Raw genomic sequence first — 72,089 nt, forward strand, 5'->3', positions numbered from 1 at the left:
GACTGATATGGCAGATTTTGCATCACCCCCGGACTATTACGGCAAACTTAGCAGCACCCCTGGACTGAGCCGAGACACTTAGCATCACCTCTGGACTTTATCGGCACACTTTGCATCACCCCTGGACTAATATGGCACATTAATGTTTCATTGTAAGCTGATCACTGCAGCCAATCACCAGGCCCCGGTACCCATAAGGGAAGCTAGCAGACCACTCCCAAATCCCGAGCTGCAAGCGGTGTTTGAAGCTCCTATGGACATTTTCTATACAGAGACTGTGGTGCAATTATTCATCTAACATAGTAACATAGTAATTCAGGCTGAAAGAAGACGTTAGTCCATCGAGTTCAACCTATCTAACGTGTAACTACTGACTTGATTAAGTCATATCTATAGGATTCCCTTAGTGGCCAGGAATGCATCCAGTTATGATTTAAATGGGGGGGGGGGGGGGGGGAGACACGGACGCACACCAGCTAACTCCCGCCTACGGTCTAAGTCAGACGCTCCACGTCCCGGTCGCAGCTAGCTGACTAAGAAGGTAGACGGCCCACAGCTGAACACCTGACTAGTCAAGCCGGTCCGAGAAGGGGACACACAGAGTGCCCAGATCGAGGCGATCACCCCGACCCCAGCCAGCCCCTGACTCACTGCGCCTTCCTCACTTAAAACACCCAGAGGGCTGCCAGCCGGGACCCGCAACCCACCATTCAGCTCCTGCAAGCCACGGACCCGGACCTCGCATAACATCAGAGGGCACTTCTTCATAAACAGGCAAGCGGGATGCTGCACCTGTACAAACCGAGGATCAAATTAGACCACCAACCCTTTCTCCAATCCCGGTACCGCCACCCAGCCCCACCGTGCGGGAACCCCATTCCAGGGACACCCAACCCGACCCCCCACGCAGGTTACCTGTCCTGTTATATAGAGCACAGGTCTCATTGTGTTTTTTGTCAATTTATGTTATGTATATGTATCTGCATCAGTTGATTGTACCGATGCACGCATGTTTAAATGTTTAGTTTTTTCTGTACATCATTGAGTTTTGAAGTAAAGCTTTTTTACAATAACACCTGCCCATTCATTCGTCCATTTACCAACCGCGCCAACAAAGATAAAAAGGGGTAGAGCGCTGCACTTGACCCAATACATATTTGTTCAACCCCAAACCGGACCAGTCACCCGGTTAGTGAAGCAGCTAACCCCGACCAACGGGGATCAGTGTGCAGGGACCACAGAAAACTGATAATAATAAAGGTTTGCATTGCCTCCTAAAAAATGTTAACAATTGGACAGTCCCATAGACAATGAACTATGGGCCTTATTCTAGTTCACTCTTTCTGACAAAATCCTTCTTAGATGGACAAAACCATGTGCACTGCAGGGGGGCAGATGCAACTTGTGCAGAGAGAGTTACATTTGGGTGGGGGTTTTACTTCAAAGTGAGATCTATATTGCAGTGTAAAAATAAAGCAGCCAGTATTTACCCTGCACAGAAACAAAATAACTCACTCAAATCGAATTCTCTCTGCACATTTTACATCTGCCCCCTGCAGTGCACATGGTTTTGTCCATCTAAGAAGGAATTTGTCAGAAAGAGTGAACGAGAATAACCCCCTATGTCCGCATTTAGAGCCTGACATTTAAAGCAATTAGACGTTAAAAATTTCAATGTAGGTGTGTAGTATGATCTATGGAGTATTTTTTGATGCATTTCTGTATAAGTATTGGCCACCAGATGTTTGTTAATTTCAACATAAGATGAGAGAATCTTTTTCGTAGTGAGATGGGGGAAATCAGTCCGCCATTTCAACAGCCCCACTAAGGCCCTTATTCAGATCTGATCGCAGTACAATTTTGTTTGGAAAATGGGCAAAACCATGTGCACTGCAGGGGGGGCAGGTGTTACTTGTGCAGAGAGAATTAGATTTGGGTGGGGTTTTACTTCAAAGTGAGATCTATATTGCAGTGTAAAAAGAAAGCAGCCAGTATTTACCATGCACAGAAACAAAATAACTCACACAAATCTAATTCTCTCTGCACGTGTTACATCTGCCCCACCTGCAGTGCTCATGGTTTTGCCCATTTTCCAAACAAATTTGTACTGCGATCAGATCTGAATAAAGGCCGAAGGGAGAATCTATGTTAATCACTTTTCTGAATCTGGAATAAACTTGAGAAGTATTACATGTACCTGAGTTACTGTACGTCTTACTGCCTCATCCAATTCATTGCTTTTGTCATGGGGCGTTAGGTCACTTAGGATCTTGCTGGGAAAATCAGAAGCCTGTAAGTACTGAAAAAGGGGGAAAAAGTTGTCTGGGTTCTGTCTCCTGTAATTGTGATCTGGTTAGAGGTTTTAATTGAACGAGGTCAATGAATTGGTGCACATATCGCAGTCCTTTCCTATACCAAGCATGAAAATATGTGTAGGGAGTGGGATTACTTCAGAGCGCGATAAATAAAGATAAGTATTTTTTATATTTGACTGGAGTGTAAAGGTGCCCATACACTGAGGTGATTTGGTCCGATTTCGGCCGATTGCGACCAATTGGCCCATTAAATCGGACCAAATCGTCCCTCCCTGACATGCCATCGGGTCCGATGAGCAGTCCAGTGCACATCGGACCCGACCAGGTGATCGGACCGGCTGGCCGTACGACCACCCATTCTGGGGCCTCCCTCCTGGCAAGGAGGCAGCCAGGAAGCAGGGACGCATGCGATCGACATAGGCGTGCGCACGGGGGGGTGCCGGGGGTGCACAGGCAATTCCTAATGTCCCCCCTCACACTTGCACACACACAGTACCAGCGGCGGCGGCGGCTCTCCTCATGCCCATGGTGACATTCAGGCGCTCCCTGTGCTTTGCGCACAGCTAGAAACTGGAAGTTTGGGTGCAGCAGCAGAACTTACTGTGATCGGGACTCTGGAGCCCATCATGAGCATGTGCCGGGGAACGGACTGGTAAGCAGTGACGCCGGTACCCTGCACCCTCAGTAGTCTGCTTCCAATTGCCGCGGCGCGGATCCCCTTTCACTCCTCCACTGACTTATGCATATTCAGGGTTGCCGATTTGTGTTTTTGCTGGAGGGTGCTCAGGGAGGTGTGGCCCCGTGAGGGGGCGTGTCGTTTAGGGAGGGGGTGTGGCCCTGCAATGTGTTGGCCTGGGCGGTCCTGTGTCATGGTGTGCAGAGGCAAGTGCTGCACACTGTATACATGGCACATGGTGGTGTGCTTGCCTCCCACTGTGGGCAGAGCCGAATTTCCCATTAGGCACGTGCCTAGGGGCGGCACATGTTTGAGGGCGGCACTTGGATGCCTGTGATAGTACTGTCAGCCCAAAATGTACCAATAACTGCAAAATATCCACTGTACTGTACTATATTCCATCTTAAATAGAGTGTAAATGGATAGTACATGCAGATACTGCCCCTATAAACTGTCCTACTTAGTAAACATTATTGTTGTGCCTAGGGGCGCCCTCATCCCTAAATCCGCCCCTGACTGTGGGCACACATGCTGCACGGAGAGGGCGGTATGTGTACGGGGAGAGCACACATTGGGCAGCACGCATGCTGCACTCTGCCTGTTGGTTGTTGCTCGCTGGGTGGCAGGTTCGGTGGTGTGGGTGCAGCAGACACAAATCAGCAGGTGGATGTGGCCTGGCAGTGGGACTTAGGAGGTTGCGGGCCAATGGGTGCTCATAGTTTTCTGTGGGTGCTCTGGCCCTTGAGCACCCACAGAATCAGCACCTATGGAAGCATATTTGCACCAGAGCAAGTGTAGTGGACACCATGAGCCCGGAACCGCTGACAGGATTATTTAATAGAGCCTATGATAGGCTTTATTAAATAACCCTGTTGGCGGTGCCGGGCTCATGGTGTCCATTACAGTTGCTATGCAGTATAAACGCTCTACTATTACATGTGCCGGTGCTGCATGGATCTCCCCCGTGCCCCCCATACACTGTCACAGTGTGCTGCAATTGACATGCCAGTGCTGCCCATTAGCCATGAGAGAGGAGCCATGAAGATAGGACGCGGTGCTGCCCATTAGCTCAGGTGAGCTGATTCAGGATGGGACAGGGAAGAAAGAGGGGGAGGGAGAGCTGGGTGTGCAATTGGTAGTGGTCGCTCTGTCTGAATGGAGAAGGGGGGTGGGGTGGGAGGGTGCTATTATTTGGAGTATATATACACGGGCATTTTGTTACTTTATTTTGCTTAGTGCTTTGTGACACTGTGTCTGCCCTCCTTTCTCTTTGACACTTTCTCTTCCTCTCTCCCTCTCTCTGTTCCTGATGCTTTTATCCTTCTCTCTGACACTTTCTCTCCTTACCTGACATTTTCTCTCTCCCCCTCCCACTGTCTCTACCTCTCTTTTACTGACACTGTCTCTCCCCTCACTCTGTCTGTCTGTCTCTCTCCCTGACACTGTCCCTCTCATTTTTCTACCATCCCATCTCTCTTTCCATGACACCCACTCTATTCCTCTCTCTCACTCCCCTCGTTCTCTCTTTTGCTCCTTTAAGGGGCGTTGTAGCCCACCACTCTCTGCCCATCCACTGTACCCGCCCGGCACTTATGTGGCATAATAAGGCATGTGTTCTAATGTGGAATTGGCATTACAGTGTGTGGTATAATGTGCAACTGGATTTATTGTGTGTGGCATATGATGTAATGGGCATTACAGCATTTGTCATACTATGTAATGTGCATTACAGTGTTATGGTATAATGTGTAATAGGCATTACGGAGTGTGGCATAAAGTTTCATAGGCATTATGGATTGTGACCTAATGTGTAATGGGCATTACTGAGTGTGGCATAATGTGTAATGGGCATTATGATGTAAATTTTTGTCCCTGTTTCTACTGTGTGTATATGGGGGGGGGGGGACGACGACTCATTATGAAGGCCATATACATAAATAAGTCACCATCTGTTTAGTTTGTATTGATGCCCAGTAGGCGGTGATAGACACGCCCAGTAGGCGGTGATAGACACGCCCCTCCAATGGTGCACCCCCTAATAAAATGGGCTGCGCACGCCTATGGCGATCCATCACAACGGATGGATTGCATGCGTCCGGTGTCCGTACACTGCTGCGAGACATTGCAGCAGTGTATGGGCACCTTAAGAGTCGCCAGGCTACACATGTTGTATTTATTAGTACCTTATCTCTTAAATCCTTTTCAATTGTGCTGGGGAGTGTATGCAGTAGCATAATTAGATATTTTTGTGGATTAAATGCTTCTTTTTTACTAGTCTTTTTAGTGTAAATGTTGTTACCCTTAATCCAGTCCAGCGCAACTTTATAATTAGCCGCAATAGCATAATCTCTAAGGCATGGCAAATTGATACCCCCCAGTTCTCTGCGTTGTTCAAGTTTGAATAGTGAATGTCTAGGCTCCCCCCCCCCCCCCAGATGAATTTAGATAGGGCTTTGCTCAACATGTTCAGGTCGTTTTTAGAGGGTAGTAGAGGCAACATCTGTATCAGATACCATGGACTGTGGAAATGATATCATCTTATACACATGACATCGACCTATATATGATAAAGGTAGATTTTTCCATTTCTGGAAATCTTGGAATGTTCTAGCGAGCATCAGAGTGTAATTAAGCTCATACAGTTTTCTAATGTCAGAATCTATATTAAGACCTTGGTATTTAATTGAGTGAGCCGCCCACAAGTATGGGAAAGGTGTCACCCCATCCCAGTTTGGCATTAGGTCTTAAGGCCACTTCTATTGTTTGGGAATAATGCAGTTTAAAGCCAGTCACATGTTCTAATCCAGTGGTTCCCAACCCTGGTCCTCAAGTACCCCCAACAGTGCACGTTTTCCAGGTCTCCACACAGAATCACAAGTGACATAATTAGCTCCACCTGTGGATCTTTTAAAAAGTGTCTGAATAATGAGTGCACCTGCTGGGTGACCTGGAAAACGTGCACTGTTGTGGGTACTTGAGGACCAGGGTTGGGAACCAGTGCTCTAATCTATCCAGTACTTTTAGTAGTGAGGGGATAGCCTGTCTATGATTGGAGAAATACGAAAGTAAATCGTCTGCAAAAGCAGAAATTTTAATGGTGTCTGTGCCAATATTTATACCTGTCCAATCCGGCATTGATTTGAAATAACGCAATACAGGATCTAAAGTTAAATAAAAAATTAGAGGGGATAATGGGCATTCCTGTCTCATGATCCCCCTATATAATGAAAAAGTTGGGGAGTTCAGGGAGTTCATAGTGATAAATGAACCCCTTGGACCAATGCAGTGCTCCCCCCCCGTCGACCAATGCACCCAGCACCCACTACCCCCCGCCCCCGTGGAGCTACGCAGCGGCCGGATCGCAGTCGCCCCCCCCCCCCCCTGCTGGAGAGGGTGCCCCCCGCTGGAGAGGGTGCCCCGGTGCCCCCCTAATTCCGCCTGGGGTTCTCCGGTGACTTGCGTACAATGCACCCAGCACCCGCTACCCCCGCCCCCGTGGAACGACACAGCGTCCGGATCGCGGCCGCCCCCCCCCCCCCCCGCTGGAGAGGGTGCCCCCCCCCCCCACTGGAGAGGGTGCCCCGGCGCCCCCCCCAATCCCGCCTGGGGCGCTCCAGTGACTTGCCTACATTGATTGTTATTATTGGGTAGTTGAAGTAACAGTTAATTTGTTGACAAGTTTCAACATCATTGGTTACCAACGGTCCCAGCCAACAATAACTTACTACTTCGGTTCCAGACGATCCCTTCATCTCCTTCAACTCCAGCTGTATCCAAATATCTCTTTCGGTTCCAGACGATCTCCAGGGTTCTATCCTATTCTAACCCATACTGACCTTGCTGGTCTTCCTCAGACAACAGTATCAACCAGTCATCTCCAAAGTCACTCTTTCTAGAACTCCCCATTCTAGAACTCTCCCAGTTCCTGTCCATACCGTCAGGCCAAACTCTCCCACTGTCCTCTGTGAGAGCTTTTCCTGTATGTGGAGGAATTGAATCAAGCCTCTGCACTTCCATTAATCTCCAGTCCCAGACTCAGATGCCTAATATTTACAGACTAATCTTTCTAGCTTGACAGGAACCAGTGGAATGCCTTTATCTTGTATAAGCAAAATAGAGGTAAAGCATTGCACCATTTACTTTTGTCCTTCATATGTAAGCTACTGTATATAATGCCACTTAATATCAGGCAGTGGTAGGGCATAAACTTAACAGTTTTGTTTTTGTTTTGCACTGGTGGGGGATAGATATATAAGGGGGACACTGGGCTTTAGGGGGTTCTATTTGGGGGTAGTGGGTTGTTGGGAAGGGGATGACACTGGGTGGCATAGTGTAAGATATATGGGGGCATCTTTAAACAGGTGGGGCCACTGTACTGGATGGGGAGAAGGGGGTAATATATATGACTGAAGCATAAAGTTTTGCTTATGAAGACACAATGCCTGTGACCCAAATGTTTCCCCCCCAAGCCTTAATAGAGCTCTAGAGTAGGCATCAGGAAAACCAGGAAAACCATATTAGGGGGCACCTACAGATGGAGCCACTGCCATCTATCTCTATAATAGGATTAAGTGAGTAATTGAATTACTCTGCTAATCCCCTACTGTATTGTTCTATGTATTGTATTGCAGCTGAGAACAATAGGATAGCCATCTTGAGCCATGGCCTAAGGAAGATAGTTGAGATGGGCTCCTACTGTACTTTTGTGGATTAATAAACTGATTCCCTGCAACAGTTAGTTTGAATAGATTGACCCCCCCCCCCCACACCTTACAGCCATGGGCCAACAAATACAAAAAAATATTATTTTTCGCCAACGGTGTTTCTGTAAAAACTGATTGTAACTAATGCTTGCATTTCTCAGTATTTTTTATTTGTTTTAGGCCTGGCAACCAGTAATAGTATAGTTGACTTTCAGCTGGATCTCTGGATATGTTTGAATTCCAAAAAGTACTTAAATTCCATTCCTGGAAATTGGAACTGGACTCAGAAATGTTGCTGCACAAAATAATGTCAATGGCTACAGCTCTCATATGATTTATTCATGGGGAGTATATGTAATTATTCAATCTTGTCATTTAAAATCTTTTTGGGGGTTATGAAAAACTGATTGGGTGTTTTAGATTACATCATTGCGACAATGTGATTTGCATTGCTGCTAACCTCTGTGCTGCTGGGGTCAGGATTTTAATTTAATAAGGGCCCTATCTGTGTAAAGTTTGTATGTTCTACCTATGTATGGTTTTACTCTTGATTCTCCAGTTCCATCCAAAAACATTCAGGTTTATTAAATAGTTTTTGTCTTCTAGTGTTTGCTTGGTGTAAAATACAGATTTTCTATATAGTACTTTGTCAGAGGTGTGGCTAGGGATGATCATGCCCAGGACAAATAGAAAATACATGGTACACTGATGCCAACACTTTTGTGGAAAGAAATCTTAAGATAAGAATCGGTGGGCCTGGGGTCTGTTTCTCCAAGGAAACCAGATACAAGCAAAGGGGGCAATTCAAAATTGTATGCTGAGGTCCGAATTCGCTCCTCCGGCCAATGGTGGGGGTTTGCACATGCGCAAATATGGGGCTGACGCCTTTTGGTGAGTTTCACACTCACTGGTGCGGTCACACAATGATGGGCAGATAGTGGGTGGGCACGGGGTTGTCGCTGGGGTCCGCCCAGTGTTTTATGGGCGTACCCACAAAAACGGTGAACGTTCCGATGAAAACACTGGGCAGACACTTGTCAAGCAGGCGTGTCCATGCCTGCCTGCAGCGGGCGGCAGATGTAACATGATGTCAGCACCCGCCCCCATTCCGACCATCTCCGTCCAGGATAAAAGTAAGCATAGACGTACTTTTATCTAAGAAGGGAGTAAAAATCATTCAGTGGTGAGCTACCATCAAATTCTTTTCCTCCATCCGGCGCATGCAAGCAGATGTGTAAGCATACAAATCCACTCGCATGATACTGTGGGGATTCGTTCAGCAAGGCAGCATTTATCTGTCGGACTAATGCATGTCTAACTTTTGTCAATGTCTAACTAATGCATGTCTAACTTTTGTCAATGTCTAAGTAATGCATGTCTAACATTTGTCAATGTCTAAGTAATGCATGTCTAACTTTTAGACATACTACCCGGGATTTTCAACCCAGGTCACTCCCGGGATTTTAGTAACAGACCCCCTTTCACACTACACCTCAGACCCGGGAAAAACCCGGGTATACCCCTTTCACACATAAGCCAGGCTTTTCAAGCATTTCAGTGTTTCATCATTAAAATGGGACACTTTGCTGGCTCACAAGAATGACATCATGCAAAGGTGGGGGCTGACTACAAAAGGGCCTGTCGGGAGTTCCCACAATACATTGCTGTTATGGCTGCTGAGAACATGGCATCCTTCACAGTGCCTGTGATTTGAGATTTGATCTCCTCTTCTCCACGGACATGTAACAGCTCCCTGACCTCCTCATCCTTCCAATGCTGTGCCATAGCACCTGTCTTCCCACAGGAGTCTGCACCCTGTTGCTGGAAAGGGAGCACAGGAGCAACATGCAGCCACTGCCTCTGCTTGCTCCGCCGCACGTGTGCCTGGGGCATCTTCCGCGGCTGCAGCTGATGACCTCATCAGAAGACGCCCGGGCAGCAAAAAAAAGCGTTGTCACATGTGTAAAACTGAAAAACCCGGGTAAACCCATTCAGACATAAGCCAGGTATTATACCCGGGAGTTAAATACCGGTAAAAACCCTGGTCAATTGCAGGTGCTCAGTATCCGGGAGAGAAATCCCGGGTATACCCTTTCAGACATACGCTAGTCCCGGGTTTGGGCGCGTTCATGTGAAAAAACCCGGGATTTTCGCATATGTCTGAAAGGGATATAATGCATGTTTAACTATCAATGTCTAATGCATTTCTAACGTTTGTCAATGTCTAATGCATGTCTAACTTTTGTCAATGTCTAACTAATGTATGTCTAACTTTATCAATTTCTAATGCATTTCTAACTTTTGTCAATACCTAATGCATGTCTAACTTTTGTCAGTATCTAAGTAATGCATGTCTAACTTTTTCAATGTCTAACTAATGCATGTCTTACATTTGTCAATGTCTAAGTAATGCATGGCTATCTTTGTCAATGTCTAACTAATGCATGTCTAACTTTTGGTGTCAACCTATTGACTGTCAGTGAGCAACAGTACAGCAACAAGTATAAATTGGAGTTAATCTCGCAGTGAAGTCTTGAACCGCTTTAATCATTATTTCCTCTATCCTACAAACATTTAAGTTTTCCCCGAAAATTCCCCTCTTTTGACAAGGTTAGAATTCCCCTTACTCATTCTACCCAAATACCATGTCTCTAGAAGGCAAACACTAAACCTACTGTACATGTTCTCTTTCTGTTCTCAAAGACCCCTCGGGCTCTCAGACCAGCACCGCTACAGCATGTGATTGGATCACAGGGCCCAAGGTGTTTTCTTGTTAGTAACTAATACCATCTTAGATTGTATACCTACTAGATTGTAAGCTCCTCCGAGTAGGGCCCTCTTCCCTCCTGTTGTCAAAGCCCACTTCTCTTCACATTTCACTCACAGCTCTCCTTTACTCCAACACTCAGTGACCATCTTCATACTCATCTCCATCATTGGCCTCAAGCCTCTAGTTGTATGTTGATTGGGTCCTTACTACTTACATTTAAGCTGTAATGTGTATTGAACTGTGGTGCTCTTTATTTGTACTGTATTTTTGTTATTTATTCAATGTTATGCCAAGTTTTTGTCTCCTTGTATTGTTCCTTTGTACGGCGCTGCGAAACACTTGTGGCGCCTTATAAATAAAATTATAATAATAATAATAATAATCTTAACTGAAAAAGTAAAATACAGAAATCTATCAAATAAAATATTGAAAAATAAAATCTTGTCCCTGGTTTTTGGTGACATATTCCCCATTTCCATGTGAATAGATTAAGAATACGTAGATGACATTTGAGGTAAACAAAAATGTCAGTGTTGTAGATTATGGGCCTGATTAGGTTTGATTGGTCGGGCCTAATTAGTCCCCATTTCCAAAAGGTGCGGATCTGCGCATCAACATGTTTAAATATATATGCATGTGCAGACCCCCAGGGGAGGGAAGGGGGCGGAGAGCGGGCTGGTGCAGTGGAATGCCCAGGGTTTTATAGGCATCACCGTGAAAATGCTGGGCATTCACCTGTGAATGTTGAAGGTGCGATGACTGCCCCCTTTTCCGCCATCTCCGGTGGAAATAAAAGGCAGTCTACATTGAGCTTTATTGGCGAATGGGAAAGGAAATCATTGATCACTCAATGATTTTTCGCCTGTGTGGCCACATGCGAGGGGATGTCCTTATTTGCAACGGTCAGGCGGCCGATGGAGTTTACCAGCCTAGAGAACAGGGCTGAATCAGGCCCTAAGCTGCAACCTTGGAATGTTAACTTTATCTCGTAATTTCTATATTATTAATATTCTGCTAAAGGTTTTCATCATATCTAACATAGAAACAGGACCAACAAACCCTTCAAGTGCTCACAGTGCAGAGCATGCCTATCGCTCATTGGTCGTAAATGTCTCTGTTGCCATAGTGACCATATTAAAATATTTAAAAATGAATGATTAAAAACAAGGTATCTACAGTATAACAAACATCTGATTGCAGAGAGCGAGTTACACAATTAAACATTTATACAAAGTCGTAGACGGAAAAAAATAAATATAATAAATGATGGCACTTATATATCGTGATGAAAACCATTTGTGTGAACAGATGTTTTCATTCAGGCAGGCAGTAAATGAAAACGACACATACTGTACAGTATGTACTAAAATATCATCATCTTTAATCTGAAACTGAATTTTTGCCACAAGTTAGGACAGAGGTGGGCTATAAGTGGCCTTAGGTTGGGTTATTGGGCTTGTTGCTCAAACTGAATGAAAGTTATGCTCTATAATGTTGCACACTTTAAGTGACTGGTGTGGGTCTAGATGTGCAGGCTGCCACCGGAGGGTGCCTTGGCTGCAGTGCCGGATCAAGGGGGGGGGGGGGCGCTCAGGGGGATAAGTATCCCCGGGCCCCCCTCTACCTAGGGCCCCCCTGTGGTTGGCATGCTAATGTGACAATGATTAATGGTGCTGAGCATTGGGAGCCAAGGCACACTGACTACACAAGTGTGCAGTGCACTACTGGGAGTTGACTAAGTCCCATGAGACTGCACAAGAGGTCAGAAGCTGTGAGGTTTGTGCTGAGCTCTGACTGGTGATCAGGCCCATGGAGGACAGCAGCAGCAGCCTCATCATGGGAGGGTTTTTAATCAGAGACAGCGCTGAGCCTGTGAGGCCTCTTACAGAGTAAGCTACAGAGAGACAAACACAGGCTTTTCATGTGTATATTTATTAATCCCTCCCCCCTGCAGTTACCCATTGACCAAGTTTGTACTACCATTACTCTGTGTTTTCACAGTGTAATATACTCCCATGCAGTTTGTAGCCAGTAATGACAAGTGGGAGGGGGCCCCCTTGTCTAAAGTGACCAGGGCCCTCTGGAGGCTTAATCTGGCCCTGGTGCCGGCTCTTATACTGGGACCTGTCTTTGATGAGAAGTTGCACCCCCCCTTCTGGCACCACTGCTTATTGGTTATTTGCAGTACAGAGGCAGGATGTATTGTGTTCCAAGTCCTGTGACCATGAGGGATGCAAGACAAACTCTGTGTTTTTTTTATAGCGGCAGTCATTTACATGGTTTTAACTTTTAAAAAAGATTGCCCCTTTAAAGAAATCTCAGAAAGCGGCTGGCATCCCGCATGAACATTGGACTCGCACCGCACTACATCCCACTACAAACCCCCAGATTCTACTCCACACAAACGTGCAGTTGTCCAACTCAGAATTAGGCACATAGGACCTGATTCAGAGCGTATGTTCCAGACTAGTAAACAGGTAGATGCCGCCCACTGTTTACCATTGAATGATTTTCCTCCTTCTCGGCAATAAATGTCAGTCTTGTCTGAATTTTATTCTGGCCGCTATCCACCAAATTTGGGGCAGGCAGCTGACATCATGTGACATCAGCTACCTGCCCCAAACAGGCATCACTGCACCTGTGTTTGTAAGGGAACACCCAGTGTTTTTATGGGCTCACATAATCGCACATTCGCAAACCCCGAACATCAGGGGAAGGGCCTAATTCGGACCCTAACAAACAGGACTTCTTTCCTACTGGGGGCTTCACCACATTGGTCCTCGTTTCTTCCTTCTTCTCTCTATTATCTTTCCTTTTCCTTTTTTCCTACGTTACTTAAACTTTTCTTTACTCTTTCTTTAATGGTTGGCTGCGTCGGACTCTGTAAGGTCCCTTTTGTCACCTTTTAATATTCTTAAAATTGGATCTTGAGCTAATGTTGACACGGATCTGTTATATGTTGTGTATTTTTTATTCTGTGCTGATATCTGTATGTCTTGGTCGCTGTTTTTGCTGTAATTAATTTGATAACATACCACTAACAGGGCCAGATGCACTAATCAAAAGTGATAAAATGGAGAGTGATAAACAGCCAGCCAATCAGCTCCTACCTGCCATGTCACAGGCTGTGTTTGAAAAATGACAGATGGTGCGGCTCTGCCAGCGAGAGAGACTAATGCAGACTCCAAAAGGTAGTCAGAATTGCAGAGAAGATCATTGGGGAAGACCTTCCCTCTGTTCAGAGCCTGTACCTGTCCAGAGCAAAAAGCGGGCAACGAAGATAGTCAAGGACCAGCAACATCCTGGCCATGGCTTTTTCAACCTGCTGCCATCAGGCAGCCACTACTGGGACATTCCCACCAGGTCCTCCATAAGCCTAAAAAGTTTCTTGCCTCAAGCGGTTCTCCTGCTGACACGTGATCTCCTGAACACCCCACTGTCTAGTCGTGCCATAACCCTCTGCACATAATCTAACACGGTGTCCGCTCGGAATAACTTTCTATATGACTGTACATGTTCCCCCACAGGTTTATATTGTTTATTGTTTATACAGTATACTATTTACAGTAATTGTTACCCTCCTGGCTGCTGCACAGCAAACCAAAAACAAATTCCTAGTATACGCAAGTATACCTGGCCAATAAAGCTGTCCACTCTCCATTTTATCACTTTTGAAGCTTAGTGCATCTGGCCCACAATGTTTTATACTCCATTTGTTTATTGTACATTTACATATAATTATATAGATTGCACTACAACAAAGTATCACTGATCGCACACATCCTCAGCACCGCATGCGTGCCTCTGTTGTATACTTATTTGAACTTGTTCATAAAAAGTTGACATAGATAAGAAAAATAATTAAAAAAAAACTTGCACCAATAAATTTGTTGTCTTTATTTCAATTTTCCCATGTGGGCTTTATTATGAAGACAGAATACAGTGTGTTCTTCTTGGGAATGCATGGTCAGTCATAGGAAATCTATTAGAGCTGCATTAATATCCAATACAGCCGACAAACTGGTCCCAAGACATTTCTGATAACGAAGAGCTTTCCTCTTCTCTCGCTGGGGGTGGTTTGTATTGATCATGTTTAGGAGACACTGATCATGCTGACAAAAGATTAGAGCTGTAATCCTGATGGATATACAAGTTGGAAAGGATTTGATTGAATGTTGCCCCCACTATGCCAGCATGTGGTGTAAAGCATGCCATAATGTAGTTCTAGTATTGTCTATGTTTGTGTGTGCTTGTGTGTTTGTTTGTGTATGTATGTATAGATGTATGTATGTATGTATGTATGTGTATATATACTCTCTCTATATATATATATATATATATATATATATATATATATATATATATATATATATATATATATATATATGACAGTCCAGAATTTAGAGCAGCAGCAGCAGGGCTAGTGAGACCCAGTTCGGATTTTCCTAGGATGTATTGTGAATCACTGTCTGCTAATTAACAACACCTGTTACTTCTTGTTATATGTTTTTCCAAAGCAGAGGGTCAGGGTTCCAAATGCCTTTTAGCCACAGGGCAATAGGCTGGGGGAATGTGGGTATTACATTAGGATTTTCTTGAGTGTACCCTTATTGTGAAGCCTGTGTGTTGCCTGCTGGTAAACCTGCCATGCTGTGCGAATAATTGCCAAGCTGTTAACTTGTGCGCTGTCTGCCATGTTCTGGGTAACCAAGAACACTTACTTACCTACCATTCAAGTGCATGCTCAGACTGTCCCTGCCCTCCAATCATGGATTTTATATGTGCTGTTTGCGTGCCGTTTTCTGCTCTGCTCTGCTACCACTAGGGGGAACAAAGCAGAGCAATTGAATAGTTGCTCATCCATTTACATACCCATTAGCCAATCGGGTAACATTTATTTATGCAGCCTCCTAAACTGTGAGAAAAAAGCCTGTGGTATTCCTTTATGGGCCCCCTAATCAGGACTAGCCACTATTCGAGGATGAACCTCATTTATTTGGGTGTGATTAAAAAACAAAAACATTTGAATTTTGACTCCCAATCTCCGTTCACTTCAAACGGGAGATCAGGCACAATAAAACAATTGAAGCACCGCCATAAACTGGGACTAAGGTCCTCTTTGCCTTGGATTGCATAAGCAACCCTCTGTGTAGTTTCCCAATTACATGTTCAAAACTGGTCCCAAATAGGTCGTGCAATCGCAGTACAGTATTGCGAACACCTCTGCCTGATGTTTTGGGGGGGGGGGGGGGGGGGGCTGGTGTTGCCAGAAATAGGATCGCGATATACCTAATTTTTCCTTGAGTGGCAAGGCCAAGGACTTGTTTAGTGAGACGCAATTTCCTTTGCCTTGCAAACCGCCCTGCTTTATATAGCCTGAGTAAGCTGAGGCTATTTTTCTTAATTCATTATTAAAAAAAAAAAATAGATTCATTCGTTTTTCTAATTTGTAACACTGTCTGTGAGTTCCAGCTGACGCGGTTTGTGTTCGCACAACCAGATTGTTCTCATCATCAGTCAGGAGTATAATGCTCGTCTCCGGTTTCAACATAACACTGTATTGTAGTGTATACAGTATTAAACATGGGGCTTTTATGTATAAGGCAGAAATAAAACTCAGAGGAGACATATTCTACACAATAAATGAGCAAAGTTAATGAAAAACCACTGTTTCTCTTTCACATGTGTCATTGTGTTAGTAGTACACACCAGATGGATACTGGGTTGCCATGGAAAGAGCATGTTTTTCTACAACCTATAAATAGTAAAGCAATATTCAATCTCAAACATCTTTATCCAAAGTAAGACCTGCACAGCTCACGCTGAATATTTTCCTTATGTGACTTTACCAGATTTACTGTGAGAGCCCTAGAATTTCATTGGAAAATCTGAGATCTCATAAACTGGTCCTTAAAGTTTAACAGAGCATGTTTGACCGTCGGCTGATATTATTGGAATTTGTGGTGGATGGTGCCAGGGAGTATTGCTTTCGGTATTGGGTTCCACACTTGGATGACTTTTGAGGAACGGGCACTCTCGTTATAAGGGGACAGGAAACACATTAAGTTATTTTTATTGAAATAGTTGGTGGAATAAAGCTGTGAAATCTTTGTAACTAAACATGATAGAGAAAACAGACACAAAATGTTTCTTTTGATATAAGCACTGCATAGAATTAGCGGCGGCCTTTCTAATGACTGGTTTTAATCAGCAGAGAACTCGTAACTGGTATGGTAGACGTATAGAAGCTGCTTTACGGTCCCCAACTTGTGCATAAATGGAGGTTCCTGGCCACAATCAAACAAAGGACCAGTGACTCGGTTTAAAGGGGTCTCCAACTCTTTTCCAAGCATGCATGTAGCATACTTACCTACTTTTGAAAACTAGTTTCAGGGAGATTATAGTTGGTAGTATAATTTTGCACAGTGCTCCATTGAGGGGGCGTGTCATGCTCCATTTCAAGGGCGTGTCTAGTTCCATAAATGGAGAGATTGTGAAAAGAGATTGTGAACGTGGCACGTAGAAGCGTGGGTGTGCACTGCTGTATCTGAGAGGAATCTTGTAAAATGACTTATATACAAATGTAGATGAGCCCCAAAGCAGTTAGTAAGATACTATACTTGGTAAAGTGCTGGGAAATGGCGCTGATGATTCAATGTAAATGTATCTGTCTCTCATTCCTTTTTTCCCCAAAATGTAACAGTGTAATGGGGGCTAGGTGAAATGAGGGAGATTGCTAGACTAATGAGGGAGAGAGGGAGATTGCTGCTATGTCATGGAGTCTCCTGCAGAATGCAGGAGGGGAGGTAACTATGATGTAATAATGTAATGTGGGCTAGGTGACATGAGGGAGATTGCTAGACTAATGAGAGAGAGAGGGACATTGCTGCTATGTCAGGGAGTCTCCTGCAGAATGCAGGAGGGGAGGTAACTATGATGTAACAGTGTAATGTGGGCTAGGTGACATGAGGGAGATTGCTAGACTAATGAGGGAGAGAGGGAGATTGCTGCTATGTCAGGGAGTGTCATGCAGAATGTAGGAGGGGAGGTAACTATGATGTAACAGTGTAATGTGGACTAGGTGACATGATGGAGATTGCTAGACTAATCAGGGAGAGAGGGAGATTGATGTTATTTCAGGGAGTCTCCAGCAGAATGCAGGAGGGGAGGTTACTATGATGTAACAGTGTAATGTGGGATAGGTGACATGAGGGAGATTGCTAAACTAATGATGGAGTGAGGGAGATTGCTGCTACTTCAGGGAGTCCCCTGCAGAATGCAGGAGGGGAGGTAACTATGATGTAACAGTGTAATGTGGGCTAGGTGACATGAGGGAGATTGCTGCTATGTCAGGGAGTGTCATGCAGAATGCAGGAGGGGAGGTAACTATGATGTAACAGTGTAATGTGAGCTAGGTGACATGAGGGAGATTGCTAAACTAATGATGGAGAGAGGGAGATTGCTGCTATTTCAGGAAGTCTCCTGCAGAATGCAGGAGGGGAGATAACTATGGCATGTGGCAAAGGGCCTGTGCAACAAAACTGACCTACAGGGCTGTGCAATAGGGCTCATGTTCTGCAGTTTATGTCGCTGATGATGTAGCTGTGTGACAGAGCTGGCAAAAGAGGTCCTCTACACTTGTATAACCTTTAGTTATTCTGCTCTTTGACATATAAAAAAATCTATTGTATAACAAAGTTTTTGAAAAATGCTTATTGCATGTGCTGAATAAATTTACAGTCCTGTGTACAGGCTCCCCATACTCAACAATGTAGTAGACTCTGATATTGTGCCAGTTCCATGTTCCCAGTGACTCACAGAAACAAAGAAACATAGGGTGAGATTTAATGGGATGAGAAATTCAGAAAGTGAGAGATTTGGTGAGATATCTCCAGGTTTTTTAAAGCGGCAATCATTTACACTTCAAAATCAAACTGGTTTTGCAGTGTAAATGATTGCCGCTTTAAAAAACCTGGAGATTTCTCAACAAATCTCTCACTTTCTGAATCTCTCATCCTATTAAATCTCACCCATAGAATTTGACGGCAGATAAGAACCACTTGGCCCATCTAATCTGCCCCATTTTTTAACCACGAGTCCTGTTGGAGAAAGTGCTCTATATAAATTAAACTTACTTACTTACATGTATCCTCAAACCATATTTGATCCTTATTTCCTTGTAAGTATATGTAACGGGGGTTATCCCTGCTAGATTTTGAATAACTGTAATGTGCCTCCACCCAAGCCTCAAAGGTTATGTTCCTCAGGAGTAGGCTTGGGACAATCCCCTGAGGTCAATTAATATGCAATGGTAATCAATATACTGTAGTACGTAGCATGTAACAACAATTACATTAGTATATAAATTAGACAGGTAATGATGAATAAATAAGGTTTTATTTTCTCAGGAACTCTTCTTAGTCCTCGATTCCTTCAAATGAAATCTCAAATTAACCAGAACATGTGAATGAACATTAACATACTTTGTCACAGAACATTTATTCACACAGCATTGCTTGTAGCAATTAGCATTTCTCAATTACTGACACTAAACCCTTCAGTAACCACTTTGACCCTTTCTCTGAAGGTATTTCTCTTATGGCCACCTACCCCTTATAGCTTCTCTATGCCCACGTCACCTCCCCCAACTCTCCACACTCACACTCACACACACTCAATATTAGTTTTCTGACACTATAGTTTAACAATGGCAATTACATTTCAAATGATTTGAGATCTCAAATTATCCCTTTTTTTAGTTTTGTAAAAGTGCACTTTACATGTTAACTCAAGCCCGGGCTGAGGATGTCCTGCAGGAGTTCATTCAATGCCTGATGTAGTTACTGTATTAGTCGAATTTGAGGCAAATGGTGGTTATACACCCATAGTCCTGCAAATTAGCTATATTGTACAGCTGCTTAGTAGTTTGTTTCTATTCATGGAACGATCTAGGTATATAACACTCCTTAACCCCTTCCCGACATTTGACGTATATATACGTCATGGCCGGGATGTACTTCCCGACACATGACGTATATATACGTCATGGCTTCAAACTGTCACTGCGTCTAGAGACGCAGTGACAGAGGGACGATGTCTGCTGTCCCTGACAGCAGACATGTCCCTGCATGCCCAGGGGGGGCTGCGATGCCGCCCCCCCGTCGGCGATCGCTGTGATTGGCTGTTCAGTGTGAACAGCCAATTACAGCGTTTTCTGTGTCACCGGCGAATAACGTTCGCCGGTGACACAGGGATCGGAGGTGATTGGTGCTGTAAAGTACAGCACCAATCACCGCGGGGTGTAAGGGTGACACTGGTGTCACCCCACCTCACCCCGCCCGCCCCCAAAGGCCGTGATTGGTTCGTCGGACCGACGAACCAATCACAGCCATGGAGGGGGGTTTAAACTAACGGTGACTGCACTGCAGACGCCATTCCGGTCTGGAATTGCGTGCAGTGCGGTCACCGTGCCTAGCTGCCGCAGTATACTGACCTGAACCTTACAAAATACTTACCTGATCACTGCCTGGATCTTGCTACTTCTTGCTTCTTGCTGTGACTTCCTGTGCTGTGTTGTGCTGTGTTGTGCTGCTGCAGTGTCATCGAGTATAGATAGAGAGATAGAGAGAGATAGAGAGAGATAGAGAGGGCTAGTGACAGAGAGTGCTATATTTTGTGCTGCTGCAGTGTGATAAAGTTATAGATAGAGAGATAGAGAGAGATAGAGAGAGATAGAGAGAGATAGAGAGATAGTGACAGATTGTGCTATATATTTTTTATATAACTGACTGCTGCCCCCCCCTTTTGTGCTGATCAGTATAAATTAACTGATCAGCAACTTTTTGGGGGCGCAGGGTTTTATTTTTATATAAATACCTGTCAGTGCTGCTGCTGCAGTGTCATAGAGTGATAGATAGTGAGAGATAGAGAGATAGAGAGAGATAGTGACAGAGAGTGCTATATTTTGTGTCTGCTGTCCCCCTTTTGTGCACCCCCAGCAACTTTTTGGGGGTGCAGGGGTTATTTTTTATATATATTACTGTCAGTGCTGCTGCTGCAGTGTCATAGAGTGATAGATAGTGAGAGATAGAGAGATAGAGAGAGATAGTGACAGAGAGTGATAGAGAGTGATAGAGAGTGCTATATTTTGTGTCTGCTGCCCCCGCCTTTTGTGCTGATCACTATATCTGAGGTGATCAGCAACTTTTTGGGGGTGCAGAGGGTTTTTTTTTTTATATTTATCTTTCAGTTGCTGCCAGTTGCACTGTCAGTTGCACCAAAGGTTGTGCACCTGCTGCCCCTCACTGGTAATCAGTGTCGCATCACTGATCACCTTTTTTTTTTTTTTTGAGGGTGCTGTGGGGTCTTTTTTTAATTTTTTTTACACACACTGTGATTTTGTGGGTGTCCTGTGGCCACTGTGTGCTGATTAGTGACGTACATCACTGATCAGCTTTTTCGGCACAGGGTTGATCTATTTTTATTTTTTTTTTGATCAAATTCCTGTTGCCTTTGAGCGCTGTTCAGTGACGGACGTTACTGACCAACATCTGTGCTCAATTTTTGGCGCAGGACCTTTTTTTTTTTTTTTTTAACCCCTTCAATTTTTTTTTTTTTAACCCCTTCAATTTTTTTTTGTTATTGGGATCAAATTCCTGTATAAAGTATTTTTTTTTTCTGCACTACATACACACTACACACTACATACCCCCCTGGGTTGAAATAAAGTTTGTACCCCCCCCTACACTATACACGTGTTGAAACATTTCACTACCAGAAACACAAAAATAAAAATGGCATCCCAAATGTCATCCCAAATGTCATCCCAAATGTCATCCCAGTCATCCAGAAGAATGTATTCAGCGGAGGAGGCATATGCCATGCTTGCCTCTGACTCTGACACAGCCAGTGATGCAAGCGGGGAATTTGAAGGCTTCGTCTTAAGCTCCTCTTCCTCCTCTGGTGATGAGGGACCCCCTCAAAGACGCCCCCGTAGAGCAGCTGAGACCCCCCCCCCCAATAATTGATCTTGTATGGACCCCACCACCAGACAATTTTGAGCCCCAGGTTCCTGAGTTTTTGGCCATGCCAGGAATCCAATTTGATTCCACAGGTCTCAGAGAAATTGACTTTTTCAAATTATTTTTCTCTGATGATTTTATAAATTTAATGGTGGACCAAACTAATTTATATGCCCAGCAGTTCATTGCTCAAAACCCCACGTCATCATTTGCTAGGTGGACCCCTGTAGATGCAGTAGAGATGATGACGTTTTGGGGTCTGGTGTTTCATATGGGCATAGTAAAAAAGCCAGAAATTAGGCAATATTGGAGTACAGATGTTCTGTACAGCACCCCACTTTACCGTATGGCCATGACCCGGACTCGTTTTGAGTTAATCCTTAAATTTTTGCATTACAATGATAATGCACAGTGCCCACCCAGAGATGATCCCACCTTTGACCGGCTATTCAAAGTCAGGCCGGTCATTGATCATTTCAGTGCCAAATTTGAAGAGATGTACATTCCTGAAAAATTTATTTGTATCGACGAGTCCCTTATACATTTTAAAGGAAGGGTTAAATTCCGCCAGTACCTTCCCAGTAAGAGGGCAAGGTATGGCATAAAAATGTATAAGCTGTGTGAAAGCACCTCAGGGTACACCCACAGGTTTAGGGTATATGAAGGGAAGGATTCAAGAATTGAACCGCCAGAATGCCCCCCCTCCCTCGTAGGTGTTAGTGGAAAAATTGTCTGGGATTTAGTGCACCCCTTCCTGGATAAAGGTTATCACCTCTATGTGGATAACTTTTACACTAGCATCCCCCTGTTTAAGGCCCTTGGTTCAAGAGGTACAGCAGCTTGCGGTACTGTGCGTAAGAACCAAAGAGGCCTCCCAAAAACGCACATTGCCCAAGTAATGAGAAGGGGTGAAAGCAGGGGAATATGCACCGAAAATATGTTGTTGGTCAAATATAAGGACAAGAGGGATGTCCTTATACTGACAACAATTCATGAAGACAGTACCACCTCCGTCCCTGTACGAGGTACCAGTACCCACACCTCAAAACCTAATTGTATCCTGGATTACAATAGGTACATGGGCGGAGTGGATCTTTCAGATCAGGTACTGAAGCCGTACAGTGCCCTGCGGAAAACAAAAATCTGGTACAAGAAGCTGGCCGTGTATATCATCCAGATGGCACTGTATAACGCTTACATGCTATTCCGTTCTACCAGCCAGAGTGGGACATTTATGCACTTTCAAGAGGAAGTCATAAAGGGCCTAATATTTGGGAACCAGCAGGCAGAGGGCCCTAGTACTTCTAGTACTGGCCCCCGTATTGTACCAGGGCAGCATTTTCCTAACGAAATCCCCTCCACTGCAAGAAAGGGCAGGACACAAAAAAGGTGCAAAGTTTGCTATAAAAAGGGAATAAGAAAGGAAACTATTTTCCACTGTGAAACTTGCCCCGACAAACCCGGCCTATGTATAAAGGAGTGTTTTAAAATATACCACACATCTATGGATTATTAGGTTCATCATTTCACCGTGCTTCGGGGGTTTTGCTAATGCCACATAGCACCCACCATTCATTTCACCAGAATCTGAGCTGCAAAATCCAAAAATCACTCCTTCCCTTCTGAGTCCTGCCATGCACCCAACTGGTATTTTTTGGTCACATATGAGGCATTGCCATACTCGGGAGAAATTGGGGCACAGATTTTGGTGTGCTTTTTCTCCTTCATACCTTCTGAAAATGAAAAATTTAGAGCCAGAACTGCATTTTTGTGTAAAAAAATGTAATTTTTCATTTTCACTGCCAAGTTGTATCAAAATTGGTGAAACCCCTGGGGGTTTGAAATGTACACTATACCCCTAGATGAATTCCCTGAGGGGTGTAGTTTGCAAAATGGGGTCACTTGTGGGGGGGTTCCACTGTATTGGTGTTTTGGGGGTCTTGCTAATGCGACATAGCACCCACCAACATTCCACCAGAATCTGTGCTGCAAAATCCAAATATCACTCCTTCCCTTCTGAGTCCTGGCACTTTTTGGTCACACATGAGGCATTGCCGTACTCGGGAGAAATTGGGGCACAGATTTTGGGGTGCTTTTTCTCCTTCATACCTTCTGAAAATGAAAAATTTTGAGCCAGAACTGCATTTTTGTGTAAAAAAATGTAATTTTTCATTTTCACTGCCCAGTTGTATCAAAATTGGTGAAACCCCTGGGGGTTTGAAATGTACACTATACCCCTAGATGAATTCCCTGAGGGGTGTAGTTTGCAAAATGGGGTCACTTGTGGGGGGCTTCCACTGTATTGGTGCTTTGGGGGTCTTGCTAATGCGACATAGCACCCACCAACATTCCACCAGAATCTGTGCTGCAAAATCCAAATATCACTCCTTCCCTTCTGAGTCCTGGCACTTTTTGGTCACACATGAGGCATTGCCGTACTCGGGAGAAATTGGGGCACAGATTTTGGGTGCTTTTTCTCCTTCATACCTTCTGAAAATGAAAAATTTTGAGCCAGAACTGCATTTTTGTGTAAAAAAATGTAATTTTTCATTTGCACAGCCCAGTTGTATCAAAATTGGTGAAACCCCTGGGGGTTTGAAATGTACACTATACCCCTAGATGAATTCCCTGAGGGGTGTAGTTTGCAAAATGGGGTCACTTGTGGGGGGGTTCCACTGTATTGGTGCTTGGGGGGTCTTGCTAATGCGACATAGCACCCACCAACATTCCACCAGAATCTGAGCTGCAAAATCCAAAAATCACTCCTTCCCTTCTGAGTCCTGCCATGCACCCAAATGGTATTTTTTGGTCACATGTGAGACATTGCCGTACTCGGGAGAAATTGGGGCACAGATTTTGGGGTGCTTTTTCTCCTTCATTCCTTGTGAAAATGAAAAATTTTGAGCCAGAACTGCATTTTTGTGTAAAAAATGTAATTTTTCATTTGCACAGCCCAGTTGTATCAAAATTGGTGAAACCCCTGGGGGTTTGAAATGTACACTATACCCCTAGATGAATTCCCTGAGGGGTGTAGTTTGCAAAATGGGGTCACTTGTGGGGGGGTTCCACTGTATTGGTGCTTGGGGGGTCTTGCTAATGCGACATAGCACCCACCAACATTCCACCAGAATCTGAGCTGCAAAATCCCAAAATCACTCCTTCCCTTCTGAGTCCTGCCATGCACCCAAATGGTATTTTTTGGTCACATGTGAGACATTGCCGTACTCGGGAGAAATTGGGGCACAGATTTTGGGGTGCTTTTTCTCCTTCATTCCTTGTGAAAATGAAAAATTTTGAGCCAGAACTGCATTTTTGTGTAAAAAATGTAATTTTTCATTTGCACAGCCCAGTTGTATCAAAATTGGTGAAACCCCTGGGGGTTTGAAATGTACACTATACCCCTAGATGAATTCCCTGAGGGGTGTAGTTTGCAAAATGGGGTCACTTGTGGGGGGGTTCCACTGTATTGGTGCTTGGGGGGTCTTGCTAATGCGACATAGCACCCACCAACATTCCACCAGAATCTGAGCTGCAAAATCCAAAAATCACTCCTTCCCTTCTGAGTCCTGCCATGCACCCAAATGGTATTTTTTGGTCACATGTGAGACATTGCCGTACTCGGGAGAAATTGGGGCACAGATTTTGGGGTGCTTTTTCTCCTTCATTCCTTGTGAAAATGAAAAATTTTGAGCCAGAACTGCATTTTTGTGTAAAAAATGTAATTTTTCATTTGCACAGCCCAGTTGTATCAAAATTGGTGAAACCCCTGGGGGTTTGAAATGTACACTATACCCCTAGATGAATTCCCTGAGGGGTGTAGTTTGCAAAATGGGGTCACTTGTGGGGGGGTTCCACTGTATTGGTGCTTGGGGGGTCTTGCTAATGCGACATAGCACCCACCAACATTCCACCAGAATCTGAGCTGCAAAATCCAAAAATCACTCCTTCCCTTCTGAGTCCTGCCATGCACCCAAATGGTATTTTTTGGTCACATGTGAGACATTGCCGTACTCGGAAGAAATTGGGGCACAGATTTTGGGGTGCTTTTTCTCCTTCATTCCTTGTGAAAATGAAAAATTTTGAGCCAGAACTGCATTTTTGTGTAAAAAATGTAATTTTTCATTTGCACAGCCCAGTTGTATCAAAATTGGTGAAACCCCTGGGGGTTTGAAATGTACACTATACCCCTAGATGAATTCCCTGAGGGGTGTAGTTTGCAAAATGGGGTCACTTGTGGGGGGGTTCCACTGTATTGGTGCTTGGGGGGTCTTGCTAATGCGACATAGCACCCACCAACATTCCACCAGAATCTGAGCTGCAAAATCCAAAAATCACTCCTTCCCTTCTGAGTCCTGCCATGCACCCAAATGTTATTTTTTGGTCACATGTGAGGCATTGCCGTACTCGGGAGAAATTGGGGCACATATTTTGGGGTGCTTTGTCTCCTTCATTCCTTGTGAAAATGAAAAATTTTGAGCCAGAACTGCATTTTTGTGTAAAAAATTTAATTTTTCATTTTCACTGCCCAGTTGTACCACAATTGGTGAAACCCCTGGGGGTTTGAAATGTACACTATACCCCTAGATAAATTCCCTGAGGGGTGTAGTTTGCAAAATGGGGTCACTTGTGGGGGGGTTCCTAAATTTTAGCATCTTATAGTGCCTAGAAACCTACATGGTGCCTAAAAAATAATCTCATAAAAAGGAGGCTCCAAAATCAAGTAGGTGCTCCTTCTATTATGAAGCCTGTGGTTTGGTCAACGTGCACACTAGGGCCACATATAGGATATTTATGAAAACAAAAGAATTGGGGGAATCAATTTTTAGTCACATTTCTCTAGTAAAATCTACTGTGTTCCTTAGAAAAATGTATTAAAATTGCAAATCTGCAAAAAAAATGAAATTTTGAAATTTCACCTACACTTTGTTTTAATTCCTGTGAAACACCTAAAGGGTTAACAAACTTCCAAAATGCTGTTTTGAATACTGTGAGGGGTGCAGTTTTTGAAATGGCATCATTTATGGGGGTGTCTCACATACAAGTCCCTCAAAGTCACATCAGAACTGAACTGGTCCCTAAAAAAATCAGTGTTTGAAATTTTCTTGAAAATTTGAGAATTTGCTATTCATATTGTAAGCCTCCTAGTGTCCAAAAAAATTAAAAGGAAGTTGAAATAATGATGGAAACATAAAGTAGACATATGGTCTATGTTAGTTATTAACTATTTTGAGTGGTATGATTATTTGTCTCACAAGCAGAAAATTTAACATTTTGCAAATTGCTAAATTTTCCATTTTTTTACGACATTTTGGTATTTTTCACAAAAAAACACAGACTGTATCGACCAAAATTTACCACTAATTTGAAGTACAATGTGTCACGAAAAAACAATCTCAAAATCACTGGGATAAGTAAAAGCAAAAAAAAGTTATCCCCACTTAAGTGATACATGTCAGATTTGAAAAAAAGGGCTCTGTCAGGAAGGCAAAAACTGGCTCTGTCAGGAAGGGGTTAATGCTGGTCACTGGTTAGATAACTGAAGCCATTGATGACTGTGGAGAAGTAATAGGCAATCCTGTATATTTAGTGATGATAACCTGTATACTGTAGCTCTTATTAGTCTCTGTCTATGGAACAAGGCAGATTAAGGGGACAGTTTACTTTCCTCCTTTTTCTGCGCTCTCTGATAAAGAACTGTCAGGGGTGTTCATGAGATGCCAGGTCTGTCAGTCATATGGAAGCAATATCCAATCAGGGAATATGATGGTTTAGAGCTGCAGAAAGGGGGTATTATCCCTAGTATAACAGCGGTTATTTTGCCTCAGCTGAGGTGAATTGTAGGATCAGCTGTGCAGCACTGTACTGCTTTACAGGATACACTGTCCACCGAGCTTATAGACTGTGCCTGACTTCTTATACACACTGCTGTATACACCGTCCAGTGAGCATATAGACTGTGCCTGACTCCTTATACACACTGCTGTATACACTGTCCAATGAGCATATAGACTGTGCCTGACTCCTTATACACACTGCTGTATACACCGTCCAGTGAGCATATAGACTGTGCCTGACTCCTTATACACACTGCTGTATACACTGTCCAATGAGCATATAGACTGTGCCTGACTCCTTATACACACTGCTGTATACACCGTCCAGTGAGCATATAGACTGTGCCTGACTCCTTATACACACTGCTGTATACACCGTCCAGTGAGCATATAGACTGTGCCTGACTCCTTATACACACTGCTGTATACACTGTCCAATGAGCATATAGACTGTGCCTGACTCCTTATACACACTGCTGTATACACCGTCCAGCGAGCTTATAGACTGTGCCTGACTCCTTATACACACTGCTGTATACACCGTCCAGTGAGCATATAGACTGTGCCTGACTCCTTACACACACTGCTGTATACACTGTCCAATGAGCATATAGACTGTGCCTGACTCCTTATACACACTGCTGTATACACCGTCCAATGAGCATATAGACCATGCCTGACTCCTTATACACACTGCTGTATACACTGTCCAGCGAGCTTATAGACTGTGCCTGACTCCTTATACACACTGCTGTATACACCGTCCAGTGAGCATATAGACTGTGCCTGACTCCTTATACACACTGCTGTATACACCGTCCAATGAGCATATAGACTGTGCCTGACTCCTTATACACACTGCTGTATACACCGTCCAGCGAGCTTATAGACTGTGCCTGACTCCTTATACACACTGCTGTATACACCGTCCAGTGAGCATATAGACTGTGCCTGACTCCTTATACACACTGCTGTATACACTGTCCAATGAGCATATAGACCGCGCCTGGCTCCTTATACACACTGCTGTGTACACCGTCCAATGAGCATATAGACTGTGCCTGACTCCTTATACACACTGCTGTATACACTGTCCAATGAGCATATAGACTGTGCCTGACTCCTTATACACACTGCTGTATACACTGTCCAATGAGCATATAGACTGTGCCTGACTCCTTATACACACTGCTGTATACACCGTCCAGTGAGCATATAGACTGTGCCTGACTCCTTATACACACTGCTGTATACACCGTCCAATGAGCATATAGACTGTGCCTGACTCCCTATACACACTGCTGTATACACCGTCCAGCGAGCTTATAGACTGTGCCTGACTCCTTATACACACTGCTGTATACACTGTCCAATGAGCATATAGACTGTGCCTGACTCCTTATACACACTGCTGTGTACACTGTCCAGTGAGCATATAGACTGTGCCTGTCTCCTTATACACACTGCTGTATACACCGTCCAGCGAGCATATAGACTGTGCCTGACTCCTTATACACACTGCTGTATACACCGTCCAGTGAGCATATAGACTGTGCCTGACTCCTTATACACACTGCTGTATACACCGTCCAGTGAGCATATAGACTGTGCCTGACTCCTTATACACACTGCTGTATACACTGTCCAATGAGCATATAGACTGTGCCTGACTCCTTATACACACTGCTGTATACACCGTCCAGTGAGCATATAGACTGTGCCTGACTCCTTATACACACTGCTGTATACACCGTCCAGCGAGCATATAGACCGCGCCTGACTCCTTATACACACTGCTGTATACACTGTCCAATGAGCATATAGACTGTGCCTGACTCCCTATACACACTGCTGTATACACCGTCCAGCGAGCTTATAGACTGTGCCTGACTCCTTATACACACTGCTGTATACACCGTCCAGCGAGCATATAGACTGTGCCTGACTCCTTATACACACTGCTGTATACACCGTCCAATGAGCATATAGACTGTGCCTGACTCCTTATACACACTACTGTGTACACTGTCCAGTGAGCATATAGACTGTGCCTGTCTCCTTATACACACTGCTGTATACACCGTCCAGCGAGCATATAGACTGTGCCTGACTCCTTATACACACTGCTGTATACACCGTCCAGTGAGCATATAGACTGTGCCTGACTCCTTATACACACTGCTGTATACACCGTCCAATAAGCATATAGACTGTGCCTGACTCCTTATACACACTGCTGTATACACCGTCCAGTGAGCATATAGACTGTGCCTGACTCCTTATACACATTGCTGTATACACTGTCCAGCGAGCTTATAGACTGTGCCTGACTCCTTATACACACTGCTGTATACACTGTCCAATGAGCATATAGACTGTGCCTGACTCCTTATACACACTGCTGTATACACCGTCCAGCGAGCTTATAGACTGTGCCTGACTCCTTATACACACTGCTGTATACACCGTCCAGTGAGCATATAGACTGTGCCTGACTCCTTATACACACTGCTGTATACACCGTCCAATGAGCATATAGACTGTGCCTGACTCCTTATACACACTGCTGTATACACCGTCCAGCGAGCTTATAGACTGTGCCTGACTCCTTATACACACTGCTGTATACACCGTCCAGTGAGCATATAGACTGTGCCTGACTCCTTATACACACTGCTGTATACACTGTCCAATGAGCATATAGACCGCGCCTGGCTCCTTATACACACTGCTGTGTACACCGTCCAATGAGCATATAGACTGTGCCTGACTCCTTATACACACTGCTGTATACACCGTCCAATGAGCATATAGACTGTGCCTGACTCCTTATACACACTGCTGTATACACTGTCCAATGAGCATATAGACCGTGCCTGACTCCTTATACACACTGCTGTATACACTGTCCAGTGAGCATATAGACCATGCCTGACTCCTTATACACATTGCTGTATACACTGTCCAGTGAGCTTATAGACTGTGCCTGACTCCTTATACACACTGCTGTATACACCGTCCAGTGAGCATATAGACTGTGCCTGACTCCTTATACACACTGCTGTATACACTGTCCAATGAGCATATAGACCGCGCCTGGCTCCTTATACACACTGCTGTATACACTGTCCAGTGAGCTTATAGGCTGTACCTGTCTCCCTCTCCCTGAGGTAGTTCAGTTAGTGAGGTGAGTCCTGTGACAGGGTGCTGCTCTATGTGGTAATTGGGGAGTCCTGTGACAGGGTGCTGCTCTATGTGGTAATTGGGGAGTCCTGTGACAGGGTGCTGCTCTATGTGGTAATTGGGGAGTCCTGTGACAGGGTGCTGCTCTATGTGGTAATTGGGGAGTCCTGTGACAGGGTGCTGCTCTATGTGGTAATTGGGGAGTCCTGTGACAGGGTACTGCTCTATGTGGTAATTGGGGAGTCCTGTGACAGGGTGCTGCTCTATGTGGTAATTGGGGAGTCCTGTGAAAGGGTGCTGCTCTATGTGGTAATTGGGGAGTCCTGTGACAGGGTGCTGCTCTATGTGGTAATTAGGAATCCTGTGACAGGGAGCTGCTCTATGTGGTAATTGGGGAGTCCTGTGACAGGGTGCTGCTCTATGTGGTAATTGGGGAGTCCTGTGACAGTGTGCTGCTCTATGTGGTAATTGGGGAGTCCTGTGACAGTGTGCTGCTCTATGTGGTAATTGGGGAGTCCTGTGACAGGGTGCTGCTCTATGTGGTAATTGGGGAGTCCTGTGACAGGGTGCTGCTCTATGTGGTAATTGGGGAGTCCTGTGACAGGGTGCTGCTCTATGTGGTAATTGGGGAGTACTGTGACAGGGTGCTGCTCTATGTGGTAATTGGGGAGTCCTGTGACAGGGTGCTGCTCTATGTGGTAATTGGGGAGTCCTGTGACAGGGTGCTGCTCTATGTGGTAATTAGGAGTCCTGTGACAGGGAGCTGCTCTATGTGGTAATTGGGGAGTCCTGTACAGGGTGCTGCTCTATGTGGTAATTGGGGAGTCCTGTGACAGTGTGCTGCTCTATGTGGTAATTGGGGAGTCCTGTGACAGTGTGCTGCTCTATGTGGTAATTGGGGAGTCCTGTGACAGGGTGCTGCTCTATGTGGTAATTGGGGAGTCCTGTGACAGGGTGCTGCTCTATGTGGTAATTGGGGAGTCCTGTGACAGTGTGCTGCTCTATGTGGTAATTGGGGAGTCCTGTGACAGTGTGCTGCTCTATGTGGTAATTGGGGAGTCCTGTGACAGGGTGCTGCTCTATGTGGTAATTGGGGAGTCCTGTGACAGGGAGCTGCTCTATGTGGTAATTGAGAGTCTGTATAGACAGAATGGATGACTTGTTGATGAAGGAAACATGGCTTTGGACTGCTGATAACACCTTACCCAATGTAATTTGTGGTGAGGGTTACCTTAATGTCCTTTTGTTACCTCGGGATATTCGCTCTGCCGGCAGCTACACTGATAGTCTCTTGTCCAAACTCTGTCTCACTACCTCAGTCACCGTGTACTGGTCCTGATAAAGAATTCAGGACTGGTCAGCTGCTGCGATCAGGCAGGGAAAGGGTGTAGAGCTGGCAGGGGCGGATTTCTGGGTCAGGCCGCCCCTAGGCACAAATTTTTGGTCGCACCCCCCCCCCCCCACTAGGTAAGTGTGCTACGCGGCATCCCGCTGTGCACTAGCTTACCATTTTCCACGTGTAATCGCTGGTGGTGTAGCGGTACTCCAGTACACGGGGACACGCACTGTACTTCCGGGTTCAGCAGCAGTGCTCCCCTGTACTGTCATCAGAAAGAGCCGGCCAGGGCTGTGCCTGCTATGGATGCAGTTTGCGTTACACGGTGCACCGCACACGCACAGTGCACCCGTCCCCGGCCGGCTCCAGGTACTGCGCGCACACACACAGCGCGCTGCGTGTCCATTTCTCCATGCCGCTGTGACTCGCTCAGTCAGCAGCGCCGCCGCCGGGCGGGCGGGTGGACAGTGACATGAACAACCAGCTGCGGCCTGCCAGACTACCAGTGTGGGCCTGTTAACCATATTTTAGCCGCCCTTAATAGGTGCCGCCCCTAGGCCCGTGCCTCACGGGCCTAGTGGCAAATCCAGCCCTGAGAGCTGGACCTCCTAATCAGCTGGATAAAGGCTGTTGTACTTCCTCACAGGATGGTTCCTCACCTCTATTCTCTCCTTTCTCTAGTGCCAGTCACAAACAGGGCTGCCATCACTGCACACAGGAGCCTGTCAGTCCCTCACTATGCTGCTCTGAGCAGTTTCTCTCAGGTCTCCTCCCAAAGGTCACACGCTGACCCCTCTGACTCACTTTCTGCTGAGGGGAGGGGCTAAGGCTCAGATGTTTGCCACCCAGCACTCACTCCATCAGGGAGCCTTGAAAAGGCACACAGTCCAGGATTCCACCTCTGCCAATGGTGCATGGGCTCCTAACAAGCCTTTAATGTTATTAATTGAAGAAATACAAGGTGGTGTGTTAAGAGACACACACAGTAGTGTTCTAATCTCCTGCGCTCTGTTTATGTGAAGCAAGAAACTGTATATTAGCTTATATATACAGGGGTTTTAAACCTTTCACCATAAATATATGGGGAGGATACTGTACATCCCTTATTGGGGATATGCGTCTCCTCTTCTCCGTATTTATGGGCAGCAATCAACGTCGATTCAAAAAATGTTTTATACCACTTTGAAAGCAGGGGAGGTTATAAGGAGGATACTGTACATCCCTTATTGGGGATATGCGTCTCCTCTTCTCCGTGTCAGAAAGATAGCAATCAGTGTAGATTCAGGATGTTTTACACCACAGTGAAAGCAGAGAGGATACCGTACATCCCTATCTGGGGATATGTGTCTCCTCTTCTCCGCACAGAATGATAGCAGCCAAATAAGGGAGTAGGCAAACAGGCTTCACCAGTCACAGACCGTTCTCCGGCGTGTGTACATACGGAAGACAAAATATGGCCATATAGTGTAACACTATTTTATTAGAATGTTAACATGATATGGAAATAAACAGGGAATGGTTCCTTTTTAAAAACATAAATATGTATAAGACAGAATGATCCACAATGGGCAATTACCGGAAGCAGTGGAGGACAAGTTGGAAAAGTCCTCGAGTGAGCACAAGAAAAAAGTCCCGGGAACTTTCAAAAGTGGCACAGCTGGACTCCGGCAATGGATCCCACAGGTATTCTGCATAGTGTCCTTTGTTTAACAGGAAAATACCTATAACAATTATTAAACAATTTAAATATTCCTGTATCCACCACTATGTGAATACCTCCTATGCCATATTTACATATAATGTATATATTTTTAGAATGTAAACCTAACAGGTGGATAAAGGCAATTAACTGGTTACATATATCAATATGCCTATCCCAAGCATGTTTAAATTGCTCTACTGTATTTAACTCTACCACCTCTGATGGGAGGCTATTCCACTTATCCACTACCCTTTCTGTAAAGTAATTTTCCTCAAATTTCCCTCCTCGGGGTAAATCTCCCCAAAAAATGGCCAATGCACGTTTTTTCTTAACCGGTGATTCTGCTACTACTGCAGCTCTTATACAAGACTCCGGAGAGGTGAGTATAATTATAAGGGTGCAGTGTGGTTACCCCCTGGGGGGGTAACCGCACACCCTGTACCCATTATATATACAACAATGGGTTTCTGGCTAATTGAACTATTCAATGTTGTCCTTTATGTGTGGCCAATTTAATCATAGATCTGGCCAGGGCTTAAAGTGGTCCTGGAGAGGTGGTGGAACCACCCACCCCCATTATTAGCAAGAGCCTACATCCAGGATACATGCCCACACCCCCACACGTAGGCCACACCCCTAAAATTTTACCGGGGCCCGGCATTCCTCTCGGCTGCCCTGGCTATAAGCAAAATTAACAATATTCTGTGTAACTACCAGGAATTAAAGTAAATGACAGGAATCGCTGAAGAATGTAAAACTACAACACAAAGTAGTAGGGTCTGTGAGCAATGTCACACAGCAAAATCTTTATTTGTCATCTAGGGACATTTCATATGAAACATGCTTCAAACAGAATGAGGCTTGATGCGCTACATCATCTGCAGGAAATGTAGCAAAACAGATACTGAACGGAAATATTTGTCTGATCTGTTTCTTGAACATTTGAGATGTAGAGAAAACACCCAATCACTTAGTAAGTGACACTTCCCTATTAAAGGGAAAGATTTTGAAAACCAGAGTTGAGATGTTGGTTAGTACCAAGAAGATGAGGAATTCAAAGAGGAGACAGCTTAAAGGGAAGTTGTATTATCCCTAATTGGTTTTTAAAACACGTAGTTTTTATTTGCAATGCGCAGCACCAACCTTCTGACGTTTATCAGTAGAATCTTAGAAATTGCTGCAGCCTGCAAACGGGATGAAGTCAAAATCGCGACGGTCAAAATCCCGAATGGGTCAAAATACAGACAAGGACAAAATCCCGACATGGTCAAAATCCCGACATTTAAAATCCTGACAAGGACAAAATCCCGACATTTAAAATCCTGACAAGGTCAAAATACCGACATATAGAATGTACAGGTGAAACAGTCAACATGACTTTCGGTCGCGAGGTCGACATGGGTTTTTTCACTGTTTTTTGAGTCGACATATGCCGACAGGTGGTATTTCATGCCCTACCATCCACTAGGGCACAGTGGGAGAATAAAATAGTGTGCCGAGCGAAGCGAGCGATACAAGGGGCTGCGGTTCACTTCCAACTGTGTCTATGTCAACTGTGTCGACATTAGGGTAAAAAAAAAGTGAAAAACCCCATGTCGACCTCGCGAGCTGTCGATCGAAAGTCGACCGAAAGTCAGGATGTTAAATGTCGGGATTTTGACCATGTCGGGATTTTGTCCTTGTTGGTATTTTGACCCATTCGGGATTTTGACCCTGTCGGGATTTTGACCGTCGGGATTTCATACCGAATCCCTGCAAACAATAGGGAATAATTTACCACGCTTAGGGGCTAATTCAGCTTGGATCGCTAATGTGAGAATTCGCAGTGGACTGTGAGAACAAGCGCACCACCCATACAGAAAGTAAAAACGCCCCTTGCTAAATGATGAGAAAATTGTGAATGGATCGCTAATCGCAATACATTTGTCAATCCATACGCAATTCCCAACCCATCTAAAAGTTTTTCGTACACAACCAGAAAACAGAAAACGCTGGCTTCCTGTCATTCAAACTGCTGCGGTGTTGCGTTTACGACCCATTTTCGCTCACTATTTCCCATCATGCATGTGCGATGTGTATGGGACACATGGGCAGTCGTTGGATAAATGCTTGATTTGTGAATTCTCTTTTCAGCTATCCATGCTGAATTAGCCCCTCAGTACAGGTTTCCTAAAATAGTCCCTTGTTTCTGCATCTTTTCTATGACTGGCCTGATTTGGAAAGTAAGCTTACATCATTAAAAAAAAATGGTACTTGTGTATTATATGGGCACCCGCGAGCCCTGCGTGGGGACGCGGATTACTTAACATGTATTTCGCTGCGCTCGCCATGCTTCGGGTTGGCGTTGATGGTGGGGTGGCGTTAACAATGCGGGAGCATTTGGGCTAATACATCTAATGGGGGGGGGGGGCATGGGGTGCATTTAACATTGCCCCTAATGTGAAATCGGGTGTCAGGGACCATTTGGAACCATTTAACATTGATTCCTATGGAAAAATCGCGTTGATCGCGTCGATCGCATCGCATGCGCGATTTGGTCGCATGCAATGCGATCGACACGATTTTACCGCAAAATAGCGTTGGTCGCATCGCATTGCATGCCTTAAGTTAAGGCATGCAATTTTCAACATCGGGCGCCCAGAAAATACACAAGTATCAAAAAAATAAATGCTATAGAAATTATGCCTGGACCTGATTGAAATAATTTTCAGACTGAAATCATAACATCCACCTATTGGGGTTAATTCAACATGAGTTGTAATTTTGCAAACTTTCTCAAAATTACAGCTCCTGGCGGCAGGTTGCGGAGGGCGCCCGTCACAGAGGAAGGCCACCCCAAATGCCAGGGCCCATTCTTCGATGTGACTGCAAAAATTAGTGGGCACATTGCTATTGTGTGAACGCTTCACTATCCATCAAACCATTCGCACTTTACTGGCTGCTCCTGGCTACACAGCAAAGCTCTGAAGCAAGACGCAGGGCGGTCATGTTTAGGGTCACAGTGGCTGCATGTGATGTCACACAGCCACCAAGACTCTCATGTCGTTAAGGCCAATGAAGCTTATTAGAGAACCCAGGGTGTACAAGGGAAAAGATATGGGGGCATAGGACAGAACTCTGGAGGATCCTAACAGAAAGAATAGAACGGGATAAGTGGAGCCGCAGGCAGACACCAAGTAGAAGTAGTTATTGAGGTAAGAAGTGATCCTGACCAGAACAGTGCTAGAAATGCCAATAGTCTTGAGGGTGTGGAGGAGGAGAGGACTTGGGATGGTTTGGGAATTGGGAATTCAGTGTTGAAGGAAGCAGAAAGGACCAGTAGGATAAGCAGACAGAAGTGACCCTTGGACTTGGCTGAAAGCAGGTCATTGGTGACTTTGACCAGGGCAGCTTCAGTGGAGTGGAGTGGGTGAAAGCAAGACTGAAGATGATCAAGCTGCTCAAGTAGTTTGTAGGCAAACTTGTGAGATTGCATGTGAGAAATGGTAAAGGTTGTTTTTTTTAATAAAAGATTAAATAAGAGCATGGGGAAGGGGTTCAGGGGGCAGATGGAGGCGGTCGAGGATAGGATGAGGCAGTATTCTTCTTTGTCTGTGATGTGGTGGAAAAACATATGGTGGGAAGGTTAGAGGGAGAGGATGGCGGGGGTGGTGAAGCTGCTGAGTGGAGGCAGGAGGAGATGTCATGGGGGATGGCTTCAATTTTGGAGGAGAAGAAGATGGTAAATTCAGTGGCAGTGAAATAATGATAAAATAGCCATTAGGTCTGGAGGACTGAGAATAATTTAGTGCTACTGTGGGAGGATGGGAGGTAGGATGGGGGTGAAGAAGGGTGGCAAAATTTGGAAAGAGGTAGTGAGGACTGGATGACTGAGAAGAGATGAATGATTGGAAAAGTGACTGCTAGGCAAGGAAGAGGGCAGGTGAAATAAACTTGAAATTAAGGAAATCTGCCAGAGAGCAAGATTTCATGCAGAGGTGCTCAGTAGTGTGTTGGCATTATTGCAGGGATAGGGTCAGTTTGGAGAGTCAGGGTTGGGGTTTAGAATGATGGAGGGGGACAGAGAAGATGGGGTCTCAGAATTGAGTGCATAGGTGAGGGAGGAGTTATAGAAGAAAACAGCCTGTTAAAGGAAAGCCATGGTGGATAGTGTATCAAGTAAGGATAAATAAGGATAAGAGACCCAAGATTGTGCCTGGTAAGGGTGGGTCTGGGCATGGGAAGAAGAGGAGGAGACGAGAGGGTGACAGGGTGCAGATAGTGTCCAGATATGGCTAAGGGAGAATAACTGGTGAGTGAAGATAATGTCAAAATAGTGGCCATGTTGGTGAGTGTAGGTGTAAGTGTAAGTCCATTGAGAAAGACCAAAGTAGGTGTAGAGAGCAAGAATATTAGTGGATGATGGGTTAGTAATATCAATATGAATGTTAAAGTCGACAAGGATGCTGCAGGCATCAAAGGCAGCAAAGTTGTCGAAGATTGGGGAGGCACAGGGTAGAGGTCCGCCACACAGATGCGAATGGGGTAGAAGAGACAGATATATGAGAACTTAAAGGTGGAGAATGTGAGGGAGGGATCATTTGGGATGACACAGAAGGTACAGTATGGGGAGTGGAGGATGCTAAAAGAGTGGCAGCTGAAGAGGTTTTGTATAGTGGGCAGGTTATTGAAGATTGATCCGGTATCCTAGAGAGCACAGGAAAAAAAGAGGGTGGGATGTGGATCAGGATGGCAGGGTTGTGGGGCTTAGGGCATGCAGAGTGGATTGGTTTGGCACAGGGTTGAGGAGCCATGGCTCCAGTACAGTAGAGCTGTTCAGATGAATAAACTCAAAATAACGAGAATGAAAAAAGTTAAGATAAACAGTGTGAAAAGTGAGAGTAGTAAAGGCAAAGAAATGTGAAGACAGGAGTTATGGGGAATCAAGGCAAATGGAAATTGTTACAGAATAGATGTAACTAATGATAATTAGTTGAACAAAAAGCAATGGATAAAAGCATTACAGTAGGTCAATGAGACATGCAGGCCAGGAGTTCTGTGAGGATTGTCCATGCTGTACATTAGCTTACTCACTGCTGTATATTGAAAGCAGTCCTTTTGGAAGAGGTTAGAAGTTAGATGGTTGTCTTTTGTCTTTCTGTTTTTGGTACTTATGTAGTATCTGGGCTGCCGATTTTTTGATTGTATGCCTTAAGTTAAGGCATACATTCAGATGCGATGCGATACGATATCGCATCGCATCGCATACGATGCGATGCGATGCGATGACCCGATTTTTCCATAGGATTCAATGTTAAAATGGACTGAGTCCATTTTAACATGGAATTCAATGGGAAAAAGGGGTCCTTTTCATACCCCTACTATCCAAGTGGGCATGGAGTTGGATATAAACCTGTGGCGAGCGTAGCGAGCCACCGAGCCCGAAGCGTGGCGAGCGAAGCGAGCCCCGCGAGGGGACGGTATTCTGTGTCCCCTCACGGGGCTCGCTACGCTCGCCACGCTTCGGGCTCGGTGGCTCGCTACGCTCGCCACAGGTTTATATCCAACTCCATGCCCACTTGGATAGTAGGGGTATGAAAAGGACCCCTTTTCCCATTGAATTCCATGTTAAAATGGACTCAGTCCATTTTAACATTGAATCCTATGGAAAAATCGGGTCCATCGCATCGCATCGCATCGCATCGCATGCGATATGGTCGGGTGCGATGCGATGCGATGGACCCGATTTCAAAATCGGCAGCCCAGTTACTACATAAGTACCCTGTTTTTAGCACCGTAGGGGTATAAATCCAGTTTACCTAGCAGAGCTTGTTCTCTGAAAAGCACAATTCTGGGATGATAAGAGTATGACATATTTACCTACTTCTGAAAAAGCTTGTCAGGGAGATTGTGAAGTTGACACTTAGAAGATCTAATGCAATTGTTGAATAAAAGACACTGATATGCAGTGGCGGCTCTTACCTTGGTGGAGGAGAGGGACTGCCGTGATGGTACTGCAATGGTACATCTGTGTACTGCGCTTGCGCTGGCCCCAGCCACTATGGGGCTCCTTTGGAAACAGACCCATAGAATTGCGCTGACAGTCCTGGGTCCGGCACTTGCGGAGTATTGTCCAAGGTACTGCGCAGAACCCGACTTTACCTGGGGGGGGGGGGCAGCAAATACCACCACTGCTGGTATGTATTTTACAAGTGGTTCCAGATAAGTGGCCATAAGAACCCTTATTTAAAATGCATGTAGCCTTAGGGGTAATTGTGCTTTATAAACAATGCATATAAATGGTACTGATGATTCCATTTGAATGTATATATCTGCATAATATGGCTTAGGTGACATCAGGGAGATTGCTAGACTCTTCAAGGAGTCAGGGAGTCTCCTGCAGAATGCAGGGAGGTAGGCAGCTATGGTGTATGAATGCAATATACCTATGGAAGACAATCAGAAGAAGGGGTCACATTAACTAAAGCAGGGTTTCTTAACCTTGGTCCTCAGGTACCCCCAACAGTGCACGTTTTCCATGTCTCCACATAGAATCACAAGTGAAATAATTAGCTCCAAATGTGTCAGTGAATAATAAGTGCACCTGTGCACCTGCTGGGTGACCTAGAAAATGTCAACTGTTGGGGTTATTTGAGCACCAAGGTTGAGATCCACTAAATTAAAGGAAATCTGCTATATCTCCGAATTTTAGACATTCATTTCTTGGCCCAATTTTAATGATTTGTTTTTCTTCTTAATTATTATTATTATTGCTATGTGTATTTTTAGCTTGATGTTGTTGGCTATGGCTTGGACAGCAATAGCAAGGGAAGTACCTGGCATAATGTACTGCATGGCACAGAAACTGCATTATAAACATGAGCTGGTATGATCTTCAATTGCCCGCTCACAGAAGGCGCCATTACTCACACAGCAGGCACACAAATGGTTGATGACAATTTAAATTGCATTTGTTTTCATGAGTATAGTTCAGACTTGTGAAACCTAAAACTCTATAATTAATATTCGCTTAGTTTTTTTTTTTTTTTATAACTTGCCGCACTGATAATCGCACTCTTCAGAAAATATGGAGTCTATGGAGTCACCAAACAAGCAATTAATCATTCTGCCAATGTAGCCCATATTGCAGTAAAAAAAAATGAGAAAAAGCAATAAAACGGACATTAAGATCACAGTTTGATAAATACTCTGAAAAAGTGACGAGCAGCCATGTTCCCATCCTATTTCATTTATAGTCTTTTTCCTCCTATAATGTGACTTCTCTCTCCTAGCACTAAAATGTTCCCAACTATAAATATAGAATTTCTGCCATTATTTGATTCAGAGTCTCTCCTTGTCCAGGTGGTTCTGCACATGTCCTTGATATTATACTGTATCTGAGGGGATGACATCACCGCAAGTCGCACAAAACAGCATGAAACATTAAATAATGGCAGGAAATAAGAGCAAGAACTTTGGATGATACGGACATTTCCCATGAATGGAGACTAATCATACGGCAGATCCGGTAAAGATTTTTATTAGCATGTAAGTCTTCCAGGGAACCGCTATTAACAAATCCATTACTCTCTTTTCAGTGCAAACCAGTTTTCAGGATATTTAGGAGTGATCCACTTATTTATACCAAATACTGTTCATACATATACTGTAGTACTGTATATGTGCTTTCAGCTTCATTGTATATTACCATACTAGGTACAGTAGCTTACGTGTCTTACATGATAAAACCTACTAATTGTTTTTCCTTACAAAGTTTAAAACGTGAATAAGATGTTTTTTTTGGCAGATTTCTAGATTCTAGAAATTAGTGTTGTGCGGCTGCTGAATCAGACTGCAGCGGTTGTGCTGGGAAAATGTATTCTGAAAACAGTTGTAGATTATTTTTAACTGATTCCCAAAAAAATAAAAGTTTTTTAAAAATTCACAAATTTAACAAAAATGCTCCCATTTAGAGATGAGATGCCAATTTATACTGTTAATGTAATTAAATGTAGGGATTGTAAATAGATTTTTAATCTGTAATTAAAAAAAAATCTATAAATTACTTGTCTGGAAACATGTGCATTGTCCACTTGAATATGGAGGAGAGGGTTTGGTGTCCTTCAAAAACTAACCCATCCAAATTGTAGCTTTCTGAGGAGAACCGAGTCCGATTAGCATCAGGCTTAGATCCAAAGAATAGGCAAAATGTCATCTTCCACAAAAAGGTGTGGGAAGGGCTCTATGATAATTTTTGCAAAAAATTTATGGGCACTGTGTAATTTTAAAAGGCTATTAGGAAATGTGTTCAAGAGAAACTGTTAGTAAACCATTCCTGGTGTGAGGGTACGTACCATTCCCAAATACAGTATGGTTGGATCAACTATAACAGCGCCATTGTGCGGCACTTTTCTTTTATTGCATGGTATTGGTTGGCGTTTTGGGTGAAGGCTCTTTGTTACCACAGGCTGAGGCTTATAGGGGCTGATCATTATAATTCCTGATATTGCTGAATGTGAGGTTATCTGTTTATAATTGTGTAGCTGTTATAAACTTAAATTCCCTCAGCCTTAATCCCTTTAAATAAAACAATTGTGTCTATATGAAATGATTTTCTCAGGTGTTTTAGTGATAACGGTGTGGAGTTTAAATATGAGCAATGTGTAATGGAAGTCATACCTTTTCAGAAAGCCAAGTGAGAGTGACGAAACGCGTTAGGGACTTCCCTTCATTGTGTGGACCAGCCTGGGACCAAGTTTGATCAGGATATTTACATCTAGCAGAACAATAAACAGTTGGCCCATAGGACACTTGGTCAGTCAGTTCATGAGACACCAGTTCCACTTTGCAGCCAATACCCCTTTCATACCGGCCACCTGGCAATTACCCAGCATTTTTGAGTGCCGGGTCATTCTGCTGGGTGCAGCCTGACCCCAATTCACACCACCCGCAAATTACAGGGTTAATGCTTTTCAACCCGGGAATTTGCTGAAAAACCCGCGTTTTTCTGTGGTGTGAAAGGGTCAACATGGGTCTTAAATCCCGGCACTCTGCCCCTAGTCAAGAGCAGGGTTTGAGTGCTGGGATTTAAGACCCGTGTTGACCCTTTCACGCCAAAGAAAAACTCAGGTTTTTCAGCAAATTCTCAGGTTGAAAGCATTAACCCGGTAATTTGCTTCTGGTGTGAAAGGAGTATAAGTGGACAATAAAAGGTGCTAAGGAACTATTGGTTCTAACATCATTGTTATAAACCTAGTGAGTATATCTTCCATGACGCTTGTCGTGGAACACCATTTGTTCTCAGTCATGTTATTATTCTATCAGTCATAGCAGAGATTGCTATTTCGATATGGAGTATACCATTGACTCACTTTTAAGGTTTTAAGTACATTACAAATAATCTTTTAACTAGTGATTTTAAATTAAACACAGTTGCTGCAATTAACTGTGAATTTGTGATTTTATATTTTAATACCAAGGTGTTGCAACGTAGTGTTTAACTTATTTCATTTACTTTGTTACATATTGATAACTTTTCCACTGTTTTTTGTTATAATTGGGGTTGAAAGAGTTGAATTTTATACACTATTAAATATTTATTGAGCAGAACTGTCTGTACTTCTATTCAATAGCACAGTGTTATTATTAGTTAAATACAGAAGAAGATGCCTTACTAACAGAAGTTCTCTCAATTAAAGCCCATGGCCTGGGCCTTTCTACGCCACTGTGTATGTATATGGCTATTTTATGTTTTTCAGCAACAACCTTTCCCTGTATTAGATGTGATTCTTTTTTATTATTAAATATTGTGAAATATAGGCCCTGTTTCTGGTTGGCTCGGTACCCAGTCCCAGAGTGCCTGTCCCGAGGCCTCGCCAGAACCACACCCCCCCCCCCTCCTCCACATCCACTGTGCATGTACTTTATAATATACAGGGTGGGAGAACTCAAGGACAATTCTATCTTGCACCATTTTGATAATGGGCTGTATTATATGGAGGCATTGGGGATAGACAAACCTTCTTTGGTTATTGCTCTAACATTACTAAATTGCAATACATTTTCAAACAGAAATAACTGCCGTGCGTTTGTGCCTCTGCTCTTTCTCCTAGTTTAACCGGACAGTCTATGGACAATATTGGTGAACTGTGAGGTAATAAAAATTGATGAAATGACTGGAAATTTTAAAGCAAATAATATTGTAGGGACAAAAACAAACCCACATTACATGATTGTAGCTTTTATTTGCAATGAAAAAAACCTACACATCCAAAACTAAAATTCATACCAAAACACAGGAGGGTAGTTTTTCAAAACCTAAAGATAAATCCAGATCCAAACCCAAAACAAGAGTGTTGGCACACATCTCTTATTGAAAGCAAGGAATTTTTTTCTAGGATGTGTAACAAGATACAACGAAGGAACTATACTAAAACGAGAGTTCTATTTCAGATTGTTGCTATGGGCAATCAATCAGATACTATTATTTTCTAGAAGTTGCTAAATGCATAAGGAGTCAATTCTGATTGTTTGCCCATAGTAACATCCCATCTTATTAAATTCCCCCCAACCAGGCTGGGACCACATAAAAGGACTCTCCTAACCCTTGACGTATAATATCTGGCAAAGTACAATGTCATGTTTGCATCTGGGAGAGGTAGACCGCTCAGTACACCTACCTGTGCTTTTCTTGTCTACATTCTGTGCAAAGTCTCACTTTGGTAGAAAACACGCTGCAGAAAATTAGGCATTGTAGTAGCATTATGTGTAAGGTGTCATAATTCAGCCTTTTCGTTCATAACCTTTTTTTAGCCGTTTTGTAAAGAATATTTTAAGGGGCCTAATACAACTTGGTATGCTGTTCGGCCAATTTGCCAATCTGTGCACGTGCCAGTGTTTGTGCACACATCCTGAAACTGCAGGCATGTCCGGACCACTTGGGGACAGGCCACGGTGGCTGCGAGATGCAGCCCCTGTGACCCAAAACATGCCCAAAAAAGTAAAAAAAGGGCACTCCAATTGGGGACCACGTTCAGATCCCTCTCCTGGTAAATTGTGTAATAACTATCCCATAGGCAACAATGGCTAATTCCACCTGTACATTATCTTACTTCCCAACTTTTTGCATATTAAAGTTGGGAACTCACGTGCCTACAAAATGTGGGTGCATGGCCTTGTGGTAAGAGGCACATCACTTGCGCGAGTCCACGCCCCATTTCTGCCACTGCGAGGGCAAGGCCAGTGCTGTGTGCTCTGCTGGCCATGCCCCTCATCTCAGTGAACAGACACTGTGCGTATGCGCACAGTGTCTATTCACAGCTGCTCAGAGCAATGACAGGCAGAGATGACTCCGAACTGCCTCCCCCCCTTGTGGGTCTCCAAAAAATCGGGACAGGTATGCATCATACAGTGCTGTAGTTAGTTCAGGGGCAGAAGTGGCAAACTTTTTTTTTTGAGCAGCTTTGCTTTACATGTAATCACAACTTATGAGACCGCTCTGGTCCGTAACCATAACTACATGAAGCCCAGTTGACTAAATATACATAGATGAAAGTACTGTATTATCGCACCGCGTCCAGTTACTAGTCTAGAATACAGTGGGTGACATTTAATAGGATGCAATTTTTAGTCATTTCTAAATTCGCCCATTATCGCACTTAAAAAAAAAAATTGCTGCAAATTCGCATATTTAATGAGGTGCATATTCCGAATAAAAAAGTGCTATATGGTGCGATAATGTGCCATTTTTAGTCATTAAAATGTGCGATTTTTAGTCATGAAAAATGTGTGAATTTGAGGAAATGTGAGAATCTGTGTTAAAAAAAAAAGAAAAAAAATGGCGTGAGGTCCCCCCTCCTGAGCAGAACCAGCCCCGGGCTCATTGAGCCGGACCTGGTTCCAAAAATTCGGGGTACAAAAAATCTAGGAGTCCCCCATATTTTGAAACCAGGTCCGACTCAGGGGTGAATTTATGAAGCTTGGATAAGTGTTTTTCTATCCCCATAAAGAACGTTATGAGCAAGGTGATAATGGTTCAGCCAATCAGCTCTTACCTGTCAATTTACATATTGTAGCTGATTGGCTGAACCATTATCACCTTGCTCATAACGTTCTTTATGGGGATAGATAACACTTCTCCAAGCTTCATAAGTTCACCCCTCAATGAGCCAGTGGCTGGTTATGCTCAGGAAGGGGGACCTCACATCGTTTTTTTTTTTTAATTCCCTTTTACACATTTTTTTAAGACAGAACCATGCAAATTTGTCTGTGAGAACCTGGTCTGCATGTGTGGCGAATTTTAGTAACATTTTCCCGTTTTCGCATCTCATTAAATATGCGATTTGTATACTTTATAATGGGAAAACATCTGGATGCGAGTTCCGGTGCGACTAAAAATCGCACTTTCTGAATGTGCGATTTTGCGGCAAAATCTGTGGTTTTTGCCGTTTTTCACATCTAATTAAATATGCGAATTCGGGGAAAAGTGCGATTTCGGACGTCTTCGTCGAATAAATCGCAAAAATCACATTTTCGCATCTCATTAAATGTCACCCAGTGTCTTTTGAAAAGAATATTCGTATTCAACTGTTTTTCTTTAGGATATGAGTGTGTTTTTTCCCACAGTATTTATTATATTCTGTTGTGCTGGGCCTCTGAAATAGGACTGTAGAAGAATTGGATTTTATACAGGCAGCCTTATTCAGAAAATAATTTATTGTCCAGATGGAGATGGAAAATGTTTCCTCTTAATGAAGTGGAGAGTCCAGGAATTAAAGAATCCTTCCCATAACTCGACTTAGAATTCACTATGTGACACGTTACTGTGTCTTAATGGAGAACTGAAAATATATCTGTTACATAATGCCTGTGTTAACCTTTTCATTGATACAGTAAACATTGATTGGTCAAATAAGCTCTGGTAGATACGCGTAATAAGATATTTGTAGGCCACCTAGCAAAGGTTTGTAAGTGGTGAAAAAGGTATATAGCACATATTAATTTGACAGGAAATGTGGGCCCCTCTTGGCTCTGGGGCCCCATATCAGCTGCACTCCCTGCATATCTGGTAGTTACGTCCCTGAGCCTTAAATCTAATGTAATATACAGTTCATGTCATAGAATTTGATAGCGTATAACAACCATTTGGCCAACCTACTCTGCCTATGTACTGTACACGCACACACTTAGAGGACACACTAGAGGTCATTTTGTCAGGAACAAATTAAGTCACCAGTATATTTGTGTGCTCCAGTGGCGCAATCGGTCAGCGCGTGGTACTTATAAGTCACCAGTATATTTTAGGATTGCGGGGGGAAACTGGAGAACCCGGAGGAACCTACACAAGCACATGGAAAACATAGAAACTCCACACTGTTAGGGCCATGGTAGGGAACCGATCCTGTGAGGCAGCGATGCTAACCATTACACCGTCCGCACTGCCCAATGTGAAATTAACTGGAATTTTAAAGAGATAAAAAAAAAATCAGGAAGCTCACGAAACTGCCTGGGAAACAGACCTAGAGACGTCTTTGGGGGAAGATACTTGGGAAGAGATTCCTATGATTGTCTCTAAGTGCTCCACTAGTGTAGCTATCAAGGAGACCTCATATAAAATGTATTCCCTCTGGTATCTAGTCCCAACTTGCCTACATATTATGTACCCTTCTGATTCTAACTTATGCTGGCGACTATGCGGCCATGAAGGATCTTTCTTTCATATTTGGTGGACCTGCCCACATATTTGGCCATTTTGGGACATGGTCCAATCTGTCATAAACTCAGCCCCCCTCTACCTCCAGCCACAATACTCCTATGCGCCCCAGTCGACCAGTTACTCACCCCTTCCAACAAATTGATTCGTCATATAACCTGTGCTGCTAAACTTCAGGTCGTTAAGGCCTGGAAAAAACCTGACACCCCCCCCCCCCCATCCTATCAGGAATGACTAAACCGATTTTGGTTTGTCTCCAAAATGTAATATATTACTAGCCTCCAAAATGACACAGTGGCGAAGTTTCATAAAGTATGGCAACCACGGTACTCTTCAAGTAACCTGCCTCTCCCTGGACTTGCTTAGACCTTTCTGTATACCCGCCTTCTATTTATAGATTTCCATTTTCCTGATTTACCTTGCCTCTCTTATTGTTATTTTAATCCCACACAACCCAGCCTTCCAATCATATTCACGTCTCATGCAACTCTCTATGCCCCCCGTTCCTTCACAACGCACGTCTCACTCACAAAATCCCATCCCCCACTCTTTTCTTTCCACCCCCATTTTTCTTTATCCCCCTTTTTCTTTCCCTATGTTTTATATTAAGATCTTTATTAATCTCCTTTGGGTCATATTAGCCTCTTAATTAGTTACACTAATCCCTTGAACCCACGTGTTCATTCACTGCTTTTGAGATTTTTGTATCTGATTTTGTATTTTTTTTCCAATGTTTTCAATAAATCAATATGATTTAAAATATATATATATACTGATACACCTCATGCAATTAGTGATCCTATATGAGCTTAATGTATGAAATGTCAACAAAAATGAGACAAAATCCAGGTGCTGTCCTATGGGTAGAGTTTTTACATAGAGTGAGTAGAAGAAAGCAGATATTGAGAAAAAATATACTACTATCACTTCCCTGAAATTCAGACGTGGGTTCTGTTACGCAATGCTGGGTCAAGTAGGTAATAGATATTTGAAAGCATTTAGGGAAAAATAGAAATATACCCCAAATAGTATCTAATGTTTAGTACATTTATTTCTAGGTGAAGGTAAAACTAGTGCCAAAGACTATAACATAACCAATAAAATCATTAATTCACAATGGTAAGAATTGAAGCCTTTACCAGATTCTTTTGTGACGCAATAGCGTGTAAATTATATATAAATGGCAGCTTTGGAACTTCGGTACTTGTTTCCTAGCACGGCCACAATCTTTGGGATCGTGTACCTTTAAGTTAAGGTACACGATCCCCGCGTTGGACCCGATTTCCTTTGAAATCAGGTCCATTTTGCCGGCAAAGGAAAAATCGGGGGCATCGCGTCGGTCGGGACCATTAACATTGGTCCCGACGCGACCGACGCGATGCCCCCAATTTTGCCATAGGCTTCAATGTTCAAATATTTTTTAACATTGAAATCGGGAGCATTGCGTCGGTCTTGTGCCATTATAATGGCACAAGATGAGATGGACTTGATTAAGTCCATCTCACATAGGAAAAAATGTGAAAAATGTGAAATGGGCCAATATGACCCATTTCACATTGTATATGGCCCCGTCGTCACCCCACGATAGACGCCAACCCGAAGCGTCGGTGCGCGTCCTCCGACCTTTTCATTCCCCTACTATCCACGTCGGCGTGGAGTTGAGAATATATAGTGTGGCGAGCGCAGCGAGCCACCAAGCCCGAAGCGTGGCGAGCGAAGCGAGCCCCGTGAGGGGACGCGTATACCTGTGAAGTTATACGCCTGCGCTCGCCACGCTTCGGGTCGGTGGCTTGCTGCGCTCGCCACACTATATATTCTCAACTCCACGCCGACGTGGATAGTAGGGGAATGAAAATGTCGGAGGACGCGCACCGCCGACCCTCGCGGGCTCGCTGCGCTCGCCACGCTTCGGGTTGGCGTCTATCGTGGGGTGGGGTTTACGTTGTAAAATTTGGGGGTCTAGGGAATATTTTACATTGAATCCAATGTAAAATCGGGTCCCGGGACCCGATTCACATTTGATTCAATTAAAAAATCGGGTCGGTCGCTTCGATCGCATCGCATGCGACCAAATTGCATGCGAAGCGATCGACGCGATTTTTCTGACACGACCACCCCGATTTCCATTGGGGTGGCCGTGCTAGGAAACAAGTATCGGAACTTCAACCTTGCTCAAAATGTGTCAATAACACAACTGTACGTGAAAAGACTGCTCTTCTAGATCACACTCATCAGACTGATGTGCGGCAATGCAGAGCCATCCCTAGGCATAGGCAAACTAGGGATAATTATTCCAAGCCTAGGGTCAGCTCACCATGACAGCGGGTAGTGGTGGGAAGGGTATGGATGTAAAGTGTACAAGCTAAAGGCAGTGGTGTATCTAGATGGTGCAGGGAATGCAGCTGCTATGGGGCCCGGTGGCAATCCCACTACACCCTTTACAATTGAATTTTTTTTAAAATTAGTGTTGCCATGTGCCAGGTTCAGGGATTGGCAGTTTACTTACTGGGTGCCCAGAGCTGCTTGATTAGGAGAACCTGGAAGTGTTCTCCTACAGCAGCTTCTAGATTCTCTTTAAAAAAAAATAGCTATGACTGAGGCCTCTCTCCCAGTTATCACCCCTTTTACATCAAGGTAAAACCCCCAGGTTTTTGCCTCGTGGACCAACACGGGTCCATTTCCCCGCGAGTCACGGTGGAATATGTAGAGGATTCTGGTGGTGCAGCTCCCATTTACACTATGTCTCCTCCCATCACTCCATCTGTTCGTCTATGCCCCCTCCTGTCTGTCCGTCTATACCACCTCCTACCCATCAGTTTATGCAACCATGTGGTGCTCTGTCTGTCCATCAATACTGGCAATGTCCGTCTATGTCCCCATATGATGCTCTGTATGTCCATCTAAGTGGCCACGCCTTCATCCATCAGTTCATGTCCTCCTCCACTGTCCGTCTGTCTATATCCACTGCCTTGTGATGTAGCCAGGTAATGTCCCTTGTGCCTGCTCCCCCTCTTTTTTCCTTAAAATATTTATCATGCTCCTCTCTCTTCATGATACTGTCTCTCTCTCTGACACTGTCTATCTTTTCATTACTCTCTTCCTGACACTCTCTCTCTCTCCCTAAGACCTTAACTCTGTCTATACCTATCTCCCTCCCCCCTCTCTGCGCCTGATATGGTCTCCAACACAAGAAGATTCAACCTAACCTGTGTCGGCTTTTTCAAGGCTGACCTAAGTAGACTATTATATATTACTTAGGTCAGCCTTGAAAAAGCCGACACAGGCGAAATGCGCATCGGCATCTCGCTCTGTTGTAACCGTTACTAATTGGTTGAAATGTATTGAAATGTATTGAAATATAATGATGTATCTGTAACTTTGTCTCTAAATACGCTACGTGTAACAAGCGCTTACCGCAGCGGCTGTGTTAGTCGGGACAGCGGGGTGCATCTGAGATGCTGCAGCATAAGCAGAGCTCAGTGACCTGATCCCGGTCAGCGTGGACTGTGAGCCGTTCACTTTACTGAGAGCGCTCCGGCGCGTATATATCTCAGAAGTGTTCTGGAATACAACTATCACACTAGAGAAGTCTATCAATGCGGGCGCATATACAAGCCTTAAATTATTCGCTTAATAATTGATAACACTAATTGTCAAATAAAATGGCACTGATTCATGTTTAATAACCTGCATGTATTGCTAATATTTAGCTGGCAGCTAGAGAAATTATCTCCCACAGAACGGGCATTAAATGACCAATGTACAGGAATATACCTTAAATGATAATTGCATGTGTGGTGAATTGCAATACAGATTGTACAGACTGGGCAATCGGATCTGACCAATCTGCAGAAATATCTCTGAGTATTGATCAGACAATTTGCTTTTACCAGCCTGTATGAACAGATCTGAACCAAAATTGCATGAACAATTAGCTGCTAAATATACAGCAGAGATTGGGCAATTTGTTATAAACCTACTGCTGATCACCTAGTATTTGAAATAACTGTGAGCGCTCAATAATCAAAAATCGTAAATGTGGCTCTAACATATATTTGATAACGCAATAATAAATGTGCAAGGTGTATCTCACCCAATACCTGTCAGATACAGGCACAGGGAGATACGGAACAAATAGCACAGATATTCACTACATCCATATTAAAAGTGAATTAATGCTCCTATTTATATGTATATGACTCTATATGTGACTGATAGGATTTGAAGATAGAAGTGGTTTACTAGGCCATACGGCAGGTCACCACCCATTTTCCTATAAGATATCCACAGAATTTTTGAGTACTCGAGATTACAACATATACATGTTAACAGTCCTAATAACTCCCTGAGAAGGAGGGATAAATACTAATCGCGTTATACACATGTTATTTGAGCCCACTTGAGTGCTAAGGTATCGCATATGTGTGATCACAACAGCACATGTACGTACTATACAGTAACAACGCTATCAATAGCTCAGCAATATAGCATATATTTTATTGTGACAGCAATATAGCTAATGTGTTATCTTTAGCGAATATAGACTCCGCACTAACGGGGAGATTACCCATATAAAATGATATTAGTTACAGATTTGGGAATAAAACCCATGTACTGATTACATTTCAGCCAATAGATTGCACCATACTTACCTGAAACAGTAACAGGAACCGTCATATCAATACTTTATACTAACGGACAACAGAGACTAATTTTAAACTTTTCTACTAATTTCTTTTTCTCTATATCTATTATCTTATTTTAAAAAAAATTTCGCCACTATTATCCCTGATACAGGGAAACATATTATCGGGTCAAGCATTATTTGATAAATAATAAAATTTGAGATTACTAACAATACATAATGATGACCTGTAAGTGATACTTACCATTATAATTTCTTTGTAATATTTAATAAAGACAAATTTGAATTTTAGTCAATTTTGACATTTCTGTGAATTAGGAGTGCATCACACTTAAACTGATTTGCTTTTCTCTCAACATAAGTTCATATTTACTAATCAGGTGATAGCACCCTCTACCTAGAGGATAGCGTATATATATAACACACTTCCTATAGGTGGGCCTACTGCCATTCACATATATTAACAGATTTATATAAATATTGGACATATCTTATATGGTGCGGGTCTCTCACACTCTCTCTACACGCAATTGTTCTATGTATTGTATTGCAGCTGAGAACAATAGATGATAATAATAAGCTTTGGTGAACCATGGCTCACAGAGAAGGCTAGATGAGGAAGGCTCTATCTGTAGTTTATTTAACCTGTGAATATAGGAGAATTACAGAATATGAATCCCCTTATTTATTTCTCGTTCTTTGTTGATTCCTGTTGTCATGTGTTCCTAGTTTCTCTCCCACATTTGGGAAAATTGTTGGTTGTACAATGCGTCTTACAAAAAAGGTTTCTTTAGGCATACAATTTTCTTTCAAAATATTTTATCAGTGTTTTGAAAAAAAATCTAAAATTGATACAATCGTAAAAACAAATTATATACTATCCATGGAGGGTCACAACCCCCCAAGTATTAAATAAAAGCTTGTGTGATACCTTTCCTACCGGGTACTGTGATAGTTAGAGTCCCTCCTGCATGTGTTCCTTCCTCCAGATGGATTTATTTCCTCCTGCCTTAATTTTATTCCTCGGTTGTTACCTGCAAGGTGCCCCCTCCCCCAGTCCTGGCTGTAGGTTGCAGCTTACTCAGCCTATTGGTTAATCAGGTATGTGTAAGGGTTCATTGGTACACCCCCCAAGTGGGCAGGAGTGGATTTCCACAGGCTTGTACCCTAACTCTATTGCCCCTAATCGTTGTCACAGTACACGTGCAGAACTAGGCTTCTCCTTTAACAGCCGCATTCAAAGGAGCTGGTTAAGCCGGCTCCAACCCCGATGCAGTCAGGTTTTAAGATGGACAACATGTTCTCCGAGATGACCAGGGTGCAAGAGGACAACTAACTAACCCAAGCAAAACAGGATGGGATACCACGGCGATGGAAAGGTATGGTTTCCAAAATGCAACAATGCACAATAAGTGGAACAAAAATAACAATAGTGCTACTGTAATCTGACGTGGTAAAGTAACAGTGCAGGTGCAACAATGCACGAGGATGGTACACAATGAATAATAACCTCAACAATAATTGTTAACAAATATGCTGGTGAACAAGGAAAAAGCAAGCTGCAGGGAAGAACCCTGACTTATTTGGTAAGATGGAATGACAGATGAGGAGGGAACTAGCAGCGACACTGGTGCACGGACGACAGCTGAGGAACAGACTGGAATGGGACCAGGAGCCAGGAACACACCGCAGGAACAAGCACAAGGCAGTGTCTGGGCGCTATAACCGGCAGGTTTGAACAGGTCAGAATGCCTTATGAAGGCCTGAGGCAATCAACACACCTATGACCTCCTGCCCAGCAAGGATAACGAGATCACACTTGTGCATAAATTATCCACAGCAGACTGGGCTGAAATATGGCACAGACTAACCACTGGAGGCCACAAGAGAGTAATTTACAAACACAGGCTGAAATTAACCCATGACAGACAGGACAGATATGAGTCAATAATGATGACTCCTAACAGCAAGCTTCCGTGCCTCTCCTCCAATTTTCCTTAAATGACATCCACTGCTTGTCTAGGTTCAGTGATGTGTGGTACCTGAATCAGAGTCCTTGTGGGGGTTGCTGCTGAAGGAACCTATATGGTACTTGGCAAAGTTTGACCCTCTGGATGAAATTTCACAGGAGGGGCTCCTCTGTATATTGACCACTTTAGGGCATCATTACTAATGACCCCCTTGAAAATACTGGCAATACTTACAGTAAGCTTCTGGGGCACCGAGAACCTCGGTGGTTGTGGATTTTCACCGGTGTTTATGTTGGAGATGGCTCCGAACTATAATGTTACTGTCCATGATCTCTTGCTATACAATTGCACATCTTTATCTGGCAGAAGAATAAGAGAAGTGTTCTGCATGAGCCTGTTTCTTTCCAATTGTCTTATGGCTGGTTCTGTTGGAATAAGTAGTTTAGCAGGTGCCAGTCAGATAGAGGTGTCTGTGAAAACCAGGTACTGCCCATGAATGTGCCTGGCACACTGCTACACAGATAGCTGGTGGGGTTACAGATGCACTTATTTTTGCAGCAATTATGAAATTCAAGTTTTCTGCTGTCTACTATGTAGTGATTAGTTATTAAATTTATAAGGTGAAGAACTTTACCTTCAGGAGACATTTCTGTACTCTACTAATACCGTACATTGTTAGAAAGAGATGGGCCCAGTGGCGTAACTTGAACTTTTTCTACCCCAAGCCAAAAAAGTCTCTACCCTCCCACCCCCCCCCCCCACACACACATTAATTATATATTTTGTTTCCTACATGCTAATTGCCAGTGGTTTCTTGCTCATTGCCAAGGGTTACATGCTTGTTGCCAGGGGTTACATGCGGTCACATGCTCATTTGCATGGGTTACATGCTTTTTGCAATGGAGGGAGGCAGTGTATGGGCGGCTCCAGCGGTTCCCGCCCACTGCAAGGTAGCGCTCCCATTGATTAAGGCTATACACAGCACCTATTGGCTGCTGTGTAAAGCTTTAACCAAAAGGAGCACTACCTTGTGGCATCAGTCTCATGACGCGCGCTGCTGGGCCCGGCACCCACACAGACCCCACTGCAGCTCGCTCCCCCAAGCGGCAGCAGGGGCTGCCTTACAGTAGTTACGCCACTGGATGGACCAGATATTATACAGCTGTGGGTGGGTAATTTATGAAGAAGCTCTACAGATGCCGGAAAACCATTTGTACACTTTTAATATAAGTTATACACTAAAGTTCACACTCCCATCCATCTATAAATCGTTGCTGACTGATTAGTTCAAGCAAATCAACTTATATAATATAAAGTAAACCAAACAAATTATATAAATACTCTGCACAATGACCACAATCAAAACTACATTGTTTTCATGATTTTGAGTAAATGCAAACTCAATCTAATGGTGGAATAACTAAAAGTCAGCTTTTTTGGCAGAACCATTGTTTAAATGTATTTTATGCAGACAGCATAAATAAACATAATATAGTCCAGATGGATTTTTTTTAATATCTAAATCCAGAGACTAAAGCAATGGCTGACATCTGTAGACCTTACAGCTGCTGCTAAGGGATAGTTCCCACAGTCCTTTGCAGGAACAGTTTGGGTGGGGATTATGGGTGTCGTAATATAATACTTGAAATATTAACAATTTCCTTCACCGGAACTTCTTTACTCACTTAACTGGGCCTGAGTTGGATGCCGTATGGCTTTGCATATTGTCTACCCCCCACTATGTTTCCATTCCCAGCCACAACTATTATCATTAGCATCAGCACATACTGGTTGCGAGAGATCCACCATAAAAAGAGGCCCGTTCTAAGCACAAAGGCCTCAACTAGTGTGTAAGTCTGTCTACATGACCACGACACTCTCATGATTTTGATCCTTTGCATGCACTAGCAAAGCAACTGCCCAGCTGATAGACAACTGCAGTGAGTGTTTGCAGTTGCCTGGAAGCCCCCTTCCTCAGGTTGCCTAGGTTTGCCACCTCAGGCATCTTCAATTTCTGGAGATTCCCTTGCCCCCTCATCTTCATGCGTGAGCCAAAGGCGCATGCACTCCAGAAAAGTGGGCAAAGCTTGGTAAAATGGAGTGGCCTCTAATACAGACATGTAATGAAGTGCCTATTGTTACATTTAATAACACATTTCCCCTACTGACAACTACCAAGAGATACATCATACATCATACATCCTCCCCCCATCCTGACACCAGAGCCTAAATCCCATTGTATGTCATACAAGTCTATAGTACACTAAATGGCATCGCACCCTATAAAATCGCAGGCGATCGCATGCGATTTTATGTGTGGTGCGATCGCATGCGATGCAATCTCATCGCACCACCCAAGGCCAGAGAGCAGTTAATAAATTACATAGGAAAATCGCATCGCATGCAATCGCATCGCATGCAATCGCATCGCATGCAAAAAACACATGCAATGCGATTTTCTTACGCAGAATCACACACTAAGCTATTTGCTTAGTGGGCGCCCGCCAAATACATAAGTACCAGGAGCAAAATTTGTAGTTACGCCATTGCCACACTGTGATTGGTGTCAGCTGTGTCCGTAGATGCGCAGGCCCCACAACACCCGGCGATGCAGACCGAAGGGATGGGCCCTGCATCTGCAATGACATACATTCTGGAGAAAAAGTCACCCGCCCAGATTGCTTTCAGATGCGACCTTACGTTAAATGGGCCCCTATCTCTCTCTCCAGTGTTGATCAGGGCTGGCAACAGAAATCTTGGGGCCCTGTACAATTATATTTCTGGGGCCCCCACCTAATCCGAAATCCACACAACCCTCTTCTGTACGAGCCTCATTTAACCTTTCGCTGCTCCAGATCCTGCTTTCAGGTGTGGACTTCTCTCATTCTCAGTCCTGTTGGCCTGGCTCCTGGCTGCTGCCTTCTGCTGGCCTGTCACTTCACAAAAGAATGCCGAGCACTACAAGCAGGCACAGACGACCTGCACATGCGCTATAAAGTACAGGAGCCAGAGACTACAGTGCCAGCGGCGGGTATGGCTGTGCACCTGCGGCTACAGGCCATGTGCACACACAGAGTAGATGGCTTTGAGCACCGAACGGCAGCGCGCAGACACAGTAGACAGCAGTGGCACACAGTGTCAGTCAGACTCAGCCACACACAGGTGGTGCACAGTAGACGGCCTGGCCGCAAGGGTCACTGACAGGCCAGCGGCTGTAATGGGGCATGGAAGCTCTGGGGCCCTTGAGATTGCTGGGGCCCGTCACACTTGTCCCCCTTGACTCCCCCTGTCGCCTGCCCTGGTGTTGATACATCTTCTCCTCTATGCTTTTTTGTTAGCCTTGCAAGCCTGCATAAAATACAGCATGGTGATGTTTTATATGCAGTGGTGATAAAACATATTAAATAAAAAAACAACCGTGCCAGGTACCATAGGCATATTAATTCCCTTCTCAAGTTGCAACTCAAAGACACTCATGAGATTTATTAAAAGGCAGACTGCAAATACTTTCGGCAGGATTCCTTTCTTTTGATAAATCTGGAGCTGCGTTCTTCTGTGTTTCTGTAGCTGGGGGACTTCAGTAAATAACACTTACAGATTTGAAGTTACCAGCTGTTGACACTGTAGAGATATCAGCAGAGAAGATATAACCAACATGTCACAACAATGGAATGCAGAGATATACAAGAGTTTTTTTCATATTGAACTGCATACATTACATTTATTTAGTTCCAAAAATCTCTGAGGAGCGAAACTCCCATTGTTCTGCTGCTGAGACGTTTGACATTGTTGATCAAATGCATCAGTTTTTAGAGCCTATTGACCAATTATTTAGTGATAGCAAAAAAATAAACATTTCATTTTAAGGGTATACAATGAATTTGTGTCCATTTGTTGAATTTACTGTTGAGTATACAGTATTATATTTATATATTATATTCTTATATTTTAAGCTCCCTTCTTCTGGCCAGTAGTGTTCTAGAGGTCTCAGGTACTACTGTACTTACACCCGGGCCAACCCAAAATGGAGACTCAATGCATGGGCTATGCAAAGGTGGCTGCCACTGTGATGCAAGAGCACTGCTAGTCAGGGCTGCCATCACAAATTGTGGGGCCCGGGACTGACCAAATGGGCAGGGCCCCAATAGCAGAGTTGGTGGTCACTATTGTCTCCTCCACCTTCCTGCCAGAGACGCTGACAGAGCTACCAGTAGCACCAGCATTATGAATAAGGTTCCTGATTGGCTACCTATGAAAGCCCGGGCACCTGATTGGCTGCCAATCAGGGAGCTCCTATTGGCTGGCAACTAATGCCACTACTACATCCATAATTTGCTAGTGCTGCTTTCCACAGTCCGTGTCTCTGGCAGCGCGGTACTAGCCGCAATGCTGCCTGATGGGCCCCTGGGACTAGAAGGGCCCGGGACTCCAGTTCCCCTAGACCCCCCATGTTGGTAGCCTTGCTGCTAGTAATATCAAGGAATTCTCAAGGTATTGTTGACATCAAGCGGGTTGGAACCAATTGGGAACCTGGTCTTGCCGGGAAATGGTAGTGCAGAGATTTAAAAGGAACCGATTTTACGCCAAACATGGTTCCTCTGTGAGAGGAGAAGTGGAGCCAGGAAGCTGACTGGGAGCAAACATTCAGGGAAAAGGACACTGAATTATATGTCATCATTTAAAAAATCTTGATTTAATAGTCTGTCCAACTTAATAAACTTCTGTACTTATTCAACCAAACTTTTCCAAAGGCCTTTAATTACAGATGGAGCACCTGTCAGCCAGCCTGAAGCATCGCCAGATCTCCTGAGCTGGAGCAGGCTGCTAGATAATAGCTCCATCTGACGGGAACACGCGGGCGTATCACACGGTCACGTCTCCCCATCAGCACGGCGGCGGGTAGCGGATTCCCTGCCTGTCTCCGCTCTGACAGAATAGGGTGTGTGAGCGCACCGTGAGCGCGTCCCCCCTTCTGTCGGATGACACACAACAGCGATTGGCGAATCTATCACCAGGAGCAGCTCCAACTATATATGCACAGTATTGTTAAGTGCGCAGATTTGTACAGGTAAATATGCCACAACTACAGTAGTTGGGGGACGATTTGCTTCCTGCCCTGGTCGGATGGTAGGGGTGTGGATCAGATTGATACAGAGTGATAAACAACCAGCCAATCTCTTCCTAACTTCCATTTTTCAAACCCAGCCTGTAACATGACAGCAAGGAGCTGATTGGCTGGTTGTTTATCAATCTCCATTTTATCACTTGTTGAATCTTGATACATCTTCCCCCTAGGTGAAACTATTTCCTCATGCCTCTATGCTAATGATACCCAAATCTATCTCTCCTCTGCTGATCCCTCACCCTCTCTTCTCACTTGTCTGAAGCTCAATCTACATTCTATATATAGAAAAAAACCTTTAACAAAAGGCAAAAAAATATTGTATATAAAATAAACAATAATAATATAATATCATTATTTTTGAACACTTGATTAATATTTTCCTTTGAAATCTTTAAAAACCTTATACCTCTTTCACACTGCAGCTCTTAACCGGTATATTGCCGTTTTTTCTAGCCTTTTAAATCGGTTAGAGCTGCAGTGTGAAAGCGCCAGTCTGCATTTACCGGTTACAAATAACCGGTATTTGCAAACGGGTAAAAAGCAGAGTCCTACACGGTTCAGAGGTGTTTTTTATGCAGTGTGAACGGCTCTGAAGCGGTATATAGGACTCAGGCAGTAGCTATGAGAGCACAGTGCATATGTAATGAGCAGCTCCTTACATATGCGCATATATAATGAGCTGCTCGTTCATATGCACTGCGCTGTCTTATAGCTACTGTCTGTCCTGCTTTCACACTGCAAACCTGCTTGAGACCCGGTATTTATGTGCGGTTTAAAACGGTAATATACAGCATTACAGGTCCATTGTTTTGCAATGCTTCAAGGAACTACTTATACTTACCCCCCACCCCACCCCAAAAGGCAGCATTTGTTCTAGCGCTATAATTTAAATACGCTTACTTCCTATTTGTATATATAGAATGATTGCAAAGCTGCCCCTAGTGTAATATTGTTCTGTGTATTTGTAATAAGTCAATAACCTTTCCAGAAACAGGGTCATTACATAACGAGAACTGTTTTCTCCTGATTATTTTTCCTCCAGAAGCGTTCGTTTTGCTAATGTAGAACAGAATTGTTTACACGCATTTTGCAGCGAGACATCAGTTTGGCTGAGAATTTCAACATAAACAGTAGCAAGTGCTTTTAAATATGGAATATTTTCCTAGGAAGAAAAAAAATAAAAATCTGGAAGCCGGTTGACAAAAATGAATTCATTATTATTGCAAACAGCATCTTTTAATTAATATTTGGAAGTTGCAGAAATGCAATGATTCATGGATATGAATTGTTCAGGAACAAAGAATTGTTCTGTGTGACCACTGGCACCAGGATTTTAGTGTTATGTGTTTTTATTGACTGGGCGTCTTCTGTTGGTTTTTGCAAGGACTATTAATGGTAGAACACATAAAATGCACAGTGATCGCAAACACAGAGCTGTTTCGCATTTAAAAATAAACCGTTACAAAAAAAATAAAATTCTAATTGAAGCATAAACTAATTTTTATAGGGTACAATTTTGCTTTTGAGGGCACTCGTCATTATATGAGTGTTTTATTGCAGAGCCAAAGAAAGTGTTAAAATACCCCTCTGGCTCTGAATGTTACCAACTGGCTTTCTAATGTCAATTATAAAAAATGTAATATGTTTATTTTTCACAAGACCTTAGAATAATGTACTCTATTTATAATCATGGTATGTTGTGTGCTAATAGTCCTTAGACAAAAAAAAAAGTCTGTGCACAGAGGGCCTTAGGGGGAGATTCTCTAAAGCAGAAATGCGGTAAAAACTCAGTTATCGGGGATTTTACCGCATTTCTGTATGCTCTGTCTCCCCTCCGCAGTGAATCGCCAGCAAAAGTCTATGGGCTTCTTACCGCAGCGCTGTGTGAGGGATCCATCACAGATCCCTCCCAGCATGCCCTGCGGCCGGTGCCGTGCTCTGCACATGCGCAGATGGACTCCCGGGTCTCAGACCCGGAAGTCCAGCACCGGCGCCACATCGCAAGCGACAGTTCTTATCGCAAGAGCTGTCCCTTGCGTTAATGGCCGCACATGTTACAGCATATGCGATCATTAAGAATGCGGTGGCTGGCGAAGGGGGGCAAAATAGAGCTGCGGATGTTAGAACATCCTGCCCTTATTCAGATATGTACGCAGTTATGGATGACTGCGTATGTGCTATGGCCGCACTTCGCATGTTCCATGGTACCTTAGCGATGATACTCAAAGTGGTTTCTTTTCACAAAGTGATTGACAGTCAGGGAGCATTTGGGGAGGTAACAGAGTAGATACAAAAAGGGAGGTGTTGCGAACAGTCATTTTGCTTGTTTCAGCCTCCAACTGCTATCCTGTATGCAAAGACCATGGTGCCACCATCTCAATTCCGGCAGTCATTCTGAATGGCCATAGGGTTACTCAGGGAGTCAATTACGGAAGGAGCTCTGGGCAATATCTTTAAGAATATGGCACCGCACATTGAAAGCAAAGGTGGTTGCACTGCGCCAGAGTCTTTGCTCTGTAGTGACCTTCTTTGAAAATATCACTGGGAAGATGACGCCAGTCGAGGAGAAGAGACCCGCTTCCCGTAAGCAAGGTAGGATGCACCTCTTTTATTCATATGGCGCTCCTTGTGGAGCATGTGGGACCACCTTACAGCCCTGCAATTATTTATTTTGTGCATTTTGTTATTTTTAGGGGCACACTTCCTTTTAGGCCATGCCCCATTCTTTACTGGAGCCCATCGTGGCTCTCTATGCCTCTGCGCATGTTTTTATGCAGGTGCCTGGACTTGCGATGCCATCTGTAGGCATCTCAATCCATTGCAGCAGCATTAGCATACAGTATATCTGTACATCGCTGCATAAGGGATCTGTAAATGCATTAGCGTACAACTTTGAATCAGAATCTCTATTTTCTCCAATGGGTATTATTCTGAGTTGTTTACAAATTGAATTGGAAAATGCATCTAGTAAAAGATGCATTTTTTGTGACCTCAGTTGAATTGTTCACAAATGCAAGTCAGCAACTCTGGCTCTATCCCCTTCACATACCTGTGTCAGATGCACCAGGAACACAACTGCCCTTCCCATTACCCTCTATACGAGCCCTGCCTGTCAATTACTTTGCAAATAAATCCTCTTTGTGACCGCGACTGCAAGACCATTGAAATGACGGCACATACGCATTGAAAATAGAGAAAAGATGCCCCATGTGAAACAACTCACAACATGCTGCTGCAGATAAGGAAGCCAAGCCAGGGATTCGGGATTGGAAAAAAGCTCAATCTCTGGCTTCCTGGGATCTCGGGATTGGCATATGGATTGCGGTCAGGAGCATTGAGGAGGGGTGGAGGGAGCAGCAAGTGAGGCTGAATGTAGGGAGCAGCGAGGGAGGGTGGGAGGGTAGAGCGGTAAGGGAGGGTAGGATTATAGAGTGGGTGGTGTGCAAGAAAACAGTCAGGAAAGATGTAAGGAGTGTGGCACCTACTATTAGGCAAGCAGTGTGACAAAGACGGACAGTGCCAGCAACATTTCAAATGCTTTGATTGGCTGGTGCTACATTTAAAATGTCACAGACCCTGTCTGTGTGTCTATGGCTTCCCATCTGCCACAGCCGCTGCTACCATGGGCAGCGTCTGAGTCAAGTTTCGCTAGTGCTCAGCGCTGCCCAGTACAAGTGCGTATGCACAACCTAATCCTGCGAATCCCAAGATTGTAGGAAACCTAATCCCATAAATCCTGAAACTCCAGTTCCAGGATTCAAATCCTCGCATTTTTGAGTCAATCTTGGGAACCCGTTGATCCCGATCCCGGGATTGTCTCCAGTAGTTGTAACCATAACAAGCTGCAACTGCATTTCATTCAACTCTGAACAAGGCCTCTGCAGTACTTTGTAGAACAGTCTGTAAACTGACAGGAGCTGATAGGCTAGTTATTTATCTCTCTCCAACCGGTGCATCCCTAGGGAGTTTCAGGTTTCCTTTGAGGGGTGACACCAAAAAGTTGACTCCTCAGTATAGGAGCTGGGTGCTTTGTGCTGCACTGCAACATTATGTGCCGCACCCTGCTCCTGGAACATTGGTATAGCCGGCAGTGCAGCCAGTCACTCTTAAATGTAAGAATATTTATTTCCATTTAGTCCGGGTCCGGTTTTTACAAAGTCCCTTTCCAGGGTATGGGTAAAAACTGGACCAGGACAAGACCCCCGGACCGCCGGACCAGACACCAAAATCTGCAGTCCGGAGCTTGTAGCGTCCGGTCCGGGGGGTGTCCTGTCCGGGGGGGCTACCTGTGACACATGTCACCAGGGAGTGGAGGAGGGGGAGAATAAAGCCTCCCTGTATGGTCCGGGCATGTACCAAAAACCAGACGGTCCAGACCACACGGGGAGGAACAATCTCCACTTCCCCATGTCCCTGATGATAGCTATCACAGGGACCCCCCGGACAAGACACCCCTCAGACGGGACACCCCCCGGAGCGGACACTACAAGCCCCTGACTGCAGATTTTGATGTCTGGTCCGGCGGTCCGGGGTTTAGTCCGGGTCGGGTTTTTACATAGTCCCTTATTTCCATCCTTACATACCATACTACTATTATTTTATTATTTTTTTTATGCTTTGAATATACTCCAATGTATGAAATGAGAAGAGTATTATCTGTTACCCTCTGACATTGCTACGGTACAACACGTCCGTTAATGATCGCTACAGCAAAGCATATTATGTTTATGTTCATATACATGTACAGTATGTTTGTAAATGTTCTGGGTGTATAATATGTATGGGATAGGGGGATTTGGCTGCATCCCAGCACTTAGGGGGCTAGTGGTGGGTCTGTATCTGTGCATCCATCTTTGGATAAGCCTCCCCTTTTCAGCACTAGTTTACTAACATCTGGACCTAAAAAAAAAATCCCCACAGTTTCCTCTGCTGGAGTGTAACTTTTCCACGGTTGGGGAATTCTCTAACTATGAGAACAGCCAAGAAAGTAAACAGATTTTTTGGGTCACCTTTCTTTTCTTACAGAGTCAGAAATAGAGCCAAACTATTCTGAGATTTGTGTCACTCTGGAGAATTTTTTTTATCCTAGCTTAACAGGTTCTAGCAGTCCAGCCGTGCCGACCAATTTCTTTCCCAGGCAGAGGTGTGAGATTCAGATCCGAAGCTTGGTAATTGTATTTCCAGATCATTTTAAAGCTGGGATTGTTCTACACATATCCCAGACACTAGGTTATGCTATTCTTAAAAAAGGTCTTACAAAGAAAAAAAAAGAAAAAAAAACACCCCAGTTGGAATCTACTGTAACACAAAAATTTAACTTACATTTATACTCCTCTTATGCATTGCCATATTCTTTGTAGGTTATTATATATTTTATTAGCCCAATATATAAATGACCCAGATTCCTAATGTGTTAAACCGCTATGATTTTTAACTGCAAGTGCTTGTGGGTAAATGATTATTTCACCTAGCGCAAGACATTACGTTGTAAATCAAACCGCCTGAGAGTTGCTGTATAATGGTTGAGTAGACGTGACATTGGATGCGAAATAAGGGACATCAATATATATATATATTTTTTTAATTTACTGCAGAAGAATTTTATTTTTTATTTTTAAAATTTTATATTGTAAGTTATAATGCAAATGTCCTGGAAGGGGAAGACAATAATTATATAGGTGGAACTAGATATTTAAATAATAATAATAATACATTTTAATTAATATAATGCTCTTTCTCCAATAGGACTCAAAGAGCTTAAAGGATAGCAGGAATACATACTGTATCAAATTTTTTTGTATAAAACAAACAACATGTAGTGAATGTATTTTATTCTAAAATGTAAACCCGAAATTAGGTATTTATTTACCATAAATCAATGTTCACTTTAAAATGATTTTTATTAACATTTATTTTTCTTTTTATAGTGCCAGCATACTTTCTCATACTGCTGGTAGTGGTGCTCTTTTCCTCTCTTTTGAATACCACAACAACCACAGTCACATTGTTTGTGTTAGTACATGGCCACATGCATGGCCACCAACATTGCAGGGGGTGCAGAGTAGGGAGAGAAAACCTCTCAATAGCAGCCTAAAATTCAGTTTAAAATCATACTGATACGTTAATTGTGGTGATTGTGTATCCATGTCCCTAGTGGTAATTATGTATCCATGTTCCTAGTGGTGATCATGTACCCATGTTCCTAGTGGTGATCGTGTATCCATGCCTCTAGTGGTGAATATGTATCCATGTCCCTAGTGGTGATTATGTATCCATGTCCCTAGTGGTGATTATGTATCCATGTCCCTAGTGGTGATTATGTATCCATGTTCCTAGTGGTGATTATGTATCCATGTCCCTAGTGGTGATTATGTATCCATGTCCCTAGTGGTGATTATGTATCCATGTCCCTAGTGGTGATTATGTATCCATGTTCCTAGTGGTGATCATGTATCCATGTCCCTAGTGGTGATTATGTATCCATGTCCCTAGTGGTGATCATGTACCCATGTCCCTAGTGGTGTTCATGTATCCATGTCCCTAGTGGTGATTATGTATCCATGTCCCTAGTGGTGATTGTGTATCCATGTCCCTAGTGGTGATTATGTACCCATGTCCCTAGTGGTGTTCATGTATCCATGTTCCTAGTGGTGATCATGTATCCATGTCCCTAGTGGTGATCATGTATCCATGTCCCTAGTGGTGATTATGTATCCATGTCCCTAGTGGTGATTGTGTATCCATGTCCCTAGTGGTGATCATGTATCCATGTCCCTAGTGGTGATCATGTATCCATGTCCCTAGTGGTGATTGTGTATCCATGTCCCTAGTGGTGATTATGTATCCATGTCCCTAGTGGTGATCATGTATCCATGTCCCTAGTGGTGATTATGTATCCATGTCCCTAGTGGTGATTGTGTATCCATGTCCCTAGTGATGATTGTGTATCCATGTCCCTAGTGGTGATTATGTATCCATGTCCCTAGTGGTGATCATGTATCCATGTCCCTAGTGGTGATTATGTATCCATGTCCCTAGTGGTGATTGTGTATCCATGTCCCTAGTGGTGATTATGTATCCATGTCCCTAGTGGTGATCGTGTATCCATGTCCCTAGTGGTGATCATGTATCCATATCCCTAGTGGTGATTATGTATCCATGTCCCTAGTGGTGATTGTGTATCCATGTCCCTAGTGGTGATTATGTATCCATGTCCCTAGTGGTGATCGTGTATCCATGTCCCTAGTGGTGATCATGTATCCATATCCCTAGTGGTGATTATGTATCCATGTCCCTAGTGGTGATTAAGTATCCATGTCCCTAGTGGTGATTATGTATCCATGTCCCTAGTGGTGATTATGTATCCATGTCCCTAGTGGTGATCATGTATCCATGTCCCTAGTGGTGATCATGTATCCATGTCCCTAGTGGTGATTATGTATCCATGTCCCTAGTGGTGATCGTGTATCCATGTCCCTAGTGGTGATCGTGTATCCATGTCCCTAGTGGTGATTATGTATCCATGTCCCTAGTGGTGATTATGCAGCCATGTCCCTAGTGGTGATTATGTATCCATGTCCCTAGTGGTGATTATGTATCCATGTCCCTAGTGGTGATTATGTATCCATGTCCCTAGTGGTGATTATGTATCCATGTCCCTAGTGGTGATCATGTATCCATGTCCCTAGTGGTGATTATGTATCCATGTCCCTAGTGGTGATCATGTATCCATGTCCCTAGTGGTGATTATGTATCCATGTCCCTAGTGGTGATTATGTATCCATGTCCCTAGTGGTGATTATGTATCCATGTCCCTAGTGGTGATTATGTATCCATGTCCCTAGTGGTGATTATGTATCCATGTCCCTAGTGGTGATCATGTATCCATGTCCCTAGTGGTGATCATGTATCCATGTCCCTAGTGGTGATTATGTATCCATGTTCCTAGTGGTGATCATGTATCCATGTTCCTAGTGGTGATCATGTATCCATGTCCCTAGTAGTGATCATGTATCCATGTTCCTAGTGGTGATCATGTATCCATGTCTCTAGTGATGATCATGTATCCATGTCCCTTTTAGTATTTATGTATCCATGTCCCTAGTGGTAATAAGATATTATTAAATTATTATATTATAATGTATCCATGTCCCTAGTGGTGATCATGTACCCATGTCCCTTTTAGTATTTATGTATCCATGTCCCTAGTGGTAATAAGATATTATTAAATTATTATATTATAATGTATCCATGTCCCTAGTGGTGATCATGTATCCATGTCCCTAGTGGTGATCATGTATCCATGTCCTTAATGGTGATTGTGTATCCATGTCCCTAGTGGTGATTGTGTATCCATGTCCCTAGTGGTGTTCATGTATCCATGTCCCTTGTGGTGATCATGTATCCATGTCTCTATGGGTGATCATGGCCCTCATTCTGGTTGACTTAGTAAGCTGCATTCCCATGTTGGAGCGCCGCACAGTGTGAATGCTCCTGATTTTCGCATGAGCCTCCCACTCCCCCGTGTACCTTGTCAGCCCTCCCGTTTTTTTGGGTTTCCTCAGTGAAATCCTGGGAGGTGGAGCCTACATGAGAGACGTCATCAGCACTGACCGTGGGGTTGTGGGTTGCGATGGTGGGCTTGCTGCTCGGCACGCTGTCTGGGAGACAGTGTGTACACATATACAGTATGTAGAGGCTGGCTCAGCGGCAGGGGATATCATGTGGTACAGCTGCTCTTCCTGGTTCAGCTCCTCCCCCTGCTCTATGCTGCCTCCCCCACCACAATGCCCGGGTGGCTCTCTACACTTCACTTCACAAGAAGACACTACAAGGAAGCCAAGTGGCTGAGTGTGTATTGGGTGTAATATTGAAGAAGGGGCTGTGTGTGTTGTACTGGGTGTTATATGGGGAGGGAGCTGTATGAAATGTATTGTAGTATGGGGGAGGGGGCTGTGCATAAGGTATTGTGTGTAATATCGGGGAGAGGGGCTGTGTATAATGTACTGGGTGTAATATAGGGGAGGGGGGCTGTGTATAATGTATTGTGTGTAATATGGCGGAGGGGGGCTGTGTATAATATATTGTGTGTAATTAGGGGGAGGGGGGCTGTGTATAATGTACTGGGTGTAATATAGGGGAGGGGCTGTGTATAATGTACTGGGTGTATTATGGGGGCTGTGCATTATGTACTGTGTGTATTATGGGGGAGGGGACTGTTTATAGTGTACTTGGTATAATATGGGGGAAGGGGAGTTGTGTTTAATTCACTGTCTGTACTGGGTGTAATAGGGGGAGGGGGCTATGTATAATGTACTGAATATAATATGGGGTGGGTGGGATTCTGTAAGATTGTGCTGTATGTAATATGGGGTAAAGTGCTGAGTATGCGGTTTATAATGTAATCAGCTATAGTGCTGTTTGGGGATGCAGTCGAAAGACTGGTTTCATATCAGAACTGGTGGAGACAAAACGAGCGCCGGGAGCAACAATAGGTGGAGCATGACACACCTCTCTATGGCTTTGTGCTGCGCATTCTACTACCACCTGGAATATCCCTAAAACTAGTTTTCGAAAGTAGGCAAATATGAATATGGGGGAGGGGCTGTTTTTAATGTACTGGGTGTAATATGGGGAGGGTGGGGTTCTGTGAATAATATAAATGGGTGCTGTGTATACTGGGTGTAATAAAGGGCTTAGTATTTGGTGTATGCACTATAGTGTTGTGCGGCAGTTGCGGAACTATGAATTTTGCTCCCCCCTGCCAAAAAGTTTGTGGCGCCCCAGCATGTGAACGGAGAAGCTGAAGCAGGATAGAGGAAGAGAAACCAGCAGACACTGCTGCATCCCAGGCCGCCCTAGCACGCCCATCCTGTACACAGTAGCCAATAGCCGGCTCTGTGTACAGTCAAGTGAATCAGTGGGGGGGATTTGTCATCTCTGCCATGGCTGCACCCACACTTCGTCTGACTCGCCTCTGGTGCTCAGCCAGTGGGCAGCGGCAGGCAGCAGCATGTCAGTGCGTCGAGCGGGTGCCGGCGCCCACACAGACCCTGCTGCTGCTTGCTCCCCCAAGCGGCAGCTGGGGCTGGCTTACAGTAGTTATGCCACTGTTGTGGCCTGCAGTTGAAAACCTGTTTCGGCTTTATCAGAACACACACACACTCTGCACCTATATAATTATTCTAGTATACTTATAATATTACTTGTGGGCAGGGGCGGATTTAAGTGGGGGGGCGAACGGGGCGGTCGCCCCCCCCCCCTAGGCCAGTGGAATCACTGCGGGGGGCGAGGGGTATACTCCTCACTGCTGCCGGCCGCATCTGCACCCGCACCTACTAAGTAATGATTGTAGTGATGATGGGGAGGTGATGACACCGCCTTTGTCACCCAGTAGCTGATATAGCTGGGCTTTCTCTCCCCATCCTGCCGTCCTATTGGTTGGTGGGCTGTAAATTAGATGGTTTGCCACCCTGATTGCTCACAGACAGTGTGGGGTGGGCTGTGTCGGCAGCACTGCCCGGCGGGCACACGGTGGGTGTGTGCCCGGCTTCAGGATGAAGTCGCCTGATGAGCGGGAGCAGCCACTCCCTTGTGTGTGCACTGTCCGGCTGCTGGTGTGTCCGGTTGCACATACAGTGTGTTGGCAATGCAGACCCCCCCATGCAGGGTTATTTCTTTTACATTTATTATTGTTTTTTTTTTTAATTATTATTATTATTTGGTGGGGGGGGGCAGTCTTACAATGGGAGGAGTCAGGAATGGGAAGGGGAGGGGTCAGGACTGGAAGGGGAGGGTCAAGTTTAAACAGTAACCCCCCCCCACAGAAGAGAAGTCTAGATCCGCCACTGCTTTTTGGCTGCTTTTAGCACTATCATTTTCACCTACCATTGCAGGACACACCCCTTGAGTGACAATAGGTGGAGCTAGACATGCCCTTTAGGCGGAGCATGACACACCCCTTAATGGCTTTGCGCAGCGCATTCTGATACCACCTGGAATCTCACTGAAACTAGTTTTTGAAAGTAGGCAAGTACAGTATGTGCAATATAAATAATTTTGAATGAATACAATACAATATGCAGCTGTACAGAATGAGCACACTGTCCCAACAATGATAAATAGGACCTTACATTACAGAAAGGGAGCAAGCAGCATGTACAGTATGGAGTGGTTAGCGTCTTCCTTCTGATGGGGCTTGTAGTGCATTTCTGGGTAAGGTGTGGGGAAAGTTCCCTTCTTGTGTGAAACGTGCCTATTTGTTTTATTATTTCCCTGCCAAATTCTTCATCTCTCCACTCCCACATAATGTTTCCAAAAGGTAAGAATGCCCAGAAAACGTCTCATGCAGATAAAGTGTTTATACTTCAACCAAACAGTGAAAAATGGGTTGAATTAATTTCTTTTAGCTAGGGAATGAGTAATTTATGTGCGTTGATAAACTACCCATATGCCCTTGTTTGAATGCTCGGCACTCCAGGATCTGTTGGTTAAGAGGATTGCATTTAAATAGGGAACCTTTTTAAACAGTTTTACAATGAAGATATCGAAGCATTACACCAGATGTGATGTATTATGGCGAAGGTTCTGTATTTTGCAGATCAATATGCTGTAGTTAAAATCTGCTGCTCGTATTCGTGCTAGGATGTAATCTGGGACTTATAAATAAAGGTATTTTGCAATTTACTACAAAAAAAACTCACTCTGTTATTAAAGTGAGCAGTTCTTTAAATCAAAATGTATAATGCTATCCATCTATAATTACAGCCGCTAGTATTATGGCATACAGTATATTTGTTTTATAGCTACATCCATTTGCTTATATGATCATTTTTATGTTATGTTGCAATCCTGAGACAAAACTTTGGGCTGATTCTGGTTCACTTGCAGTGAAACGAAATCGGTTCCTGCCCCGGGGAGGTTGAGTTGGGGGCGGTCAGGGGCAGTGGTGGCGTTTCATGGGTGTCCCTGGGAAGAGGCTGGGCGTTCCCATGCAAATGCAGGTGGGATGAAATGTGCCTCCACTGACTTATATTTGGGACCGCATAACTGGCTTTGACCCTGTATTTGAAAACGTTTCCAAAAACGGGTCTGCAGGGTAAAACCCCTTTCACACTGCATCTCTTAAACGGTATATTACATTTTTTTGACACTGGCAGACCCGTTTTTGGAAACTTTCCAAATACAGGGTCAAAGCCAGTGCAGTCTTCAGCACAACCACCCTATGGTTAACATCAACCAACCCCCCCAGGGTTAACATCCCCACCCGCCCCTAAGGTTAACATCACCCCCCCCCCCCGCATGTTAACAGCCCCCCCTAGGATAAACAATACACATCACCCCCCCCAGGGGCGGATCCAGGATAAAATGACAGGGGGGGCACCATGATAAAATATGGTTTAGGTGGGGGAGGGGCAGTGTTAGTGGTGCTAGTGTACATGCTAAGAGAGCGGCAGAGAGAGGGTGGGAATGGGATTAAAAATAGGCCCTGGCAGTTAAAGTACGCAGGCCCACCATGGCGACAAAAGTGAAGGATGTAATTGTGCGTGCGCCAGAAAAGGGTGTGTGGCCACTCAACAGGGGGCGTGTCCTTGAGTGTAGTGTACAACACCATATACAACTTCTACACATTATGCAACAAAATACTAGACCCCAGTATACTTGCCCCTTACACATAATGCCACACGGATTGAGACAAAATTCACATAATGCCAAATGGATTGAGCCAAAATTCACATAATGCCACATGGATTGAGCCAGAATTCACATAATGCCACACGGATTGAGCCAGAATTCACATAATGCCACACAGATTAAGCCAAAATTCACAATACGCTTCATAAACAGGGACATTGTCCACCAAAGGCGCCCATTAAACATTTACACCATAATGTCCATTACACGTTAAGTTACACGCTATTATGTTCATTATGTATTATGCCAAACACCATAATGCCTATTAAAAATTATGCTACATAAGTGCTGCTTATCTACATGCTCATTGCCAAGGGTTCCATGCTCATTGCCAGAGGTTCCATGCTCGTTGCCATGTGGGATTACATGCTCATTGCCAAGGGGAATACACGCTCGCGGTAAACGGGGACAGCTGCCGCCAGGCAG

General features: G+C 44.1%; 1 long non-coding RNA gene across 2 annotated transcripts; it reads right to left on the reverse strand.

Moving 5' to 3' along the window:
- Positions 1 to 14,387: 14,387 nt before the first annotated feature.
- Positions 14,388 to 32,593, reverse strand: LOC146042145 (uncharacterized). 2 transcript variants are annotated; one of them, XR_014463766.1, is made up of 3 exons: positions 32,498 to 32,593; positions 15,194 to 15,285; positions 14,388 to 14,601 (listed from the first exon to the last, which is right to left on the reverse strand). It is a non-coding gene; the product is annotated as an uncharacterized LOC146042145 (long non-coding RNA). The 2 variants fall into 2 exon arrangements; XR_014463767.1 differs by having other exon boundaries at positions 15,190 to 15,285.
- Between the last annotated feature and the right edge of the window lie 39,496 nt (positions 32,594 to 72,089).

This window comes from Crinia signifera, chromosome 19, assembly GCF_055691185.1.
Source record: "Crinia signifera chromosome 19, ASM5569118v1, whole genome shotgun sequence".
Classification (NCBI taxonomy): Eukaryota; Metazoa; Chordata; class Amphibia; order Anura; family Myobatrachidae; genus Crinia; species Crinia signifera.